Source organism: Hyperoodon ampullatus, assembly GCF_949752795.1.
Source record: "Hyperoodon ampullatus genome assembly, chromosome: X".
Lineage (NCBI taxonomy): Eukaryota > Metazoa > Chordata > Mammalia > Artiodactyla > Ziphiidae > Hyperoodon > Hyperoodon ampullatus.
The window spans coordinates 21,530,341-21,602,429 of NC_136913.1; the positions used below are offsets into that span (position 1 = coordinate 21,530,341).

Consider the following 72,089-nt stretch of genomic DNA (forward strand, 5'->3'; position numbering starts at 1 on the left):
CCCCAAGATTACCCACACATTCGGCAATTCGCTGAGATGACTCACAGGACAGCATACAGTTGTCCTCGTAGCTTAGGTTTATCACGGCAAAGTGTACACAACAAGACCAGCAAGAGAAAAAGACAAGGGCAGAATCTGGAGAAATGCACACATAAGCTTCAGAGGCTCTCTCCCTCCCAGCCTAGCAGGGATACATGAGCGTCTTCCTTTCTCCAGCAGAAAAACTGCAGCCACACATGTGCAATGCTTCTGCCGCAGGGAAGCCCATTATAGAGACTCAGCACCCAAGGTTTTTACTGGGGGCTGGTCGCAGAAGCAGCCCCTGACTAGCAACTACCAAAATTCACGATCCCCAGAAGGAAATCAGGTGTTTGCCATAAATCACATCATTTGCACAAACAATCTATGTGACCTGACAGAGCAGAGTCTGGTGCCCCAGCCTTTATCAGCTTGGGAACTTCTGAGAAGCTGAGTTTCCTAAGGGCCAACCCTGCAAGCAAGTCTTTCTAAAGATGGCAGTCTCAGGCCTGCTATGTTAACTGTCTTCTGCACAGAGGCCATCACATTCACTTAAGCTCTAATTTGAAATTTACTTAAGGAAACATTCAAATTTGGTGTCTAATGATATTCTGATCTTGTCATCATTTTAGTGAGATGAAGTTTATACTATCAATGAATTTTAAAAAGTATATTACAACAGTAGATATTGTATGGTGCATGTTTAAGCTAAGAGATTTTTAAAGGACAGTGGCATACCTTACTATGCAAACAGATATTAATTTTAAATTAAACATATCTATCCATTAGAGCACGACCTGAAGGATCTCAACTGGTACTACTCTTAGCCAGACATTTAAATTCCTATTCATACTGAAAGTAATAAGACATTAAATCTTGTCTAGGACTTCCCTGGTGGTACAGTGGTTAAGTATCCGCCTGCCAATGCAGGGGACATGGGTTCGATCCCTGGTCCGGGAAGATGCCACATGCCTTGGAGTAACTAAGCCCATGCGCCACAACTACTTAGCCCGCACTCTAGAGCCCGCGCACCACAACTACTGAGCCTGCATGCTGCCACTACTGAAGCCCACGTGCCTAGAGCCCGTGCTCTGCAACAAGAGAGGCCACCATGATGAGAAGCCCGTGCACCGCAATGAAGAGTAGCCCCTGCTCACCGCAACTAGAGAAAGCCTGTGCACAGCAGCAAACACCCAGCGCAGCCAAAAATAAAATAAATAAAATAAATAAATTTATTTTTAAAAAAATCATTCCTCCAACCACACTCAAATCTGGGGTCACTAACAAAATCCCAGTATTGTGTCAAACAAGCATTTAAAGGACTCACTAATGACTTCACTTTTGAGTGTGGGGAGCAGTCTTTGCATCCTGTATTTTCCTCCATCTTTGCATGTTTTTTGTTCCACCTGTCCTGTACACTCCCAAAACAGGCCAGCACTGAAGTGAGACTTCAGTGTGTACCTTCAGGGTGTACCTGAGAGGAGAGAGAGTTTACAGAGTGACTTTGCCAATGCTGAGTCTGAAGACTACGTCACAGGTGGGAGGCTGGGCAGGGAGAAGAGACACTTCCTTTGCTTTTCTTTTGCCTTCAAGAGTCACAGCTGAAGTTGAACAACTAAGTTCTAGAGCTGATTAAGATGATAGAGGCCCTTAAGTGTGAAATACAGGTGACTCAGCACTGAACAAAATGTGAAATAGTGAAACACTTGTTTGTGAAAACAAACTTTTCTCCCACTGAGAAATGTGCTTGGCTATCATTTCATAAACTTAAATAAGCCTGAACTTCGGTTATATCTGGAGTTTGACCTAATTGTACCTTTAGAACTATGTGCTGGCTAATTATTGACTTGAAATCTGAACCTCTCAGAAGGGAAACAAAACATCAGACAGGAGGTAGACAGGGTGAAAACCAAAACCTCAAGCAAGCTTCTTTCAACTAGTGGTGAACAAAACCATTACTGCAAATATTTACTTTTAATTAAAATTAAGCCTCGGATGAGGGTGTAGTCCCACAAATATACTGCTGGTCCCTCTGACAATGGTTTTTGCATTAACTTGGGTGGGTGCAATGAATTAAAAAGTGAAAACTTACACTCACGGTAAATTCCTCAGCTCCTATAAATAATCATGAATAGTGCTGGTCACAGACGAAAATGTTCCTCTAAATACCCAGCCTTTTCCAAAAGATTGTGCCAAGTGTGTTCATCAAGATAGGAGAATGAGGAAAACATAATCTGTCTCTTTTTTTTGCTGAGCTCAAGCATTCTGAATTTTATCTTTAAACTAATGAAAATCATCATTACTCATTACTTGGCCTAATTTTAACTGTCACAGATTTGCTATTTAACCACAAGCTAGTTGCATTTTTCTATCTCTATATGTGAACACAGGCATTTTACATATATTTTGAATTTTCTTTGAGCCATTTAGATATAACGTCATTGATCCATTAGGGAAGTGCTTTGCATCACACAGGCCTCTACTGGGCTGGGATCCAGCACTGCACTTAGCACAAAAGCTGCTGACCCAGCGGCCCAGGCACCTGCTACTCCACTGCCTGGGTGGGTGGTCCCTCAGTGGGCCTCGATTCTTCTATCTACTACTATTATTGTGACTCTGTCCCAAGGCGTGACATAGGTGATAAGATTGATGAAGGCATTCTTTAGCGCCACTAGTCCCTTTCTTCCCCACTGAAACAATTGCTTTTAAATCTTGATTTTTGACAAAGCAATCTTTCTTAGGACACATTATTACAGAACAAAACATGCCACACCTGTCTCTTCAGAGAAGCTTAAATCACTCTGTATGGTAGAGAACGTTCTCTCCAAAGCCCTAAAGTTATTCAAACAGAACCATCCTGCTTAAGTTAGAGATAAATTGGATTGAGAGGCAGTCTTATTATAAGAAAAAATGGTCATAAGAAACAGAATAAAGAGTGTAAATGTAAGTAGAGAGTATTACCTCAGGACAGAGAAAAACAGAGTACAAATGCACTGAGGTCAGGAAATAAGCCAAAAAGGAAAGATATAAAATAGCACTTAGAAAAGTATAAACAGCTAGGGAAATGTAAGATACTATAATATGCAAAATTTATATTCCCTGCAGTTCAAAGTTCATGGAAGGCATGCAAAAAGTATTAAATACAAAAAAAGGCAGCACTGGATACAAACAGCCATGAAAGGAAAAGATCATAGTATAAAAGCAACTGAGTTGCCCTGGGTGGGAGGTGATTCCCTTGTTATCCTAAATATGGGCCAGATACTACTGGGTGCCAGCTCTGTGAGACCCACCGTCCTTGGAGGAGTTAAGAGATTTTAAGGCAATGTTTCAACACGACTAAAGTGTTAAAAATGGAAGTAATACCTTCCAATTAGGAGACTCTGCAACACCTTTTGATTGATGATCTCCATAGCACGGTGTGGTGGGGGCCATTCCTTCATCTTCTCTAGATCATGAGTGAGGAAACCTGTGGATTCTCTACTTTCTGGAGGTGACAGAGGAAGCCAAGCCAACGGGAAAAGCCTGAAACAATAATAGTATATTTATAGTGAGATATTATAATTTAGGCACAGCTTTAATGTATTTGGTTGACTGGTATAGTAACACGAAAGTATTTCAGTATAGCAGGAAATAAAAGATTGCTGGGTCACTAGGGGGATTATTCTGGAGACAAATATGCTTTGGCTCATTAATCCAGTAACAATGCTGGCACCGTTCCTGTCATCTTGGCTCTGTCAAATGTACTTAACATTAACATGTGCATGTTCCATTTGTGTATTGCTATCTTACCAACTGCTATCAGTTCTGGAAGGTCAACAATTTAGGAATTAAATTGACACTGTAAGAATACAAAGATGCCTTATAATTTCTAAGCTTGACTGAAATTTGGAAATTCTCAACCCTCTTTCATATAGTTTCCCCACACATCCTTCCTGGCTGGCTGACAAGTCAAAAGAAACTCCTGTTGTTCCCACCAGCACCGGGAAGACGAAGTTCAATGAGCTGTGCATTTAGAGGCCGCAAAGGCAAATACAAGGCCTACATACAGAGAACCAACACACACAACCACATACCATTCCTCCGCTGGCAGAGGACAGAGACTACGTCATTATGCATCTCCCGCTGGCAGTCAAGAACCGGAAGATCTGTACAAGCTGGGAGGCAATGGCACACAATAAGGGGTCACGGTCATTGTTTTCTTTTGTATGTCTTCTCATCAGGGTCAGGCAAACTATTACTTACAAGTTTTGTTCCTTGTGCTGGCAATAGAAGCATCGTCTCTCAGCTCCAGAGCCACTTTTCTCAACTTGACCTTTGGAGACTGCCTGACAGTTGATGCTAAGAAGCAGAGTGAATGGTTTCAACACACACACACCATGCACACACGCATACCCCCCCACACACATACATGTACACTCAGAGACACACACAGGGACATCAGATACACTTAAACTGTCACTCAATAAATAATAAGAGAAAAAAAAGCAGGACTTTTTTTTTAACTTAGAATTTTAATTATGTACATAAATAGCAACATGAGAACGAGGAGTTCTAAGGCTTATACATTATCTCTAGGTGAAACAATTTCAGATTAGTCCACTTGGAGTATGGCATCACCCAAGATAACAAAGAGGCCTAGTATAGTTTTTTCTGAAGAAGAATGCCAATTTACTACATTCAATACTGACTTCTCTGCCATTTTTCTGTAGAAATACTGGTTTACCATATGGAGTTTCCAATGTTTACCTATAACTAAAAGAAAAAGAAAAACATAAATAAACAGTTCCCCCCAAAATAAAAACAGCTCTAAGATTTTTGCAGTTTGAAAATTCTTTAGGTTTAAGTGATCACATCAAATACTTATAATACCATTATATGACCATGAGAGAAAACTGTAATTATTCCCATTTTATAAATGGGTACACTAAAAACAGGAAAGGTTTTGTGTTACATCAATACTACATGCAGATTCTCAGCTAGCTGGGTATCTGAGATAAACAGATGGATAGGTGAATAAATTAAAAATAAACGCTTAAAAGGCACAGGACACACTACATCGCTCCCCTTCTGAAAACCAAACAACTACATTTCCATCCATCTGCTGGAGGAGAGCATGATTATATCATTGTTAGTCTGACGCATACCTTTCCTCACATCACCCCATCATTCTTTTCTGGAATGAAACACACATCAAATCCAAAGACACCAAAGACAAACCAACTCTTCTCCAGATTGCCTTTCTCCTAATACGTAATGAATCTACTTAGCAATTAGAGGTTTATAAATATTTTAGAGGCCCGTGACTACTCACTTGATCTTTTAATATAAAACTAAAAATTCTTAAACATCTAAACCACTAACTTACCTTTTCTATCTCTGTTTATTAATCTGTTTTGAACTTCTCTAAGAATTCAATAGATTTACTGCATTGTTAAAAAAAAAACTACAAACTGCCAGTAATCTATATTAATAAGGATTCAATAGATCATGGTAGTCCATACTAGGAAATTATGAAGCAGCTAAAGGAGGAATGAGATAGATCTATAAGTACCAACAGGGAAAGATGTACACAACATATTAAGCGAAAAAAAAAGCAAGTTCATTCATTCATTCAACATAACTAAACATAACACTGTCTACAAAGTATTCTTACCAAAAAAACTGAACCTAAATCTGATTTAGCCTTCAGATCCAACTATCAGTTTATGGGAAATGCAGAGAGGAGAGGAACCAAGAGATAAACAGAATGACACTAAATGGATGCACTCAGCCACAGCCAGAGCATGGGAAATTTAAAGGACAAATAAGCCCAGTTTTTCAACAAATAAACGATAAGAGAAAAATGAGGGAGAAGGAACTATTACAGTTTAAAACGGACTTAAAACATCTGAAAATAAGGACAGTTTATATCTTTGTAAAAAAATAAAAAAACAAAAAAATGAAAGGGACTTAAGAGACTCATCAGTCAAATGCAGTGGGCAGATCTTGTTTGGATCCTGACTCAAACAAAATAACTGTAAAAAGTTATTAATGAGACAATCAGGGAAATCTGCAAACTATCTGAATATTAGATGATATTATGGAATTAGTGTTAATTTCTTTAGGTGTGATAATAAAACTGCAATATGTGCCTGCATGGAGCTTTCAGTGTACTTGCAAAACAGTACAAGGAATATGATCTCATTCTATCAAAAACCCAAAAGCATGTATGGATGCGTGTGCATGTGCATGTGTGTGTGTGTGTATGTGTATGTTACACATAAAGAAAAAAGTCTGGAATGATGTACCAAACTATCAACAGAAATTACCTCTGGGAAAGGAATGGAGGACAAGACAAGCTTTAAAAATATTTATCTAAAAAAAATTCTTTACAACAAATATGCATCACTTTTATAATTAAAAATTACGTCTCCAATAAAGAGCTAACAAAAATTAAAAATGAAATCAAGGCTGTGTATATAGTAAGCTGAACTCTGGCCCAGAATATTTTTGAAAGAATGAAGTGGATATGTACATAGTTTTCTTTTATTCTGTGGCTCGTTGCTCCTGTAAAGAAATATAACCATATTCAGTGTAAAGTCTCTGAAGGACATGTGTGACTTCCTGGCTGCTTACCCACCAGTCACCTTCCTAACAGCATATCTGATGCACATCGGGCCCCACTTTCCAGAGATGCCAGTTCTGCGGTGGGGTCTACGCCTCTGCTTTTTAAAAAGCTTCCCAGGTAATTTGTATAACAAAATTTGAGAAATGCTGATTTGGGATTACTATATGAAGGGCTGTGATGTGAAAGAGGATCTGGATTTATTTTCTGTGACTGCTAAGGCAAGATCAGACCATTGTGTAGGAGTTACAAGGAGACGTATTTTTGCTTAGTATAAGAAACAGCTCCTTAAAAATTAGGACTGCCCAAAGATGGCTGTCCTGTGGGGTGCTTTTCCTATCAGTGGAGGTGAAAAGTGGGAACACACAGGGCTACAGAGAATTTACGCTTGAGGCTGGGGGTTGGGCCAGATGATCCTTTTCAAATTCTAAGATTGTATGACTCTCTAGGTCTCTGAAAACACGGAGACAACTTGAGAAAGAAAACCTCGAACCCAAAACTTTCAAGAGTTTTAAATAGTAGCCATGACTTATGATAAATGCGACACTGATTTTTTTAAACAAATTTCTATTAAAAAGAAAATGCATATTCATTGCAAAAAATTTAAAAATACATAAAGTTCTATAGAAGAAAAAATATAAAAATCATCCATAATCCTACTATCTGAAGATACATACTTAAATTTTCGTTGTATTTCCTGGTCATTATCCTCTCTAAAAACATATCACACTAGTTTTTTTTTTTTAATTTAATAATTGTGCATATGTTCCCATGCAATTAAATATTATTGAAACATAATAAGATTCCTCTTTATGGACATACCATAATTAAACCATTTTCCTGTAGCTGAATAATTAGATTGTTTCCAAATTCAGTATAATCTAATTACCATGAAATCATAAGTGCTATTATATAATTTTTAATATATACACAAAATAATATTAACATAACTAGTGTCTTCTATGTAGCAAGTACTCAATGGGTAAATATTGAACATATGAATGATAACAAATGGTGAATTGAGTATACGACCAGAAGAAATCACACTTATTGACTTTATCAGATACCATCCTAAATTTCTCTAGACTCAAGTTACTCAAATCTACAAAGAAAGACAATGACACCTATGAATTCCCTATGTCACTTACTCTATATAATCTTGAGCTTCTCTACAATAGTCATGCATTCAGCAAATGTTTATTGAATGATTATTAGATGAATACAACTGTGCTTACTATAGTGAAATGCTGTCTGAAAAAAAAATAAGCCTAAGAAATAATTGTTTGAAATAGGTTTATAGACAAATCCCAAATGTCGAGTTCTAGCTTGTCTAAAAAACCCAGGTACTTCTCAGGAACAAACACAATTAAAAAGTCATAGCACTTAAGCCCAGAAATTAAAGATGGAATGAAATATCATCCTGACTCTTATGTGTCCACACAAAGTTGAAATGGCTATAATGAATCAAATTAAATTAATTAAAGACAAGTCATTTCAATTGGTGCTAATAATGCTAAAAATAACCACAGAGTTTTCTTGTTCTTTACCTCATTAAAGTGGGTAGAGCATGGAGTATTCTACTTATTTCCGGGTGAATTCTTCACATTTTCCGACTTGTAAAACAGAAAGTAAGAATATTAATGCAGTTTGAAAAGAAATAGTAAAACTTCTAAAGAAATAGTAGACTGTTTCAAAGTGCACATCTTCACCATGTGACTGAATATTATCTGATGCAAAGTGACCCATGTCTCGGTAAACTGAAGGAATTACTAGGGCTCCCTGAGGGCCCTGCTGTACAAAGTGACTCAGGCACAGAGGAGAGCAGGAAATAAAGCTCCATTAATCCTCACTACACAGATTCGGCCAACAGCTGATTTGATAAAAAAATCCAATCAATAGTGAAAAGATTTCTTTACTACTTCATGCCACTGTAATTGTTAAAGAAGGTTACTGAATCACTTTGCTGTACACCTGAAACTAACACAACACTGTAAATCAACTATACTCCAATAAAAAAAAAAAAGAATAGTCATCATGATCTGAAACTAAAAAAAAAAAAAAAGGTTTCACACCTATGGGACGGTTTCCTGTGGGTACTCCGCTCCGTATATCATCCACCATAGGGGCCAAATCACAAAACATGTTTACTCTGGAAGAGGTTATAACCAGACGGCACCCATTCTGCCTGGCCACCATCTGGGAACATATAATTAGGTCACGTCATCAATGAGAAGTAAGGTAGGAAAGGTTCTAGTGGGAAAAGTTCACGTACTAAATGTTTAAGGCCTTACTTTCTTTCCCAGATGTTTTTAAGACTTTAATTCTGAAAACACATTAATAAGACCTGATGTACGTCAAGGATCTGAGCTCTCATGAGATGGCAATCTGAAAAACACTAGGCTGTAGTTGGGTGGGCAATAGGGCTGTGATTCTGCGGTCTAGACTTGGTGCAGGTTCTGCCGGTGGCCTTCTCTCAGAGTTATCCATGGGTGAAGCAGCGGGGAATGTGAGAAAGCAGGAACACATGCCTAACCCTGTAATTTCAGAGCATGGTTTCTAGGCAACTTCAGGCTTACTGAAGTGGTTAAGAACCTGTCTCTAAGCATAGTGATCATACATCTTGGCTTGTCCAAGTTATACATACTGGTTTATACCTATTGTCCCAGCATAATTAATAGTGCCCCCTTTCACTCTCAAGAGTATCCTGGTTTGGATGATAAATTATATGGTCACCCTATCTACAGACCACATTCACTTGATGATGGAGTTCTGGGGAAAAAGGCCATACGTATTGCTTGGTGGATCATCATACAATATCCAGGTCTACTTGTTGCTCTGAACAGAGCTCTACAGGACTCAGCACCTTTGCCTTATGCTATTCCTTGAGAGCCACTTTCACTCACACACACACACACACACACACACACACACACACACACACACACCAGAGGCGTTCTTGCTGTTGCTCTTCCAACTTGCCAAGCTGTTTCCTGGGATAGGACCTTTGCAAAATAAATCCCTTGACCTAGACTGGTCAATTCCAATTTTGGCCTGGCTAAATGCTATTCATCCTTTAGATCAAGGCTTTCCCCTGTCCTCTGCCCTTCGATTCAGATAAGAACCTTTTATTCATATTGATAGCACCCATGTACTTCCTGATTTGTGTAATTCTTTCATTCATGTTTGAATCCTTCACAAATATATATAAGTTTCATGAGGGCACAATACTCCTAGGACCTCCTAGCACACAGTATTCAAACATTTGTTGAATAAACAAATGAAATGAGGTAGAACCTAGAGACCTGAGTGAGTATTTAAAAAAAAGTTTGGGTATGTAATTGATGAAGAAGAGATAAAAAGAGGCTTATGAAGGCAAATGAGATAACCATGTCCAACAATTGGGTCTGTCATAAAAGCCATGTGGTTCCCTACTTAGTTAAATGTATTTTAGGTCTGAATTACCTTAACATAATGCTTGCCAAATACTTCTAGTGATATTCTTATATATTCTACTACCTATATTTGCCAGCAACTCAATCTCAAAAATATAAGATAAGATATATTATCTTAGAATAAGATAAGAATATAAGATGCTAAATTCATAAGCTTCTTTTATCCTTTGGACATTAAGAAAATGAGCACATAAAAACATTCTTCTGGTTGAAGAAAACAACTCTGTTGCTAGGTAATTTTTCTTGTTTGATTACATATCACTTATAGTATAACAAAACATGACAGTCAAATATCTCACTAATGAAATATTGAACCCATCCACCCTATTACAAATCAGATCTCTCTTGGCAGAAACCATCATCATCTCAGCAAAAACAACATTCTGACTTCAAAAGACAGTTTGTGACTTAGCACAAGCCAGAAATCAATTTTTTTTGCCTTTTTGGACAGATTTAAAATATTTTACAATGCAACCATTCTCCTTATATCTAATTTCAATACATATTGGGTTTCATTGTTTTTTTAAAGTGATTGATACATTTTATTTAACCCAACACATCTAAAATACTATTATTTCAACATGTAATCAATATAACATCAATCAACATTAAAATTATGAGATAGTTTAACAATCTTTTTATTTGTACCATGTCTTCTAAATTTGGTGTGAATTTGCGCTTACAGCATACCTCAGTTCAGATTAGCTACACTTCATGTAGTCAACATCTGGTGCCTGCCATATTGGATTGCAAAGGGCTAGAGGAATAAGCTAAACAGCACTGCACTGTGATGGTTAATTTTATTTGTCAACTTGGCTAAGCTACAGTAGAAATTTTATTTTCTTACCATGTCCATGAACATGAATAATAATTTCTATTAGCAAAATTGAAACATTTGTTTTAATCAAAATATTTATTTCTAATTAGTATGCACTGCCATATGAAGGGGGATTTCCAAACTTTTGAGGTACAGCAATCCACTTGAAATGTCTGATCCCCCTCACCAGTTGAATTATTTTGATCAATTACTTAACTCCTCCAAAATGCAGTTTCCTCGTTTATAACATGGAGATAATAATAGAACCTGCCTCACAGACTCTTCCTGAGCATACAGTTAGCACCCAGGGCCAAGCTCACAGCAAGTGCTCAATAAAAATGACCTATCCCAAAAGAAATGAAATTGAGTTATCTGTAGTGACATGGATGGACCTAGAGACTGTCATACAGAGTGAAGTAAGTCAGAAAGAGAAAAACAAATACCGTGTGCTAACACATATATATGGAATCTAAAAAAAAAAAAAGGTTATGAAGAACCTAGGGGCAGGACAGGAATAAAGACGCAGACGTAGAGAATGGACTTGAGGACACGGGGAGGGGGAAGGGTAAGCTGGGACGAAGTGAGAGAGTGGCATGGACATATATACACGACCAAATGTAAAATAGATAGTTAGTGGGAAGCAGCCACATAGCACAGGGAGATCAGCTCAGTGCTTGGTGACCACCTAGAGGGGTGGGATAGGGAAGGTGGGAGGGAGACGCAAGAGGGAGGAGATATGGGGATATATGTATACGTATAGCTGATTCACTTTGTTATAAAGCAGAAACTAACACACCACTGTAAAGCAATTATACTCCAATAAAGATGTTTAAAAAAATTACCTCTCCTATGTGGTAGGTCACTTAACTTTTTTGATGAGGAAATAAAAGGTAAACATAAATGACCTGTTAAAGACCCCAGTGAAATTCCAGTTCACTGGATGTGGTAGGCAGAATAACGGCCCCTCAAAGATGTTTGCACCCTAATCCTGGAACCTGTGACTGTGCTACCGTACATAGCAAAGGAGAATTACAGTGGCATTGGAGTTAAGGTTGCTAACCAGCTGACCTTACAATAGGGAGATTATCTTGGATTATCGGGGTGGGCCCAATTGAATCACATGGGTTCCTATAGTCTAAGAGGATGGAAGACAGGGTCAAAGAAATGGGACATGAAAAGGACTCATCTACAGCAGCTGGCTCTGAAGAAGAAGGAAGAGGGCTGGGAGTCAAGGAATGCTGCAGCCTCTAGAAGCTGGAAACTACCGTCAGCTGACAGCTAGCAAAGCAGACCTTGGTCCTATAACTGCCAAGAAACTAAATTCTGTCAACAACCTCAAGGAGCAGGAAGCGGATTCTCCCCTGGAACCTCCAGAAAGGAACGCAGCCCTGCTGACACCTTGATTTAGCACCAGACTCCTGACCTACAGAGTCTAAGATAATAAATTTGTATTACTTTCAGCCAGTAAATTTGTGGTCATTTGTTATGGCTGCAATAGGAAACTAAAACAGATAGGAGGACTTTTGACTAAGGAGTATAATAAGCCCTAGGGCTCCATTTTCCATCAGGAAATGTTACCTTCTCCTATGCAGATGTCACATGACATCTATCATGGTTACCATTTCTAAAGTCTGTCCATTTTATCAGCTTCTCACATGGATAAACTCAATCCTTGAAACAGCCCCATGTGGTACTAACCCCATTTCCTAAGAGCACCAGAGCAATTTCCCAAGGTTTCAAGGCTTGTAAGAGGTGGGGGTGGGGTGGGAGTGGGGGAAGAGCCCGGTGCACCCACTCTTGAGTCCACTCTCTTGGCCACCAGGCCATGCTGCATCCTGCCCTGTCTACCTTTCCTCATACCAAAAGTGTATGCCTTTTGAAAAAGGAGACTTTTTTTTTTTCAGGATTTCTTACTTTTTATTTTGCTAAGTAATGATGTTTAAAAAAAAAGAAAGGGACTTCCCTGGTGGCACAGTGGTTAGGAATCTGCCTGCCAATGCAGGAGACACGGGTTCAATCCCTGGTCCAGGAAGATCTCACATGCCGCGGAGCAACTAAGCCCATGCGTCACAACTACTGAGCCTGCGCTCCAGAGCCCACGAGCCACAAATACTGAGCCTGTGTGCCACAACTACTGAAGCCTGTGCGCCTAGAGCCTGTGCTCTGCAACAAGAGAAGCCACCGCAATGAGAAGCCCACGCACCGCAATGAAGAGTAGCCCCTGCTCCCCACAACTAGAGAAAGCCCACGCACAGCAATGAAGACCCAATGCAGCCAAGAAAAAAAAAAAAGAAAAATCATTGCCTAGTACCTTTATTTCTTAGAATTTTAAACAGCAAAGACTAGAAAGGGCACAAATTCAGAACAAATTTAGCTTTATGGAAAACCCACCACATTGTCCTTATTTTTATTTTATTGTGGTAAGAACACTTAACATGAGATCTGCCCTCCTGACAAATTTTTAAGTGTACAATACAGTAATGTTAACTACAGGCACTATATTGTACAGCAGGTCTCTAGAATGTATTCATCTTGCATAACTGAAACTTTATACCCATTGATTAGCAACTCCCCATTTTCCCCTCCCCCCAGCCCCTGGCAACCACCACTCTACTCTCTGCTTCTATAAATTTGACTATTTTAGATACTTCATTTAAATGGAATCATACAGTATTTCTCCTTCTGTGACTGCCTTATTTCAAAGATGATCATTTTAAAATCACATAACTTACAGCAAAACTTGAGTGTGTTTAGAAAGCTAAGGAATTTCGAATGGAGAAAAAGAAAGCAGGACACATTTACTCAGATTGATGGCTGCTGCTTCCCTTTCATTTTCCTGCTGAGCCAGCAAAGGCTTGAATACAACCATTAAAAGCTCAGCTTTAGAAGTTCTGCTCAGTTTTCATGTTAGTAACAGGTTTATATTTCTTTTATATTTTCCTTACCTTCAAAGAATTATTAAGATTTTTCTTTTTAGTTATTGTTGGTCTTTAACAGTCATTCTACAATTCTTTGATAGTAACTTGTCACATTTTTAAAAAATCTAGTGAAAATTAAACATGACTTTTACTGAAACACACTGCTGTGTTTGGCTAATGTAGAAGACAACTCCAAAAGAGCTATCTGTGACCCTGGGGCCTGACACCCACAAATAGCCACCGTCTCTGAAACTCGGGCTTTGAGCTGGGACTATTCTGAAAGGGTTTCAGATTAGCAATGGACAATCAATAGTTTCATGCTTTTATTAAACACCTAGAGTCAAAGAGTGAAAACCGTAATGGAAAAGATCTACGAATCAACTACATTAAGTACTTCTGATCATCAAAAGACACCAAAACTGAAGAGACAAGCCTCAAACTGGGAGAAGACATCTGCAAACATGTGACCAAAAATATTAGTATCTAGGAAAAAATAAAGAACTCTTATAAATCATTAAGAAAGGAACTAATGACCCACAAGAAAAATGGCCAAAAAGGGCTTCCCTGGTGGCACAGTGGTTGAGAGTCTGCCTGCCAATGCAGGGGACACGGGTTCGTGCCCCGGTCCGGGATGATCCCACATGCTGCGGAGCGGCTTGGCCCGTAAGCCATGGCCGCTGAGCCTGCACGTCTGGAGCCTGTGCTCCGCAACAGGGGAGGCCACAACAGTGAGAGGCCCACGTACCGCAAAAAAAAAAAAAAAAGGAAAAAAAAACTTAAAAGGAATATCGAGTCAGAAATAATCATGGGCAAGACTAAAGTGACAGGGATAAAGACTTAGGTGATAAAGCCATTAAGAAAAACAGGGAAGTTACTTCCTACTGTGGAAGTCAGGATAGTAGGTAGTTTGAGATGGAAAGAGAGGAATGTGATTGGGGTAAGCTACATGGAAGGGCTTCTGGGGAGGCTGGCAAAATTCTGGGTTTTTGTCCTAGATGATGGTTACAAGGGTGTGTCCCTTATAATAATTCACTCAGCTATAAAAAAATCCATTTAAAAATTGTTGAAAGAAAGCACATTATTGTGGCAACTGAGGAAATCTATGGACTGTATATTAGATAATGATTATGTAAACAATGAAATGTCAACTTTCCTGAGCATGATAATGGTATTGTGATTATATCAGTAAATGACCACGTTCTTTAGAAATATATGCTGAATTAGATACGGGTAGAAAGTGCAATATCTACAACTAACTCTCAAATGGTTCAGAAAAATAAAATACACATGTGTGTGAGCACCCAAGCATGTGTAAAAAGACAAACCAAATGTAGCAAAACATTAATTGGTGAATCTACGTGAAGGGTATATTCATTATACTATTCCTGCAACTGTTCTGTAGTTTTGAAAATTTTTTTCAAAATAAAAATTGGGGAACAAAGTAAAGACACACACATGCACACACACACACATACAAACACACCCCACAGTGAAAAACTATTTTAAAGGCACTAGACTGGCAAAAATGGAAAACTTGTCATCTAGTAAAATTGATGTGCAGACCCTATGAACTAGGAATCCTGGCCTAGAAAAACTCTTTTTTAAATTTAATTTAATTTAATTTAATTTTTGGCTGCATTGGGTCTTCGTTGCTGAGCGCAGGCTTTCTCTAATCATGGCAAGTGGGGGCTACTCTTTGTTGTGGTGCGCGGGCTTCTCATTGCAGTGGCTTCTCTTGTTGTGGAGCACGGGCTCTAGGCATGCAGGCTCAAGTAGTTGCAGCATGTGGGCTCAGTAGTTGTGGTGCACGAGCTTAGTTGCTCCGCAGCATGTGGGATCTTCCCGGACCAGGGATCGAACCCGTGTCCCCTGCATTGGCAGGCGGATTCTTAACCACCGTGCCACCAGGGAAGTCCCTGGCCTAAAAAACTCTTAATAAACCATGACACATGTACAAAAATATGCTCAAAGCTGTGTGTGCAACAACAATATACTGAAAGCCACCTTAGCTAGCCATCAACATGGGTATTTTCCCACAAAGAAATATTCCATAGCAGTGTATATTAATAAATTACGCGCATACACAACCCATTAACATAATGTTTAGGGAACAAAACAACTTGCAAAATAACACATATAGTAAGACTCCATCTAAACTATATATTTATTTATATGTATATTTGATAGTTATTTATATTATAAAGGCAAAAAACAGGCAAGCTCAACTACAGTGTTTTAGAATAAATACGTTATGTGGTTCAACTAAAAGAAAAAGTTTAAAGAAAAACAATGGAAAGAAATGCACAAAATTCTGGATAGTGGTTCTCTCTGGGGAGATGGAAGGGCCCAGGAAGAACTTGGAAGACACTGGTAATTTCCTATTTTTAAAGATGGATGGTTTGTTGGTGTATGTATGGTCATTATATTGTTGGATTTTAAACTGTAAATATACATATATATGCAGTTATTTTATATTATATATGTTGTATTTTATGACATATATTTTATATGTTCTTTTATCTCAAAAAAAGAAAAAAAAAACCCTAGACCCATTATGATGACAATATTTCTGGACACACCCATCTTTGCTTCACAGTTCTGACAAAGAATTCATTTTAGCTTAAGCAGATAAATTCCTCTTCATTGACCAACGACAGGACTGAAAGACCACCTCATCCAAACTTCGTTGATAGAAGACTCAGTGCAAACATTTAGAATTAATTCCTAAAAGGGAAAAGAGATGTGGCAGAGCAAAAAATGCCACAGACTGAGGGTTTCTGAGAGTAATACAGCTCCATGGGAAATAATATAATTGAGAACTGAACCATCATTCATACCACTTAAAATTTCAGGGCCCCATTATTTGATAGTGAAATGCCATTGTCTTTTATTGATTTCCCTGCCCCCCACTTGTTGGACTTTGTGGGTTTCAGTATTTTTTATTTGTTTGTTTTTGCTTTATAAACAGAGCAAAGACTTAAGCTACCCTGGAACAGGAATCTTTTGGGGCCCGGGAATTCTTTGAAGGGAACTGAAGAACACCTCATGGAGGAGATATCTGTTTGTTTCTTAGCGTGTTTGGAAATTGGTTTTCAAGTTAGGCTTCAATTACCAGTCTCAATTAGATGCAATCTGATTCATAATTGTTTGTACTATAATAATGTAACAGATGTACCTACTTTTGGTTGTAAATAGTCAAAGAAATTTGTGGCATGTGGGGATCTAGTTCCCCTGCATTGGAAGCACAGAACCTTAACCACTGGACCACCAGGGAAGTCCCTCAGGGCCCCATTTTAAACACAATGTCCACAAATGTCTTTGACTATTTACAACCAAAAGTATGTACATATCAAATAATTCCCAAAATCTAACTATATCAAATCTTGAATTAATAAGGCCTTCTGATATTTTTCATTTAAAACTTGTGCTAAATGTTTAAGTAGTCAACATCCATTTTATTATCTTCTATTCACAACAGATAGCTGTCAGGACAACTGTGCTTTGAGAGTAAATGAATGGAAGAACACTAAGCTCTCAGTGACGCTCAAGAGGGCAAGAGCATAGAAGGAAGACCAGAGAAGACATGCAGACCAACCCCAGGCTAATTAGGCATCTTTACTATCTCGCTCCCCAAAGACTTGCATGTAAATACGAGCAGCTGTAATATGCAACGTTTTCAAATTACCATAAAATGCTGTTCTGCTTAGCTTGCATTCCAACCACAGTCCCATTGCTGTGCACGTGTCTGCCTGACACCACAGTGAGCGCTCAGAGGCTCCCAGGGGATCCCCCCCACCATAGCTTTCATGTGCATCGGTTCTGCACTGACACCACAGTGAGCACTCAGAACTGAGGAGGAGTTTCATTTTCCACATTTCTTTCTAAGGCTGTGTATAGTTTTCCTGACATTCTGTTTCCTTTCCCATATTAAACTCAGTGTGGACTTAAGGAATTTTTTAAACAGGAAAGAAAGCATCCAAAGAAAATGTCAGAGAAATGAAAATAAAACCATGAGCGTTTATTCTTTACAAGGGATTGCCAAAGGGCACTTGATATTAATATAGAACTTCCTACTCAAGAGCTAGTTTAAACAGGCTCAACAGAGACTAATTCATTTACAAATCGCCAGTACAATAATTAGTCTTAAGATTTCACTGGAAGATTATTTATGTAACTAATGAGGAGGGCTTATAATTTATTTGGTTAATGTTACTTCCAAATTCCAGTTCGAAATCCTGGGTTTTGAGATAGGTATGTATGTATTTATTTATTTATCTATTTATCTATCTATCTATTTATTTACGGGCCATGCCGCATAGCATGCGGGATCTTAGTTCCCCGACCAGGGATCGAACCCATGCCCCCTGCATTGGAAGCTCGGAGCCTAACCACTGGACCACCAGGGAATTCCCTAGGTATTTTTATTTTTTAAAAGGGTATTCTGATTTGAGATGACAGGAGTCAAAAGTATTCTATGATACAGAAGGTATGTTAATAATAAGAACCCTAATTCTTCCTTATCGAGCTGTGCCTCTGAGTGCTTGGAGGAGACATGATGCCTTGTTCTATATTCACTAATCCTTATCAGAGGAAAGAGAGAATGTCCCAGCAAACATGGGCAACATTTAATCAGCTAAGTGGCTGTGGGAAGAGACAAAAAAATGACCTGTCCTTATAATTCCACAACCTTTTCCCCTCTGCTGTTTGCCCACCAGTCAGCACAGTGGCCTGTAATTGGTGGCTGGATCCGTATATGCCCTTAACTGGGCCCATAGGCTAGGGGATGAACAGTTATAGTACTGATAAAGCGAAGAACGAAGCCTATGGTGAATGAAATAGCAAGAGGAGTCTCAGTTATTTGTCGTTTGCTGGGAGCATAGCATGTTCCCTTTGAATCTAGTTTTGATAAAACTTTCAGATAATATGCAACACTTTGAGCAAACTGTAAATACAATACAGTGGAAATTATGGTCTAAGACTGGGGTGGAATGTATTTTATGGTCCCCAGTTATTCAGCCCTGCTGAAAATAATCAAATGCACAGAGGTTCTATTGCTCCTCCAATAAAGGCCACCCGAGAATCTGAGCTAGAAGCATAAGGAAATACAAACAGAAAAAGCAAGAGCAAGCAACAGGGCATCAAGAATTTTATAAAACCCGAGAGAAACCACATATTTAAACCAAAAGGAAGATAATGAAAAAGATCTTTCTCACCTTTTGAATGTTCTCCTTCCACAAATCTTCTACGACTATGTATCCTCGTAAACCCCAGTCATATAATTTCTCCCCACTGACCTTGAAACAAAATATAAAAGATCCATTGCTATTCCATACATGAAGTGGTAAGGAAGAGAATTTTGTTTTCTTTTGTCCTGTTTCCAAAAGAACTGTATTTAAGCATACGACAAACACAGGAATCTTGGGACATACACATTAAAACTGTGCAATGTAAGCAAATAAAAGATAGTAAGAATGATAGCATAAAAAGAAAAAATAGCTTGTCCGTGTACAGTTACTGTTTAAAATAATTTGCCATTAATTATAGGTGTATATTTCAAACTTTCACAATTTCAAGGGAAAAAATGTAGATCACTGCTGATATGGGAAATGCCTGAAGATCAGACGAGAAGGAAGGCTTCTACCTATCACATCTAGCACGTAACAGCCAAACAAGTCTGAAAATCAAGCTTAAAATCAATCATTCATTTTAGGGGCTAGGTAAAAAAATAGGTGAGCCCAGTAAAGATGCTCTCAGTCTTCCCAGATCCCTCAAAACATAAAGTTTTTGAGTTTCTATAGCAATTTTGCCTCCTGTTTCAAAATCCTTTCTACAACATCCTGAGAGGTAGGCCCCAAGGTCAGAGAATATTTTGGGGTCAGTGAGCTCACTACCTTAAAATGCACTTGTCCAACTTTGGCCTGCTGGCTTTAATTGTTGGAAACTTTTTTTTTAAGTACTGAGCTTTCTTAAAAAAAATGCTTCCAATAATTTGCATTCCTTGGTCCTACTTATGACCATATTGATTATTCTTCTAAATGACAGTACTTCAATTTTCTGAAAGCAGTTATTATTCTCTTTCTAATTTTTATAATAATTTGTCTACGTATAGCATTTTACTTTACAAAGCACATTCACATGATTTATCTCTATTCTATATAACAACCCTATGTGGTAAGTAGGCAAAGACTGCAAGGAAGTATTCAGAGGCTGAGTGACTCGTCCAAGATCACAGTGCTAGTAAATCCAGGAGTTGCTGCAACATGCTGGTTTCTTAGAAGTTATATTCTTCCAGTTGCTCCAACTGTTCTTAGAATATGATATGATTCTCAGACTCACTGGTAGACATATCAAGCATTTATCATGAGTATGGCACTGTTTTCAGTGCTTTAAATTTGAGAGAAAAATAATATTTGCCATCACTTTAAGAGTTTTCTTACAGTGCTTTTCTCCAAACACTACTGAACAGAAAACAGAATATAAGTGATTAAGTGGCTTGTCCAAGGTCATGGCATTCATTAAAAAAAAAAAAGAAGAGGAAGTAGAAAAGAAACTGTGAAATAGGAACTAAATGACATTAAAACGGTATCAGAAATTCTTTCAGTCGCTGATGTCGTTTTGTTTTATTGTGGCAAATACACATAATATAACATTTACCATTTTAACCACTTTTAGGTGTACAATTCAGTGGCATTAATTACATTCACAATGCTATGCAGTCATCACCACCATCCATTTTCAAAACGTTTTCATCATCCCAAACAGATCACTAATGTTTTATATCTAGTGAAACTAGTTAATTGCTTTGCTCTGGCTTACCCTAGGTACAAAATAAAAGACAAAACTCCTTCCCACTGACTTTAAAAATAAATTCGAATACAACTCAGATTTGCATGCTACTATCTTGGTTGTGAATATAAAAAATCTTTTGCAACATATGCTGTGGCATATAAGATAAAAGAAGGCCTCTACTCAGAGGGCAGCCACATATGCTTCTCAACCAGCAGCCAATTTACTATTTAAACCATAACAGACTGAGATGATGTTTGATTATTTTTATGATCTAGGGCAGGCAGACACGATTCACTGTTCCAGAGCTGGGGCTGAAGCAGGCAGAGGATCAGTAACTATCTGCCTCCAGGACTGCTGTAAACAATGTCAAGGCCATGCTACGAAGATTTTACTGGTATTTGCCACCAAAGGCAACAATTTCCCGTAGCTGGAGCCACTGGGCTCCCACCTGCAACTGCAGCACCGTCTAGGAATCTAGACTCGATACTGTCACAAGGACTGCAGGGGCACAGTTTCAGGTCATTTTGGCTCAGAGCCCTCAGGGCCCAAATCTGGTGATGGCACTGCTATTCCTCTTAGGACCAAGTGTCAGTGTGAGATGGCAATTCTGGCAAATGAGTCCTTGTCTCCATAAGCTGTCTAGGACCTCAAAACCTCGAGTCTGCCTTGCCTCTTGCCAGTTTTCCAAGGGACTCTACATGTACAGTCACACTAAGTCCACACACCACTGCCCTGAGAGAGTCTAGTCTTTATCAGTGGTTCTCAAATATTATGGGCTTGCTAAGAATTCCCCGGAGGGCTTGCTAAACCACATATTGCTGGCCCTAACCCTCAGAGTGCTTGAGTCAGTAGGTCCGGGTTAGGGCCTGAAAATTTGCATTTCTAACAAGTTCCCAGGTGATCCTGATCCTGCTGGTCCAGGGACTACACTCTGAGAACTGCTGGTCCAGCTGTTATGGACTGAATTGTATCCCCCAAAATTCATATATTGAAGCCCTAACCCACAGTGTTAATACAGTAGACTGTATTTGGAGACAGGGTCTTTAGAGAGGTAATTAAGGTCAAGTTCGTCATAAGGGTAGAGCTCTAATCTAACTAGTGTCATTATAAGACAAGGATGACACATCAGGGGAGTGCACGCACAATGACAAGGCCATGTGAGGACACAGGGAGAAGGTGGCCATCTGCAAGTCACGGAGAGAGGCCTCAGGAGAAACCAACCTTGCTGACACCTTGATCTTGGACTTCCAGCCTCCAGAACTTTGAGAAAATAAATTTCTGTTATTTAAGCTTCACAGTCTGTGGTATTTTGTTACGGCAGCTCAAGCTGACTAAGGCATCAGCTTCACCCGTGTTCTTGCCACTGTGTTCTACTTGCCAGGATGCCATCAAACTGAGGCCTGAAGGGTAGGAAAGGAGCAGCCAACTGACAGCCCTGAGAAAGGCATTCCCAGCAGAAGGGACTGCACTGCCTGTAGTCCCCAGCAAGGAAAGCGAGGCTAGCGCCAGGATGAGGGAGAAGGTGCCGCGGGCCAGAGCACAGGCCCGTGCCTGCAACTCCAAGGAGGGCAGCTTGTGACCAGAGAAGCCCAAACTGAGAATGACCTGTAACTAGCAGCTTTGGAATTTGAGTCTCTAGATTTCCATGTAATTATGCAAAAAAAAAGGCATAGCAAATTTTCTTTGATTAATATTCAAATTAGCATGCATTCTCTGAACACTGACATTGGAAGGAGGGCCAGAACTGAGGTACATAGTGCAGAAAAACATTTAAATTTGTTGTAGTTCATTTATATGTACAAACAAATTTTAGTCTGGTGTTAGAAAGGCTGCAAAATAAAATTAAATTAAGCAGTAAACCCACACATACATAAGCAAGAACAAAGGACATGCAAGCTTACTGGATCTAACTTACCTGGACAAATACGATGGCTTGTTGTGGATAATAAAGAGAGGCAGCTAATCCCATGAAAACAGGTGGATACACTAGCTTCTTTATTTTTGAACCTATTAAAAAAAAGATTATGGACACCATCAGAGTATTCATTATCTTTACCCTTACAGTTTGCGTCATATATCTAACATTGAGTAAGACTCCTTTGGTCTTAGACTGACAGAGAATGTGCCTAATATATGAACCAAAAAGGACCACCACATTTTCATAGCTTTAGGAAGATACAATTCACACAACTCACCCACTTAAATTGTACCATTCAAGGGCTTTTAGTGTATTCACAGAGGTACACGGCCGTCACCACAATCAATTTTAGAAGTGATCACCCAAAAAGAATCCCCACCTCCGTGAGCAGTCACCCCCCAATTCCTCCATCATCTCCAGCCCTAGGAAACCATTAATCTACTTTCTAGCTCTATGGATTTGCCTACTCTGTATATTTCATATAAATGGAATTATATAATATGTAGTCCTTTGCACCTAGCTTTTTTCATCAATACAATGTTTTCAAGAGAACCACCATTTCTAAGGAAACAGAAGAAAAGATTGTTTTAAAAAGAAAACCACACATTATTTTGGTTTCTAAGGTTTACATTCTTTCATAGTAAACTGGCTTCCTATTTAAACACCGAATGCAAGCATTCCTCTCCTCTTCTTTCCAATACCCCATAAAAATAACAGTAAAAGAATAAAATACAGATAATAAACCCACAACGAAGAGAAAATGTATGGCGGGGCTATTGGCTATTAAGAAGTGTCAACCAAGTTTCAGAAAACGGAGAGTGGATGGGAGCAAGAGGACAGACAGCCTTTAAATCCTGAGGGAGGGCCACAGCAGAGGAGGGAGCAGAATGTCCCTGGCAGCCCAGAGATGTCAGGTACCATGCAGGGTGGAGAGGGCGACCGGGGATCAAGATAGGGGGAGAAATACAAGTCCTGTGCATGGACCAGGCGAGCCTCTCCTTCCTCCATGCCACGCCTGTGCAAAACTGCCTGTGGCCATGCCATCTCAACAGACAAAATCTTAAAAGGGGGGCAGGGTATCGCTAAAGAAATGCCATGGATTTGCTGCTGAGAACCGAGACAGCTGGTGTGAGTGCATGTGCATGTTAGTGCTGAGAGTACAGCCTTCCTCAGGTGCGCACTGTCACCCCCCCACCTAAGGGCAGTCCCCTTTTGGCTCACCCTGAGGGAGAGCCTGCTTGCCAGCAAGCCCCATCTACACACAAAAAGTTCTTATTAGAGTTTCAATTGCCTTGTTCTTTCTTGTTTTGTTTTTTGCCTTGTTCTTAAACATGACTGTACAACTGAGGAAAGCTGAGGAAAGCCTGCAACGTAAAAGAGAAGATCAAGACAAGCAAGAAGGAAAAATGACCCCAAAGGAAAGAGAAGAACTTAAAAACAAAGCTAAATCTGTTATTAAGTATCATCAATAAATTCAAGAAGCTACTGCATTAAAAGAAAAATGACTTCTGTGAAAAGAGAGCAGAAAAGAGCTCTCAGAAATGACCAAAGTAAACTAATGCAAAAAGAATAAAATAGTCAAGAAAATACAAGAGACATATGGGGTCAGTTTAAATAGCTCAATCACAAATGAATTCGAGTTCAGGAAAGAAAATGAATGAGAGGAAATTTTCAAATAAATACAAGATATATATTTGCGTACAGCTGAGGGCTGCAAGCCACCAAAATGCCCAACCAAAGAATGAAAACATCTATATGTAGTCACAGCACCATGGAAGTTCAGAACATTGAAGATTAAGACAAGATCCTCAAAGCTTCCAGAAAAAAAGAAAAAAATGAATCACTTCATAAGGAACAATCATGCAGACTGGTTGCTGACTCTCACACCTGCAACACTGGGTGCTAGAAGATGCAGCCTTCAAAGTTTTGATGGAGAACAAATTCTACGACCAACCAAACTATCACTAGGTATGAGTCCTTTCAGACTTGCAAAAACTTGGAAAGTTTACCTCCAACATAGGCTTTTTTGAAAGTGACTTAAGCATGTAGTTCAACAACATGGCAGCAAATCTAGGAGAAGACAACATGGACCCCAGGCAAAGGGGGTCAAACCCAAGAGAGCGTGGAGCCATGTCCCAAGACAAGAGCTGTGTTGACTGAGTCTCAGTCTAGACTGTGAGAATACATAGAGCCCTGGGAAAGGGGAAATGAACAGACAGAAGGATGGAGAGCTGGGAGAAATGAGAATGAGATTAAGAAAACTGGTAGAGGGTAAAACTGGAGAATACACTAGAAATGGACTTGACACAAGAAACAGTCTCCACTCAGAGGCACGGGGTTTTTGAGATGGGACGCATATAGATGCTAGTGCAATGTATGTTACTCACATTTACAAAGAAGAATGTAAGTGCTGTTTATCGGTCTTAAACTTTAAACAGACAAATCCCCCAAAATGGAACTGGGGTTACAGAAGAGAATACAAATACTATCAATCTAGACTCTTAATATTATGTTTCTCTCCCTGTCCTATTGCCTTGACTGAAAGGCTATAATTACTCCAGAAGAGAAAAGCCTTTTACACCCCTGGAAGCCCACGTGTACGCTTGAAGCTTTAAGCACCTGGGCAGCTCATGAAGGTGAGGACCAGGTGAAGGACAGCAAACCCTCCAACCAGCCATTTTTCACTCCTCTAGGGAAAGCTGATAAGCAGCAGCTCTTGAGCTTCTAGCTCCTAGTGGTTCACACAATGAGCTGGGGGCCCCAGAACTTCTGGAAGAAAGTGCAATCCCCTGTATCCCTGCCTATCTCCACACCCACACCTCCCAAAAAGCCAGTGGTCTAAACTGTAACCATCAGCATTGCCAGAGGGGAGTCACTGGCTGCCAGTGCTGGAGGGAGCCACCAGAAGGCAACAATGGTGGGCAACGACCACCTGCCACCCTTGGGTGTCCTGGCTGGGCCCACTTCCTCTGAATGATCATCCACTCATCTCTCTTCCAGAGAAGTACCTCTTGTCCTCACCACAGTCCTGGCCACCCTCACCACCATTATCTGCTGAATGCTCAAGAAACCTATCCATAGGATCCAGCAATCGCTCTTCTGGGTATATACCCAAAGGAAATGAAATCAGTATCTTGAAGTATCCCATGTTCACTGCAGCATTGTTCACAACAGCCAAGACATGAAACCAAACTAAGTGTCTTTCAATGGAAGAATGGATAAAGAAATTGTGGCATATATTTGCAATGGAATATTATTCAGCCTTTAAAAGGAAGGACGTTCTACCATGTGCAAAAATATGAATGAACCTGGAGGACATTATGCTAAGTGAAATAAGCCAGACAGAGAAAGAAAAAACAGTGCAAGATCTCACTGATATGTAGAATCTAAAAAAGTCAAATACATAGAAGCAGAGAGTAGAAGGGTGGTTATCAGGAGTGGGGAGGTGGGAGAAATGGGGAGGTATTGGTCAACGGGTACAAAGGTGCAGCTATGTAGGATGAATAAGTCTAGAGATCTAATGTACAGCATGATGACTACAGTTAATAATACTGAACCCTGGACATTTACTAAGAGAGGAGATTTCAGGTGCTCTCATCACAAAAAAGCTAACTATATGAGAAGATATATTAATTAGCTCGACTCTAGCAATAATTTCACTATGTATATGTGTATCAAAACATCATGTTATACACCTTAAATACACATAATTTTTATTAAAAAATAAAATTAAAATAAATAAAATGTTAGACTGAAAAAAAAGAAGAAAAGAAACTCCACCAGGTGGGACCTTCTGAGCCCATCGTACTGCTGCCAGCATAGGGGACCTGGAGGGGCCTGAAAATCACTCTGACCACCCATGAACATACCTACCCTCCCACTCCCCACTCATCTTGCTTAGGGACCCCCCACCCCAACGGTGTTTACCTCAGGCCCTTGTACCCCAGCACCCACAGGAAAAGATTTGTTGTTTGGTATGTGTGCATGAGTATGTGTGCATGTGTACTTTTCTGAAAAAGAATTAAGGTTTTAAATTATTTTAATACAACCGAGCCCTCTCAGGAAAAGGAAGAAGAGAGAGGAACAAGCAAGAAAACAAAAGCAAAGGCAAAGGACCCGCAGTAGTGGTGTTCTGCTGCTGTTCTGCCCAGGAGAGCATAGTCCCCAGTCGTCCTCAGGACAGTCACCACAGTGGATGTGCAGGAGATAAACACAGTGTAAAGAGCACACATGGCACAGGGAGCTCTCTTTAGGGCTGTAAAACTGCTCCACATGCTCTACCCATGGAGAGGGAAGGAGGAAACTAATCTCACTTGATTCCACGTTCCTGGCTCCGTAACACCCAGTCAAATTCCAACACCCTGGCCTTGGGATCTTTATAAATTCTAAACACTATCTAAATAACATAGGAATGCTTTTCTAGACAGCTTTACAGGAGGGGAAAGAAGTCTGGGACAAAAAGCTGGTTCAACTATTGCCCAAGCTGATTAGTAAAAACAAACTCTGCATTTAATTCTTACATATTCTGCACAAGATGGGAGGAAGACACAAAAACTACAACAGGAGTTCATTCCACACACTGGGGGAGTGGCACCAGGGCAGCATTCTTCCAGATTCTAAAAGAGCGGTTAAGGCATGTATAGGAAGGTTTTTAATATTGAGAAATGGTTATCAAACTAGTCTCTATAGTTATCTTTTATGGGGACCGATTACAGAGTTCATAATCTTTATAATTTAGGAATTTTTGTGAAGTCTGAATTTTACAATCAGTGAAACTTCAAGGAGTTCATAACAAATTCATCTCATTATAATGAAGTATTTTATCATCCTGTATTTCCTATAAATGTTTTGTAATCCAGCAGTAAGGTGTAGTAATATCTTTAAGTTGATATTTGTTAGCTTTTAATTTTAAGTATATTTTTAAAAAATATTTATTTCGCTGCATTAGGTCTTAGTTGCGGCACGCGGGATCCCTGTGGCACGCAGGCTCTTCGTTGCAGTGCACGGGCTTCTCTCTAGTTGTGGTGCATGGGCTCTAGAGCACAGGGGCTCAGTAGTTGTGGTGCACGGGCTCTCTAGTTGTGGTGCAAAGGCTCCAGAGTGTGCGGGCTCAGTAGTTGCGGCACGCAGGCTTAGTTGCCCTGTGGCATGTGGGATCCTAGTTCCCCGACCAGGAATGGAACCTGCATCCCCTGCACTGGAAGTTGGATTCTTAACCACTGGACCCCAGGGAAGTCCTTAATTTTAAGTTTTGTTTTTTTTTTTGCAGTATGCGGGCCTCTCATTGTTGCGGCCTCTCCCGTTGCGGAGCACAGGCTCCGGACGCACAGGCCCAGCGGCAATGGCTCACAGGCCCAGCCACTCCGCGGCATGTGGGATCCTCCCAGACCAGGGCAGGAACCCGTGTCCCCTGCATCGGCAGGCAGACTCCCAACCACTGCGCCACCAGGGAAGCCCATTTTAAGTATTTTAAAAAGTTTTTATCATCACTGACTGAAGGTACAAGACATCAAGAAATTAATAAACTCTCCATGAAATCACTGTTACTAGGAATAATAGCTTGATCATTTATTTTAATATAACTTTATTTTATTTATTTATTTTTGGTTGCATTGGGTCTTCATTGCTGTGCACAGGCTTTCTCTAGTTGCAGAGAGTGGGGACCACTCTTCGTTGTGGTGCACGGACCTCTCATTGAGGTGGCTTCTCTTATTGTGCAGCATGGGCTCTAGGCACGTGGGCTTCAGCAGTTGTGGCTCGCGGGCTCTAGAGCGCAGGCTCAGTAGGTGTGGTGGACGGGCCCAGTTGCTCTGTGGCATGTGCGATCTTCCCAGGCCAGGGCTCAAACCCACGTCCCCTGCATCAGCAGGCGGATTTTTAACCACTGCACCAACAGGGAAGCCCTAATAGCCTAATCTTAATAGTGAAATATTTACAGTTTCTCAGGTGTGACAGATCTTCATTAATGAAAGTTCACTCTTTCCGTATCAAAGACCAACAGGAATTTGACCAAGTAAATGTGCCTATAAAGGATAACTAATTTTTTTATTCTAATTGATTTTTTATTGGAGTATAGTTGATTTACAATGCTGTGTTAGTTTCTGCTGTACAGCAAAGTGAGTCAGTTATATATATACGTATATGCATACTTTTCTATACTCTATTCCCATATAGGTCATCACAGAGTATTGAATAGAGTTCCCTGTGATATTCAGTAGGTTCTTATTAGAGAAAATGATCTTTTTTTTTTAAACATCTTTATTGGAATATAATTGCTTTACAATGGTGTGTTAGTTTCTGCTTTATAACAAAGTGAATCAGTTATACATATACATATGTTCCCACATCTCTTCCCTCTTGCGTCTCCCTCCCTCCTACCCTCCCTATCCCACCCCTCTAGGTGGTCACAAAGCACCGAGCTGATCTCCCTGTGCTATGTGGCTGCTTCCCACTAGCTATCTATTTTATGTTTGGTAGTGTATGTATGTCGATGCCACTCTCTCACTTTGTCACAGCTTACCCTTCCCCCCCCCATATCCTCAAGTCCATTCTCTAGTAGGTCTGTGTCTTTATTCCCGTTTTGCCCCTAGGTTCTTCATGACCTTTTTTTTTTCTTAGATTCCATATATACGTGTTAGCATACAGTATTTGTTTTTCTCTTTCTGACTTGCTTCACTCTGTATGACAGACTCTAGGTCCATCCACCTCACTACAAATAACTCAATTTCGTTTCTTTTTATGGCTGAGTAATATTCCATTGTATATATATGTGCCACATCTTCTTTATCCATTCATCTGTCGATGGACACTTAGGTTGCTTCCATGTCCTGGCTATTGTAAATAGAGCTGCAGTGAACATTTTGGTACATGACTCTTTTTGAATTACGGTTTTCTCAGGGTATATGCCCAGTAGTGGGATTGCTGGGTCATATGGTAGTTCCATTTGTAGTTTTTTAAGGAACCTCCATACTGTTCTCCATAGTGGCTGTATCAATTTACATTCCCACCAACAGTGCAAGAGGGTTCCCTTTTCTCCACACCCTCTCCAGCATTTACTGTTTGTAGATTTTTTTTTTTTTTTTTTTTTTTTTGCAGTACGCAGGCCTCTCACTGTTGTGGCCTCTCCTGTTGCGGAGCACAGGCTCCGGACGTGCAGGCTCAGCGGCCATGGCTCACAGGCCCAGCCGCTCCGTGGCATGTGGGATCTTCCCGGACCAGGGCACGAACCCATGTCCCCTGCAGCGGCCGGCAGACTCTCAACCACTGCGCCACCAGGGAAGCCCTTGTTTGTAGATTTTTTGATGATGGCCATTCTGTCCAGTGTGAGATGATACCTCATTGTAGTTTTGATTTGCATTTCTCTAATGATTAATGATGTTGAGCATTCTTTCATGTGTTTGTTGGTAATCTGTAAATCTTCTTTGGAGAAATGTCTATTTAGGTCTTCTGCCCATCTTTTGGATTGGGTTGTTTGATTTTTGATATTGAACTGCATGAGCTGCTTGTAAGTTTTGGAGATTAATCCTTTGTCAGTTGCTTCATTTGCAAATATTTTCTCCCATTCTGAGGGTTGTCTTTCCGTCTTCTTTATGGTTTCCTTTGCTGTGCAAAAGCTTTTAAGTTTCATTAGGTCCCATTTGTTTATTTTTATTTCCATTTCTCTAGGAGGTGGGTCAAAAAGGATCTTGCTGTGATTTATGTCATGGAGTGTTCTGCCTATGCTTTCCTCTAAGAGTTTGATAGTGTCTGGCCTTATATTTAGGTCTTTAATTCATTTTGAGTTTTCTTTTTGTAACCAAAAGTATATAATTTCTTTCATTTTATTTTTTTACAATTTCTATATGTTTAAAATCAAATATACTGGAGAAAACAACCATATCAATTATACATCAAGAAGGCCATATTCAGGAACTAACTCATTATTCCAAAAACTGGTAAGTGAAAAGAAAGAATCAAATGTATATGTTATGTCTCCCTTATGAACTGTTTAAAAAAAAAACGACAAAATTGTACCTACCTCTAGCCAAAAGGAGTCCAACAACTCCAGCAAAACCAATAACACCAAGTCTTGGAAAAAATCCAGGAGGTGCATTCTGGAGATATTCATAGCTGTCTACAATAGAATCAGACCAGGAAACAGTTTTATAAATTGCTCATTAAAAAACAAAACATGTGCATCAACTATATTTCAATTAGAAATAAACATAAACAAAAAGAACAAAACAAAAAAGTCAAATATAAGTAGCATATGTAGTAGCAAATGCTTTTCAAATAATGTATTCTTTGCTTTCTGTTAATATGCTTCTTTTCAACAAGTTCTTTTTATGTAAGAGATAAACATGATTTACTAGTTACATCGCAAGTATCCAATTTTCAAACACTTTTTAGCCTGATGACATTCTGACAATAAAGTAATGTTAGATTACCTTCATATTCCTGAAGGCAACAGATCTGAATCAATTATTCATAAGGGCAGAAAGACAAATACAGGAATCCCTTGCTATCCGAACACAGAAACAGAATAAATTTGGATAAATCTTTGGATAGATCTGTCGCTATCTGAAGCTTTGCTGCTTGCTCTCTAAAATTCAGGAACCAAATACATTAGACTCAGGAAAAAAAAGTATCTTTTGCCATCTGAATTCATTATTTGAACTCAAGATAAGAATAACTCTGGATAATGAAGGAAACTTGTAGTGCAAGTATATGCAGGAAGTAGTCACTGTTGATAGATAAAATAAATACAAATAAATGCAACATGTGAGTCTACTTGCCACGCCTGACCATGCATTATGACCTCATTTGCATGATGCCGCCTCTCCTCTCCCCTGAGCCAATGCCACCACATAAAAGCCAGCTTAAGTCCTACCTCCTCAGAAAAGCCTTTCCTATACTCATCAGCCCACACCTCTTTCTCCTCTAAAGTCCCACCATATTTATTTTCTCTACCGTCATTTGGTGCCTAATTGTACAGCCCTTGTTTTTAATTATTCAGGGTGTATTTTATGTTTCCTCAAAGAGAATATCTGCTCCTTAATGGTGGACTGCTTAGACTTCTATGTCATTTTCCCCCAGTGGTAAATAGTGGATGTTCACTCAACAGGTACTTATTTGAAGCCCTGCTAGGAGTTAATGGATACTGAATGAATTAACAAAGGGATTTCAGCTAGGTCATGACTTGAAAAGACTGCAGGTCTCTCAACCTCATCTTCAGCACTCCTGATCTGCTTCCAGTTCCCGGCACACGCAACACTAAGTCACCATCCAAACCCTGGTCATGCTGTGCCCTCTGTGTGGAATGCCTCCCAATTCCCACCCCCGTGTTTTGGTGTGGCTAACTGTTCCTTCAAGACTCATCTCAGAACGCCTTCCCTGACTGCTCCCATCTCCCCAATCTCTGTTAGACTCGTCTCTTTCCTCTGTACCTTCAATGGTGGTCTACGACTGTCTGTATTTGTGCTAGTACTGAACACTTTATTATATGTACCTCAGTAGCTGTGACCACTGTCTCAATCAGCCTCTCTCTTCAATGCCTGCCATGATGGTGACTTAACAGACGTACATGGAACTGAACTAATCGGAATACTCAATAATTCTCTCGTCTAGATAATACTAGGCATGTGCCAGTTATCCTTTTCTTGGTTTCTTTGGGAAATGTGGTGATCATTTTAAATACTACCATAGGGCTTGTGTTCTTTGCACCAATTCCTGTCTGGCCTTTTACTTATTTTGCCTTTAACCTGGTTTTAACTTTTCATCCTCTTGTCTGGGTCATTTGAGGCAATTTTCTGCTTCCCTTTATTTTTGCCTACCAGCATGGTATTTTCAATTCTAGACAGGCACACAGAGCAGGTGATAGAAGGACACCCAGATGCCTTGGTGAGCTGAGCCAAAGTGGGAAAATCACAAAGAAATGGGAAAGAAGATATGCTGTAAGACTACACTAAATATGAAGTCCAGCTTCTAGCAACATGTCTTGGCTATGACTCCTGGGAAATGGACTGGTTGCCTTGGCAGACAACAGTGCAACTCATAATGGAACGTTTCTTCTTAAGTCTTTGCAGTAACTATGAGTCCAGGAGAAGAAAAAAAAGACTCATATTGCAAATACTGCCTCCTGCTGTGAATCAATGGGAAATAATAGGCGACAATGAAGAGACACCTCAGTCACACATATAGATAAAAGATCAGGAGTTCTTTAGCTTCCTCAGGTAAAAAATGAAGGTAACAAAGTACCTAACTGCCAAGGTTGTTATGAAGATTGTACATAAATTAATACTTTCAAAGCACTTAGACTAGTTCCTGACACCTAATAAGCACCAAATAAGTGTTTATAAAATTAAGATATTAACATACATGAATAATTTAAAGAAGTAGTAAGCTACTAATATGTCTGTCTTCAAATGAAGAATTTACTTATATAGTAGTCTCAGGGGTATCAGTGCATCAATACTATGATAATCTTCACAAAGAAATAAATTGTACTCATGATGATTTTATTCTGTCATGGAAACACTTGTAAAAACAAGAGGATGACTGGCTGAGATGTCCAATAAAGGGAATGAAATATGATCAGTGTCTATTAATTTATCAGTTCCTGGTATTAGTTAGAACACAGACTGTGAAACCAGTTTATGAGTGTTATGTGTTAAGTGAATGTGAAAAACAATCAAAGCCAATTAAAAAACAAATGAAAACATGTAAGAACACTACAAATTATGCAATAAAGCCTTTCCTAGGCACACCAGCCCAGTTCCTTCCTGCCTCTAAACTTCTATAACATGTGTTAATAGCTGTGCCAATGAGCTATCCTGATTCTGAAAACCTATAGATGAGTTAGGACATTGCACCTGGAAATAGATTTAAAGAAAGAAAATCCAGTGTATCTGCACCTGCTAGGCCAACAATCCTAAGGATCTTGAAGAGACTTACCTGAGTGTTTGGGGACACTAGTTCTCTGAAATCTGATGAAAAAAATAGATCCTCTTTCCAGAAAAATCCAAATAGCTCTAAAATTCTACATACAATTTTAAGGAATTCATAGATCTCCTAGAGCCCATCCATGGACTCCCAGTGAAAGAATCCAATGTCAAACAAACTGATTATGCCTAATTAAAAATCGACTTACCTAACCCCCACTGAACCAAACTTTGCATCTTGGGCTTAGTTTGGGAGTACATTTCCTAAAAAGATGAGGAAAAAAAAAGAATCAATAGGATTTGCTGATTAGAAAGTAGCAATAAATATATTTGTCTTTACTGAATAAATTATCATGTTATTAGCACTTTTTGAACAAAGGGATATACTGTCTATCTGGGTTTTTTGTGTTGTTTTTCCTTTTCTAATTTCCCCTTCACTACAAATTGCTCAGCAGAATGGCTTATTATTGCCACAGGAAGCAAAGATTTCAAGTAGAGTGGTTTCAACAACCCAGCCTTTTCGTTCTTCTATTGAAATTGAAGAGGACGAAAAAAAATCAATCCCCTTGATAATTAAAGTGAATATTCTTTCCCTGTGAGATTAAATCATTCATATTAAGTCTATTTCCTGATTTGCCATGATTTTAGAGCCTATATCTGAAAACTGCCCATTTGAAGCAGGAATGACCAGATTTAATGGGACAAAGGAGTCTATATCCAGGTTTGGAGAAACATTCACCCCAATTGAGCAAATGAAGTATTAACATTCTCTTAACCACAACAGTAAAAAGGCTTTGTACATGAATATCAGATGATCCTAAAGAAAGCAAGGGACTACTTCAAAAAGTGTACAGTAAAGATGGGAAAAGAGATATGTGGGTATCAGAAGATATCAGAACCAGCTGCCACTTGGAAAAGGATTTGTTTATTTTAATTCAGTTCAAGTCAGAGCAAGTTACCCTAATACTGTTAAATGGCCTTAAATAATAAGTGCTGAATTTGGGGGAGGACATAAAGAACATTAAAAAAAACCTGAGTATTGCTTCATTAAAATCTATTAGCTTTTTTCTGCACATGAAAAGAGAAAAACTACAGATCAATGTCTAGACTGACTGCCCACTTCTTTTGCTAGCATAATCTGTTTACTATGAAGAAAAATTAAATCAGTTCTAGAAGAAAGGGACTAGAACTTGTAGGCCTGAAAATGGAGCCAGGAATGAGAAAAATTTTCATTCATGAAGACTTCAATCTATAGGAAAATAAAACCAGTGTAATCACAAAAAAAAAGCTTTTTTACATATAACTAGTACAAATAAACATGTTGATAACTATTCTGAGGCGTTTTGTTGCACTAGGCATCATGCACAGACGAAAACGTAAAAACCAAAAAGCAACCTTGGGTTGAAAGGTAGAGACAAAGTACTTTTATAACCACAAAAAAAAAAAAGAGCAAGAGAGAAATAACAGTAGTCATGCCTACACGATACAGAAATATTTGCAAATGTGCTGACCTTATCTTAACCACCTGCAGATGGTTTAAAAATCTTCTAGTCCATTCTCTACGTCTGCATCTTTATTCCTGTCCTGCCCCTAGGTTCTTCAGAACCTTTTTTTTTTTTTTAGATTCCATATATATGTGTTAGCATACGGTATTTGTTTTTCTCTTTCTGACTTACTTCACTCTGTATGACAGACTCAAGGTCCATCCACTACAAATAACTCAATTTCGTTTCTTTTTATTTTTTTATTTTTTAAATTTTTTTAATGTTTATTCTGCTATAATTTTATTTTATTTATTTTTTTACAACTTTATTGGAGTATAATTGCTTCACAATGGTGTATTAGTGTTTCTGCTTTATAACAAAGTGAATCAGTTATACATATACATCTGTTCCCATATCCCTTCCCTCTTGCGTCTCCCTCCCTCCCACCCTCCCTATCCCACCCCTCCAGGTGGTCACAAAGCACCGAGCTGATCTCCCTGTGCTATGCGGCTGCTTCCCACTAGCTATCTACCTTACGTTTGGTAGTGTATATATGTCCATGCTTCTCTCTCGCTTTGTCACAGCTTACCCTTCCCCCTCCTCAAATTCTCAAGTCCATTCTCTAGTAGGTCTGTGTCTTTATTCCCATCTTACCCCTAGGTTCTTCATGACATTTTTTTTCTTAGATTCCATATATATGTGTTAGCATACGGTATTTGTCTTTCTCTTTCTGACTTACTTCACTCTGTATGACAGACTCTAGGTCTATCTACCTCACTACAAATAACTCAGTTTCGTTTCTTTTCATGGCTGAGTAATATTCCATTGTATATATGTGCCACACCTTCTTTATCCATTCATCTGTTGATGGACACTATGTCCTGGCTATTGTAAACAGAGCTGCAATGAACATTGTGGTACATGACTCTTTTTGAATTATGGTTTTCTCAGGGTATATGGCCAGGAGTGGGATTGCTGGGTCATATGGTAGTTCTATTTTCAGTTTGTTTTTTTGTTTTTTGGGTTTTTTTTTGCGGTACTTGGGCCTGTCACTCTTGTGGCCTCTCCCGTTGAGGAGCACAGGCTCCAGATGCGCAGGCCCAGCGGCCATGGCTCACAGGCCCAGCCGCCCCGCGGCATCTTCCCGGACCGGGGCACGAACCCGTGTCCCCTGCATCGGCAGGCGGACTCCCAACCACTGCGCCACCAGGGAAGCCCCTATTTTCAGTTTTTTAAGGAACCTCCATACTGTTCTCCACAGTGGCCTGAGGACACGGGGAGGGGGAAGGGTAAGCTGGGACGAAGTGAGAGAGTGGCATGGACATATAAATACTACCAAATGTACAACAGATAGCTAGTGGGAAGCAGCTGCGTAGCACAGGGAGATCAGCTCGGTGCTTTGTGACCACATAGAGGGGTGGGATAGGGAGGGTGGGAAGGAGACACAAGACGGAGCAGATATGGGGATATATGTATATGTATAGCTGATTCACTTTGTTATAAAGCAGAAACTAACACACAACTGTAAAGCAAGTATACTCCAATAAAGATGTTAAAATTAAAAAATCTTCTAGAACAAGAGAATAAAGTTTAAGTATGTTACAACACATTATGTATAAAGTCTTTAGGTATTTCATAACTCAATAATATGGTTACATACTTTAGTATAATGGCCTAATTTATGCTATTTTCTTTCTAAATTGGTGAACAAAAGTTCAGCATTGGCACAGTGGAAATTAAAAATTCTAAAACAAGTTCTGCATGAAAATTGAGTTTATCATCTCAAACAAAGTAAATCTAGACCACGTCACACACATCTACATTCTTTTACTTTGTCATCAGTTTTCAAAATCAAGATCAAGTGTGGCAAATATACATATCAAAGCCCACGAAAACATTCTGTAGACTGTAAACTTCGGTTTCCAATGTTAAAAATTGCACACATGCTTTCATGAACATAATGACAAATGCCTGATTTAAAACCTGAGCAGTAAAAGTCAATCTGTATATGCAGATCTTTGGTCACTAAGGGAAACAGTTAAGTACTCAAGTATGTAATTCCACCGTCTTTTAGTTATTTACCCTCCTATTATAGTATTCAAAATCCTCTGTACCCATTCCTGTTTAAAATGGTACTGGGATTCCCCTGGTGGCACACTTGTTAAGAATCTGCCTGCCTATGCAGGGGACACGGGTTTGAGCCCTGGTCCAGGAGGATCCTACATGCTGCAGGGCAACTAAGGCCGTATGCCGCAACTACTGAGCCTGCGGTCTAGAGCCCGTGAGCCCCAACTATTGAGCCTGAGTACTACAACTACTGAAGCCCATGCGCCTATAGCCCGTGCTCCGCAACAAGAGAAGCCACCTCAATGAGAAGCCTGTGCACCGCAACGAAGAGTAGCCCCGGCTCGCAGCAACTAGAGAAAGACTGCATGCAGCAACGAAGACCCGACACAGCCAAAAATAAATAAATAAATTAATTAATTAAAAAATAAAATAAAATAAAGTGGTACTGACTTGTAGAATCTCTGTGGGGCGAGAAACTTCCTAATTTTGATATAAATGTTTACATTGTACCCTCTTCCTTCTTCTGAAGTTCCAGCCCCATATCCTCCCCTGGTGGACAATAATGTTTTCATAGCCGCAACCAACAAGATAGGCACCATGGGGGAATTCCCTGGCGGTCCAGTAGTTAGGACTCGGTGCTTTCACTGCCGTGGCCCAGGTTCAAGTCCTGGTCGGGGAACTAAGATCCCACAAGCCGAGCGGCCTGGCCAAAAAAAAAAGATAGGTACCATGGGCCTCTGCTCTCTAGTCAACATGACACAGGCTGCCCAGTGGGAGGGAAACTCTCTCTGCAGCTATGGCGACAGCTGCCACCAGGAAGCTAGGGCTCTCTGCTCCCCTCCAGAGATGGCACTGACGAACATTTTTAAGTCAGGCACTCTTAAGTTGGGGCCCTTTATTGTGCCTTTTTCTGAAAACATGCAGCCAGTATAGACTTTTTACTACTGACTCTAAACAGAAATGCATTCATTCCATTTTCAGAACAGCTGTCCGTACCTGACACCAACTTGTATATGGTTCGCAATAATGTCGGAGATGGGAGATGCTTTCTTCAAGTTGGGTCCTTGGCTCTTCCACATATTTAGACTGACCCTCAGGAACAGAGTAGAGTGAAAGCTGCAAAGATTGAAAAACAAAATAAAAAGAAATTAAGAAGTGTATACAGTAATAACAATCAATTATTAAATTTGTAATAATTCACAAACTACAGTGAATAAGGGTTATGTGCACCCTGAACCTTGCTTCAGACGATCTTTGCACCTTAATCAATAAGGACAAGGCCAAGAGAGCAGGGCTATGAGGTGTCCTAGCCTCCCCCAACCCTACTCATAGCAGACAAAGCAGTCCCCTTTTACCCATTTTATATATTAGTATTTGTTATTTCATCTTAGATTTAGTTTGGAAAAAGGATTCTATTACTCTAAATGGTGGGTCAGAGGTGGGATAGGAAAAAAAAGCTTAAGAATAACTGAATAGCATATGACTTAGTTCTAGTGATCAGTCTAGTGCTAATCAAAGTAGAATAGCAGGTTTGTTCCCCACCAGAGAGGAAACGTTTCACAGCCACCACTGGCTGCCTTCTTCACCCTCAAAAATGCCACTGTCCCAAGGCCTGAGAAGAAGAGAGTAAAGGGCAAAAAAAACAAGCTATTTAGCTTTAGGTAAACACCATTCAAGTAACCCTGACCATAACTGATGGTAGATCTTTATGACACTTTACTCAAAGTCAAAAGAAACCAAATATCTAAAATAATCAGTGGGAAGTATAGACAAAAAGGAATGTAAACAATGGAGAGATGATTTCCTGTTTTATTTATTTAGTATTTATTAAGCATCTACTTATGAGCCTCTAATCCAACCAAAAAGCAGGATGAGCCCTGGTCTTTAATTTCTTAGGAGAGGGAAAAATGTGAATGTTTTCCTGGCTTGATAAGCAGTCTGGAAGCAGGCAGATCACTTAGAAGTGACTTGTGCTTACAATCTACTGGGACAGAGCAGATTCCCCACTAAAAATCTAGGAAATATTCCTTAATTATGCCCTTAGCTAAGTACCATTAATTAAAGTTGAAAAAGCCATAGTCTAGTAGCTTCCCACAAGGAAACACTATTTCCTCCTTTTAAATATCTTCTGAATTGTCCTATCTTCCTGATATTCAATTTGTACGCTTCCCATAGTAACTAAATCACATATTCAAAATATATCACATGTTACCTCATTAACCTTCACAGCAGCTTTGTGAGATGATTCCTTTTTTGCTGATGCATAGACTTTGAAGGTGAGCAGGCTCAGGCTGGCCGGCCCCACAGACCTCTGAATTACCTGAAACACAGAAACAATCTTAAGCCTTCTCTCAGTTCTACAAACTGAAGGTACATAACGTGGGCACATTTGCAACCTCAGCCACTCCTGCCCTGAGAGGCTTATTGTGCGTTATGAGAAATGTATTCCCGAAGTTTTACGGAAGTCAGAAACTAAAAAACATGTTCTCGTGGACTTAAAATTCCAGGTCACCTTTATCTTCATTTCCAAAACAGTAGTTCCTGAGTTTTCTACTTAGCCTTTCAAGGAAAATAAAAGATACACCTCCCCTACCCTCCCCAATAACAACAGGGGAAGGAGCTTTTTGTTTTTTTTTTTTTTTGGCTGCATTGGGTCTTCGTTGCCATGAATGGGCTTTCTCTAGTTGCAGCGAGCGGGGGATACTCTTGGTTGTGGTGCACGGGCTACTCATTGCGGTGGCTTCTCTTGTTGTGGAGCATGGGCTCTAGGCGCGCAGGCTTCAGTAGTTGTGGCACACGGAATCAGTAGTTGTGGCTCTTGGGCTCTAGAGCGCAGGCTCAGCAGTTGTGGCACACGGGCTTAGTTGCTCCGTGGCATGTGGGATCTTCTCGGACCAGGGCTTGAACCCATGTCCCTTGCGTTAGCAGGCGGATTCTTTAACCACTGCGCCACCAGGGAAGCCCGGGAAGGAGTTTTTAATGATCTCACCTAGTGATTCATTGAACAGAGTGAAGATTCTTTCGATAATTCCAATAATCAAACTTTGAGCAGCTCTCCCTTTCCATTCCCAACCAGAATCGCTCTCTCCCAACCTCAGTTCCCAAACTCAGTCTCTTTCTGTGCCTTGCTCTCCCTGACTAGGTCACTAATGCCCATGGCTCCAACATGAAGCCAGTGACCCCTAGGTATGCAGCTCCAGCCCAGAGCTCTCTCCTGAGTTCCCAACTCACTTATCCTATTACTTCTGGACATTTCCACTTGGATGGGACACAAGCTCCCTACACCAAGAACACCCAAAACCAACTCATCAGGATCCTGTCTGTGCCTCCAAGTCTATACTAGGTCTGATAGGTGAATGTGTGCTGTGGAATCTAGAAAGCTTTTTTACAAGTGATACATTTTAAAAATTAATACTGCACTTGACCATCTTGCATGTTTACCCCAGAAATGCCCCCCTCTTCCTCTACTTCTTCTCTCAGGAATGGTGCCACCATCCAACTAGACAACCCAATCTGAAACTCTGAGGTCATCTCCACTGCCTCCCCCCGCCATCCTATTGGTCATTAACTCCTGTTAATTCTGCCTATTAAATGAACTTAATTCACTCTCTCCTCTTTATCTTCTCCTGTACAATCTTCTCTTGGGCCCTTGTTTCTTTCCTGGATTGTTTCAACAGCTTAATTCTAAATGTTCACCTGGCCCTCTGATGACTCAAACCACCACACTGAAAAAGAATTATCTTTCTGACCTGCAAACCCGAATATCTTCTATCCTTTGGTATTCATTACCTAGGACTTTTTTTTTTTTTCTTCAGTACGCGGGCCTCTCACTGTTGTGGCCTCTCCCGTTGTGGAGCACAGGCTCTGGACATGCAGGCTCAGCGGCCATGGCTCACGGGCCCAGCCGCTCCGCGGCATGTGGGATCTTCCCGGACCGGGGCACGAACCCGTATCCCCTGCATCGGCAGGCGGACTCTCAACCACTGCGCCACCAGGGAAGCCCTACCTAGGACTTTTATGTGAGCCAAACAAGGCCCATTTATGATCTGACCCCAACCACCTTCTTTTTTTTTTTTTTTTTTGCGGTACGCGGGCCTCTCACTGTCGTGGCCTCTCCCGTTGCGGAACACAGGCTCCGGATGCGCAGGCTCAGCAGCCATGGCTCACGGGCCTAGCTGCTCTGCGGCACGTGGGATCTTCCCACACCAGGGCACGAACCCGTGTCCCCTGCATTGGCAGGCGGACTCCCAACCACTGCGCCACCAGGGAAGCCTCTCAACCACCTTCTTAACTTCATCTGTCACTCTGCCTTTTCCCACAAAACTTGAACTCCCTATATTTCTCCCATGCTGCTTCCCAGCCTCATGGGTTCACACATGCTGGTTCCTCTGCCTAGAATGTTCTATATTTGCTTTGCCTTTCTGTACAATTGCCTAAGAGCATGGAGACTTATTGCTTTTCTTTTCTTATTTATCCATTTATTTATGTCTATCAAGTTCTCCCTCCCAAACTGGAAGCCCTTTCAGGATGGGGCTGTGTCTTACCCTGTATTCCTCATGTCTATAACTGTGCCTAACACATAAGAAATGCTCAAGAACTGTTTAATGACTGCATGAATGGACAGAAGAGAGGCAAAAAATAAATGACTGGTTGACTTGTTCTAACTACTTAGGCATGATTTGGCATCACAGAAATCATATTCCTGAGATCTGCAGTGCCCGTAATGTGAAAGACTACGCTACTCTGTAATACTCACAAAACATATAATGCTAGATAAAACTTAAAAACGTCTGTTGAAATGTATGCCTTGGGCTTCCCTGGTAGCACAGTGGTTAAGAATCCACCTGCCAATGCAGGGCACACGGGTTCGAGCCCTGGTCTGGGAAGATCCCACATGCCACGGAGCAACTAAGCCCGTGCGCCACAACTACTGAGCCTGCGCTCTAGAGCCCGCGAGCCACAACTACTAAGCCCAGGCACCACAACTACTGAAGCCCGCACACCTAGAGCCCGTGCTCCGCGACAAGAGAAGCCACTGAAGTGAGAAGGCCACGCACTGCAATGAAGAGTAACCCCCGCTCGCCTCAACTAAAGAAAGCCCGCACGCAACAACGAAGACCCAACACAGCCAAAAAAAAAATGAATAAAATAAAATAAAATAAAATTTTAAATGTATGCCTGAAGTCACACACAAAAAAGGAAATACCCATATTTCAGAAGCAAATAAAGAGCTAGAAGCTATTTTTAAAAGGAGTGGTTATTACTTAAACTGGTTTAAAAATAATTAACACATCCTAAAGCATTAAGTAGAATACTTAAAAGATATTTATTTCCAGGCAATATTGCCACTAACTTTTTTTGCTTCCAGGATAAAGGTTAGTGAGCCACTGCTGACAGTCAGTGTGGTCCCTCCCTACTTCCCAGGAGAGGGCTTATGAGGCTGCTGGTATCTACAGGTGCCAACTCACTGCTCTCTGCCTTCTGGGTTTGTCCACAACCTACTGACAACACTCAAACTGGGGACTTTCCACTGAGCCAGCTGGCAGGCACTGCCCCAACTTTGTCTTAGATTCCCTCTCTTACCGTCAATAGCTGGTGTCCCAACCCTTTTCCTACTTCCTCATCCAAGCATTTTGGGTTCATGTTGTCCTCTTTTTCATCCTCATTTGATATAATGCCTTGTGTTGACCTTTTAAATTCGTTTCGTTTTTTTAATAAATTTACCTATTTATTTTTGGCTGCGTTGGGTCTTCATTGCTGCATGCTAGAGCTCTTTGGTTGTGGCGAGCAGGGGCTACTCTTCATTGCGGTGCGCAGGTTTCTCATTGCAGTAGCTTCTCTTGTTGCGGAGCACGGGCTCTATGCGTATGAGCTTCAGTAGTTGTGGCTCGTGGGCTCCAGAGTGCAGGCTCAGCAGTTGTGATGCACGGACTTAGTTGCTCCACTGCATGTGGGATCTTCCCGGACCAGGGATTGAACCCGTGTCCCCTGCACTGGTAGGTGGATTCATGACCACTATGCCACCAGGGAAGTCCCCAGATACCTTTTTGAGTTAGTGTTTTTGTTTCCTTTTGATATATTCCCAGAAGTGGAATTGCTGGATCATATGGTAGGTCTATTTTAAATTTTTTTTGAAGAACCTCCATACTGTTTTCCATGGTAGCCGCACCAATTTACAATTCCATCAGCAGCGCACAAGGGTTCCCTTTTCTCCACATCCATGCCAGCATTCATCTCAACTTTTTTTTTAATATATATATTTATTTACTTATTTTATTATTTATTTTTGGCTGCATCGGGTCTCAGCTGCAGCATGCAGGATCTTCGTTGCGGTGCACAGGCTCTTCATTGCGGGCCATGGGCTTCTCTAGTTGTGGCGTGCAGGTTCTCTCTCTAGTTGTGGCGCTCAGGCTCCAGAGTGTGTGGGCTCCGTAGTTTGCAGCACGTGTGCACAGTAGTTGCGGTGCGTGGGCTCAGTTGCCCCACAGCATGGGGGATCTTAGTTCCCTGACCAGGGATCGAACCCACGTCCCCACATCGGAAGGCAGATTCTTAACCACTGGACCACCAGGGAAGTCCCTCATCTCTTGTCTTTTTGATGATGGCCACTGTAACAGAGGTGAGGTGGTATCTCATGGTGGTTTTAATTTGCATTTTCCAAAAGACTTGTGATGTTGAGCATCTTTTCATGTACCTCCTGGCCTTTTGTATATCTTATTTGGAGAAATGTCTACTCAGGTCCTTTGCCCATTTTTTAATTGAGTTATTTGTTTGTTTTTTGCTATTGAGTTGTATGTGTTCTTTATATACTTTAGATATTAACCCCTTATCAGATATATGGTGTGCAAATATTTTTTTCTGTTCTGTAGGTTGTCTTTTCGCTTTGTTGATGGTTTCTTTTGCTGTGCAGAGGTTTTTCAGTTTGATATAGTCTCACCTGTTTATCTTTTATTTTGCTGCTTGTACTTTAGGTGTCATTAATTTCTACTTTATTTTTCCCTCTTGTCCATTTTTCTAGTTTTAATAGTATGCTAAGCCTGACCTTTTATTGCCCAAGTTGTTTTCTTCATCTCCCTCTTCTCCTGTTAGTCACTCCCATTCCACAGCAAGAACTGTGGCCACAAGGGTGGTAGCACTCAAGAAAGGTCCCTCTTGCAGTTGCCCTTTCCGTTTCCTGCAAGCTCTCAACAAACAAAACAAAACAAAACAAACAAAAAACAAACCTCATCCCCAGAGACTTGGGAGATCCAGAGATTAACACTCCCCAAGGCCACAATTCTCTCTGCAGAGGTTTACTTCAGGGTTTATTAATCTCAGCACTGTCGACATTTTGAGCTGGATCATCCTTTGTTGCGAGGCTGTCCTGTGCACTGTAGGAAGCTTAGCAGCATCCCTGGCCTCTACCCACTAGATGCCACTGCCAACCACTCCCAGCCATAAGTCAAAAATGTGTCTAGACATTGACAAAAGTCTCCTGGGGGGCATCCTCCCGCCTTGAGAAGCACCAATTTACATGAATAAATATTATTTTCTGATATCTCTCACCATCTAGATTTTTTTAAAGATAAAACACAAGCAAATTTATTGTTAGATTTGTCCACAGTCAGCAGTGGTGATCTTCTTGCTGGTCTTGCCATTCCTGGACCCAAAGCGCTCCATGGCTTCCACAATATTCATGCCCTCTTCCACCTTGCCAAAGACCACATGCTTGCCATCCAACCACTCAGTCTTGGCAGTGCAGATGAAAAACTGGGAACCATTTGTGTTGGGGCCAGCATTTGCCATGGACAAGATGCCAGGACCCGTATGCTTCAGGAGGAAATTCTCATCATCAAATTTCTCCCCATAGATGGACTTTCCACCAGTGCCATTATGGCGTGTGAAGTCACCACCCTGGCACATAAATCCCGGAATTATTCTGTGAAAGCAGGAACCTTTATAACCAAAGCCTTTCTCCCCAGTGCTCAGAGCATGAAAGTTTTCTGCTATCTTCGGAACTTTGTCTGCAAATAGCTCCAATCTGTTAACATAGCTTTATGGATTGGATGAGCAGTCACTTCTTGGTTTCCAGGTCCCTTACCTCGAAGGAGACACGGCCCAAGGGCTCACCATCGATAGCAATGTCAAAGAACAGGGTAGGGCTGACCATGGTTGGGCAGCGTGGGAGGTTCTGGGGTGATGGCGTCTGCAAAGCAGCCACTATCTAGATTTTAAGATCTGTGGCCTTAAACCTAATACACAGAGATAGAAATCAGAATAGTCGATGCCTGGGAGGTGAAGCTTGCATGGGGTAGACTTACTAAGAAGGGGGCACAAGGGAACTTTCTGCAGTGACAGAAATGATCTATATCTTCATTGGGTGTGAGTTACAGAAGGTGTATACGCTTTCAAAACTCAAATTGTTGCACAATCTGTACAACGTACAATCTGTGCATCTCACTGTATGTAAATTGCATGTCAAAAAAAATCCACATAGACCTAAACCATGTCAAGTTTATGCCAAAATATGGGTGGGAACTGCAGGTCAAGGGTCATTCTTAGGAAGGAGTCAGCCATACACCTCACCATGGTAAGGATCTAGGTGGTACTGACCCGTGCAATGGAAACTCACAGGAAGAGCCTGGGTAAAAGATCCACAGGCAGACAAGCCTGACACTGATGCACTATCCAGCATCTTGGGTGGTTCACTTTCTTTTTTGGCATCAAAGAGAGCTCCTCATAGTGAGAGACTACCCCATCTTGCCTTGACCAGATGTTATCACAAATGGGGATTCTCAATGCTGAGTCCCTACTGGGTGGCTATCATAATTTGTTACAGCTCATATTGATTATACAGGCTAACCCATTCAATATCAGAATTTAAGAAGGAAAGTCTGTTAAAATGGGCAGAGATCACCCCAGGAAAGTGTGAGGGCAATAAAGGGGGCAAAGGGCTTCCCTGGTGGCACAGTGGTTGAGAGTCCGCCTGCCGAGGCAGGGGACGTGGGTTCATGCCCCAGTCCGGGAAGATCCCACATGCCGCGGAGTAGCTGGGCCCGTGAGCCATGGCCGCTGAGCCTGCGCGTCTGGAGCCTGTGCTCCGCAACGGGAGAGGCCCACGTACTGCAAAAAAAAAATAATAATAATAAATAAATAAATAAAAAGGGGGCAAAGAATCTTCTTCTTCAACCTTTTGTCTACCCAAGGAAGAAAAAGAATATGAATCTGGAAGTTAGATCTCCTGAAGAAAGATTTAACCAACTGGGTCATAATCACTAAAACTCTAGCTTTATCACCTTTTCTCCCATGGGTACTCCTGTTGGGTTGCCTTGTGAGACACGAACACAAAGGCTTTCTCTCTCCATGAGGGGTCCTGACCCATTATGGTACAAGCAGAATGAAAATACCTCCTGGGAAGTGAGATCTCCCCTGGACCTCTTCTGATGAGGGGCTGGAACCTCTAGACTGTGTGTACCCATGGCCTGAGCACTCACTGTCCCAAGTGACAGTCCTTGAGAATCCTTGTTTGCCAGGCTCACTCTCCAACCAGGGCAGATAGCTTGGCTCAGAAACTGGGTACACATGCACCTTCCAAGAGCTGATTAAACATTCTCTACTTTGGATTAGATGAGTTTGGCTTGCTAGATCAAAGTCAAGCCCACTCTGTTAAGAGCTGTATGTTCAATGAGTGCTAAGCTACAGCTACAGACTAACTAGATCCAAAGGCTGCATTGCTTTACATCCAGCCTATCCTCTGGAGTGTGCCCTTCAGTCACTAGATGCCCCTCCTGGAATTCAGCTAGTTGAGGGTCTCAGATTAAGGACCCAACGTATTGGCTTGTTTGAGCTTTTAAATATAGCTGTAAGAGACCCACAGTCATAGGGGAAACAGGTGAGTTGGTGACCCTGAGCTTTGCAAACCTCAGAGGGAGTGCCACCGAGTTCCCTGGCTCATGTGGTTAAACACTCTTTCTTTCTGTCTGATTATATTCCCCAGCAAGATATCTTATATACTCTGCCTATCAAGGTATATTCTCCATCTTAGACCTCTGGACTCTCTTTGCTCTCAACTTTTGTTCAGTCCTCAGAGCGCTTAATTATCAACGGAAACTGAGCACCAGGATTGGCAGTTGGTTGGATGGAGCCCTAACAAGAAGTGTTGTAAAGGACTAGGTCACCACTGTCTAAAAGGCTTTTGCTTCTTACTCTCTCCACTGGAGCTCATCAAGGACTGATGAGAACAAAACAAATCTGGCTAGGGAAGCAGAGTTATGTATGATATAACAATTAGAAGTGGTCAACTAGAATTTTATTTCAAAAACAAATATTTATTACATACCTATTCCACATCAGGTACCATGCTAAACAGGACACAACACTTAAGCAGACATGGTCCCTGCCCTTACAGAGTTTCCAGGAAGCTTATGAGTTTACTCAAAAAAACTCAGGTTACAACTTTGGTTTTTTTTTGTGTGGTACGCGGGCCTCTCACTGTTATGGCCTCTCCCGTTGCAGAGCACAGGCTCCGGACGCACAGGCTCAGCGGCCATGGCTCACGGACCTAGCCGCTCCACGGCATGTGGGATCTTCCCGGACCGGGGCACGAACCCGTGTCCCCTGCATCGGCAGGCGGACTCTCAACCACTGCGCCACCAGGGAAGCCCCAGGTTACAACTTTAAAAAAAAATGTTTTTTAAGACTGAGGCATAAGATTGAGTTTAGCCTTCAGCTCTAGCAGCAAGGGCAGATTCTTGTACACAGTTAACTAAGATATGAATCAGGTGAGGTTACACTCAGATCATAATGGGTACCCAGAAGGCTAAACTATCCTTGTTTTGCAAATAAAAGTGTACTGCTCAGAACTCTAGTTCCAGGACCACTTCCTGATTGTGTCCCAGTAAAACTGCTTCAAGGACAAATAAAACTCTCAAACTGAACAAGCCACCCTCAGAATTATTCAAGGATGCTCGGGAATGGTGGGGCTCAAAACCCTGACAATTTGCTTTCTCTATCAACTTCATGGAAAACCCAGTATATAGTCTCTCTCATTATTAAGAAGGGTATGCTTTTGGGCTTCCCTGGTGGTGCAGTGGTTAAGAATCCGCCTGCCAATGCAGGGGACACGGGTTCGAGCCCTGGTCCAGGAAGATCCCACATGCCACGGAGCAACTAAGCCCGTGCGCCACAACTACTGAGCCTGCGCTCTAGAGCCCGCAAGTCACAACTACTGAAGCCCGCGTGCCTAGAGCCCATGCTCCGCAACAAGAGAAGCCACTGCAATGAGAAGCCCGCGCACCGCAAGGAAGAGTAGCCCCCGCTTGCCGCAACCAGAGAAAGCCCGTGTGCAGCAACGACGACCCAATACAGCCAAAAATAAATAAACAAAAAAAGGGTATACTTTTATTCCCCCACAATTACAGATCTATTATTTTATTAGACCTTCCAATAAAAATATATACCAGTTTCCTAACATAACATTTTAAATCAACTATACTTCAGTAAAATAAATTTAAAATATATACATACATACACCAGTTTCCTTTTCGATAAAACGTAAGCCTCACTTTCCAGGACTGTGTAACATAAAAAGTTTCAGAATCACCTGGGGAGTTTTTTAGAATCACAGATTCCACTGCCTTCCCCCAGAGTATCTGACTCAGTAAACCTAAGAGAGTCCCAAGAATCTATTCGCACAATCAGCCAAGTTTAGAAAACCACTATTCTAAAAGCAGATGCTTGGGGAACAGTTATTCAACTTAAGTTTGTATAAACACTCAATCGTACTTACTTTTAAAAACATTTGAAAGAATGAGATGAAAACTGTCCTAAACATAAAAAGAAACAGTGACTGGTCAACCAGTCTAGAGAAGTTATGGGATTTATTTACATTCAAGAAAATCTTTCCCATCTTAAACACAACACAAACAATACCCTCCACCCCTAATCCCCTTTCTAACTATCACCCTATTCTTCTATCTCCCTCCACTGACAAAATTATTTTTTAAAAAAGACTGGTTAGAAGGCAGAATAATGGATATCCTTAGCAAGCTGGGGAGTGACTAGAAGGGCCCTGAAGGCTTCTCGAGTGCAAGATATACCAGTATGGTCAGTTTGCAAAAATTCCTTGTGATCTGTGCACCTTCCTGTATGTATGTTATATGTCAACACAAAGTTAGAAAGATAGATTCTGCCTGCTTTCTCTGCTTTATTCCCTCCTCCCCTCACTACTCAAGATATCTAAAACTGGCCTTCCCAAAGCCACCAATGGCCTCCCAGTAACTAAACTCCAATGGACATCTGGCACCTCAGTTGTACCCTGAAACTGGTGACCACTCCACCATCTTCAAACTCTCTCTTCCTTTGGTTTCCAAGTTTCTACTCTAGCTCCATTCTATAAGTTTTGTAGGGCACTCCTTCCATCTCTCTTTGGGCCTTCTCTTCCTCTGTCTGCCCATCTCTTCAAGGCTGACGAGTCAGGGTAGTACTTAACCAACCCTCTTCTCACTCCAGAGCAATTTCACTTAAATCTAACTCTTCAACTCCCGCCCTATGCTACTGATACCCAAATCAGTATTCCCAGGCCTGGCCACTCCCTAAGGCTCAGGCTTGTGTGTCTAACTCCCCATGGACATCTTCACCAGGTTTTTCAATTGCTACCTCATAATGAACTCTCTTTCTCCAAAAACCTCTTTTTCTCTGGGTTTCCCTACCTCATTTAATAGCCTTACAAGCCACACAAAGGACAACATCAAAGCAACTCTTTAATGAAACAATGAAAATAGACTTCAAAGACAGTAAGATGTGGTCTCTGCCTCCACAATCTAATAAAGCGGATAAATGAATAATTACACACTTGTGATAAGTGCATTACCAGAAAAAGGACAGGAGTAACACAGAAAAAGGAATAATGTACCACGACTGGAAATTCTGGGAAACAACTGTAGAGAGAAGGCAGAATCAACAAAGTTTATGCCTTTCTGCCTGCCTGCCTTCCTTTCTTTTTTAAACAAAGTCACCCAACAGATTGATGTAAAGACTCAGCGTCACTAGGAACAGCCTCTGTAAAGAGCAGTAACAAAAGAAACAAAGGTTTGGAACATGAGGATGATTTCTGACACACTACAGTCTTTTCAGCTATACTCATAAGTAGCTACAATCTCTAGATGGAGCAAATATAGCAACCATAAACCATGACTGCTTCATATCAACATTCTCAATCCACAAGTTCCCTTTTAATATCAAGATCAGACGAGGTGGGACTTCCCTGGTGGCACAATGGTTAAGAATCTACCTGCCAATGCAGGGAACACGGGTTCGAGCCCTGGTCTGGGAAGATCACACATGCTGTGGAGCAACTAAGCCCGTGTGCCACAACTACTGAGACTGTGCTCTAGAGCCCGCGAGCCACAATTACTGGGCCCACGTGCTACAACTACTGAAGCCCAAGCACCTAGAGCCCGTGCTCTGCAACAAGAGAAGCCACCACAATGAGAAGCCCGTGCACTGCAACAAAGAGTGGCCCCGGCTCGCCACAACTAGAGAAAGCCCGTGCGCAGCAACGAAGACCCGATGCAGCCAAAAATAAATAAATAAAATAAATGTTTTTAATTATGAAAAAAAATAAAATAAAACTAGATATTCCTCTATTTACAGGAAATGAGACACAATTATGTATTTCTTCCCTAAATGTTACACTGCTTCTTTGATCCTCAATCAACCTTTTCTGCAAAAATTTCCACCTGAAAGCATTTTTCATTTAAAAACAAAATGCTTTTAATCTGATTCTTTTCAGTTGTTTAAGAGGTAAAAATCTGATAGGGATTTGGTGGGGGGGCGCGTAAGCGGGCCTCTCACTGTTGTGGCCTCTCCCGTTGCGGAGCACAGGCTCCGGACGCGCAGGCTCAGCGGCCATGGCTCACGGGCCCAGCCGCTCCACGGCGTGTGGGATCTTCCCGGATCGGGGCACGAACCCGTGTCCCCTGCATCGGCAGGCGGACTCTCAACCACTGCGCCACCAGGGAAGCCCTGATAGGGATTTTTAAAGGTCTATGAAAAGTGACAATACTTTTGAGGTTATTCTTGTTCTAAAAAAAGAACATAAAACAAAAAATAAATTATGTAAAAGGATCTAGGGTAAAACAAAATGATGAAAACAATCAACAATTTTGCCCACATCAGGCTGCATTGCTGTCCTTAGTAATGTGTCATAAACTGAATTAATAAAGAGAAACTAGGGCTTCCCTGATGGCGCAGTGGTTGAGAGTCCACCTGCCGATGCAGGAGACACAGGTTCGTGCCCCGGTCCGGGAAGATCCCACACGCCGCGGAGCGGCTGGGCCCGTGAGCCATGGCTGCTGAGCCCGCGTACCGCAAAAAAAAAAAAAAAGAGAGAAACTAAATGAGTCCATAATCTCCAAAGATCAAAAGAATATGCCTCCCCCCATAGTGAGCATTCAGTACAGTACCTACATTTTATACAGCAATCCTTTCTAATCTGGAGGGCCATACACCAAACTGGTAACAGAGGCTTTCTCTGAGAAGAGAATTAGAGGGAAGCAGATGATGGGAACCATATAATTATCGTAACTGTACTGTTTCACTTTTTATAAGTTATTTCAGCATTAGTTATACAATTTTTAAAATAGGTATTTTCTTACCTCATACCCCTCAGGATGGCCACTATCAAAAAAACAGAAAATAACAAGTGTTGGAGAAGATATAGAGAAACTGGAACCCTTGTGCACTGTTGGTGGGATTATAAAATGGTGCAATCACTAAGGAAAACAATATGGAGGTTCTGCAAAAAATTAAAAATAGAATTACCATATAATTCAGCAACTCCCCTTTTGAGTATACATCCAAAAGAATTGAAAGCAGGGTCTCAGGGATGTATCTGCACACCCACGTTCATAGCAGCATTATTCACAACAGCCAAAAGGTGAAAAGTCACCCAAGTGTCCATGGACAGATGCATGGATAAATAAAATGTATATACATACAATGAAGTATTATATAGAACCTGGAGGATATTATGTTAAGAGAAATAAGTCAGTCACAAAAGACAAATACTGTATGATTTAATCTATATGAAGTGTCTAAAGTAGTCAAATTCATAGAAACAGAAAGCAGACTGGTGGTTACCAGAAGCTGTGGGGGAGGAGAAAATGGGGAGTTTTTGTTTAATGGGTACAGAGTTTCAGTTTGGCAACATGAAAAAGTTCTGGAGATCTTTTCCACAACAATGTGAATATATGTAACACAACTGAACTGTACACTTAAAAATGGTTAAGATGGTAAATTTTATGTTATGTGGGTTTTATCAGCATAATTAAAAACTATGGAACTTAAAAAAAAAATGCAACCAGAAAAAAAAAATAAACAGTATGCCTCCTCCTCCTCAAAAATAAGTATTTTCTCTCCAAAGCAGTAATCTTGATGGATCATATCAGAACTCACTGTAACTATTTATACAACAAATTAATAAAGGAAATTTACTTTTAATGTGATCATACAGCTTCCATTTTTAAATGCCTTCACATCAAATTTTAAGCCTGTAAGAAAATCAGTCTCAATATATTCAAAATAAAAGCAGATTAGAAAATGAAAGACATTAGATTGTTTTAAAAAGAGGGGGGAGGATTTGTGAGGTTTTTGAAAATGTTAAACTGAGGAGGTCTATTTAAGTATGCCCAGAAATGAGTCTGAAAACGATGTTAACAATGGTTATCTACAGGTGGTAGGATTAAGGGTGATTCTTCAGTATTAACTGAATTTCCTGAAGTTTTTGCAATGAATATTAATTTGTTTTGTAACATGCAAGAAACAAAAATAGCTGGCTCCTGAGGATATTCTAAAGAATCTGTCAGAGAGTATGACGGTAACTCCAAATGAAAAGGGACAAAATGTTTTGATCAGGGATGATATTTCTGGAACAAATATATCGATCAGTGACGGCGTGTTTGGAAGAGATGTATTGACCAGATAATTAAATCTGTCCTCTCAATAACGACTGTTTTGACAGGCACTCATTTGGATGTATAAATCTGGGAGCACTTACACTTCAACAACAACAAGACAAACCACAATCATTTCAATCTGTTTCATAGTGAATGGATTATGAAGCCAATATTTTAAGAGTTCAGACTTTAACCAACAAAAAGAAAAACTGTCTTCCAACTATGACAAACATAGAACTATCTTATGATAAACTTTCAATTCTGTAATTCTGTACTGGGGTAACTGATATTTCCTAGTTCTTCCTCATCCACTATAAACACACTGTGGTCTAAAGAGATAAGTGAAGAAAAAAAAAAACAAGGCTGTTTTCAAGATTAACATTATCTTTTTTTTTTTTAAAGAGAAAACCAGCTTCTATTTTATCTTTGGAGGGCAGAATTCACCCAAAATTAGGTCAGCAAAGCAAAGCAAGTATGTTTCATTTGCAATTGTTTCACCTTTAAAAATAATCACTGGATTTTGTTAAATTCATGCAAAAAAATAATAAACTTGTTTGATAAACAGGAAGGAAATGTCAGAGCCAAAGAGTGAGATAATTGTTCGTTCAGGCAGGTTCTGAGTCATCTGCTTGGGCTGTACTGGTTTCACAGTCTTGGAACACAGATGACACATAATTCACGATGTTGCAAATTTATTTTGAACTTCCTCATTCAGACAGAAACTTAACAATGCTTACCTAAAACTCCAAAATATATATATATTTCTTTTCTCTCTTGGAATGGCATCCCAAGATCCATTCAATCTTTAATGAGTTAAGGAAATATAGGCAGGAAAAAAAATCACAGAGGAACATTTACTTCAAGATTTGCCTTTCAAATGCTTCTACATTTTCAAACAACTAAAAAAAAATTCCATTTTCTAAGAGGAAGACGTATTCTGTCAAAGTAAAGTCTCTCTAGACCCAAGTTTCGTTTCCTAATAGACCGCTGTGTGCACAGAGAATGCCGAACTCACTGACAACAAACTGCCTTCAACCTCATCTCAGTTATTCACAGGCTTTTCCTTCTTTAAGGAAAAGAAAACTACAACATTCTTTTGGAAAAAAAATCATGGGCAAGGCTCAATTCAGCTGATGACAATCTGGATTCATAATGAAAATCTCTGTGAAAATAAGGAACAAAAACAAGAGAAGTCAATATTTGGACTAAACACAGCAATTTTTAACAGTGCTCCCGAAAGATGTGACTCCACAAACAGGCTCAGTCAATATTTGCCAAGTGAGGTAAGCCATCAACAAACGATTTAGGAAACTTGTTGGAGTCCCTGTATCACTTGGTTCTTACTCACTCACCAGTTTAACCCATGTCATAATACGACACACGAAGCAGCACCTCTAATGGGAGAGGATATTCATTTCAGCAAGCACAAAGAAAAGCAGACTGTTATTTCACAAGGACTGACGTCTATGGAATGGGGGAAAAAACAAAAATGAACCTTTATTGTTTTCATATATCCTACTTAAAAAGACTGTTCAAAGGAATGAATAGGAACATCTGAAAAAAAGAAATCACTGGGTATCCCTCCCAACTAAAGCAATGAACATGCACTTGTGAACCTATCTCTAGCTCCCACAGAGGGCTCCTCATCCTCACCCAAGCAAACAAAGACGTCCTTAAGTTGGAGCCAGTGTGGGCTTTGAACAAAACACGCTGCATTGCTTCAAAGACTTAGAAAGAAGTAGGAAGACAAAGCGTTACTGTATTTAAAGTGCCTTTAAAACAATATTCATTCAAAATACAACTTACTGTCTATAATGGTATTATCATGAAAATATAGCTTAATATTCAAAGTTATAGGCTCTTGGCATAATGAAAACTCTACAACCCTTGCTCTAAATTCTTCCTTCTACAAGTTTTAGTGTACAATGAACACAAGTTTTAAAACCCACTAAATTAAGAAACTGGCACTGTTCCAGTTTTCTAATAAAACTGGCATAAGGCCATGCAAAAATCAGGAAAAACTCAGCAAAAGTGAAAAACAAATAGCTTCCAAATTCTAAAATATACCTCTAGACTGAGTTTTTTTTCCCCTGAAAATATCCACATAAAGTTTCATGCTGTATGCACTAACCATAAATTTCCGCTTAAGCATTACTGGGGAAAATTAACTGATACAAACTATAATTCCTCAAGGAGAATTCCCTCAGAGATGTTTTAACTGTAAGGGCAAAAAATCTTTATTATCTTTCAAAATATGTGACATTTAAAACAATATTCAAGTAAAATAAACTTACAGTACTTTTCCAATTTACAGATGATTTTTCTTTTCCAGTTATCAGTGTAATTCTCCCCTTAGTTTGTACTAGTAACATACTATTCACGATAAGAAAATTTATTTCAGGATTTCCCTGATGGCATGGTGGTTAAGAATCTGCCCGCCAATGCAGGGGACATGTGTTCGAGCCCTGGTCCGGGAAGATCCCACGTGTCGTGGAGCAACTAAGCCCGTGCACCACAACTACTGAAGCCTGCACTCTAAAGCCCGCAAGCCACAACTACTGAGCCCGCGTGCCACTACTACTGAAGCCCGTGCGCTCTAGGGCCTGCATGCCACAACTACCAAGCCTGTGTGCTGCAACTACTGAAGCCTGCACGCCTAGAGCCCGTGCTCCGCCACAAGAAGCCATCAAGCCACTGCAGTGAGAAGCCCACGCACCGCAACGAAGAGCAGCCCCCGCTCAACGCAACTAGAGAAAGCCTGTGCTCAGCAAAGAAGACCCAACGCAGCCAAAAAAAAAAAGAAAATTTATTTCAGAAAGATAGGCAATAAAGGCATTACATCAAGACCAAACAGCCACAATAGGTAATAACGCCTTATAGCCAAGGATACGGTCACCTCAGGTTCCTATGAGCAGTGAGCTCTGAGCGGAGCTCACATCTCTGTCCTTCAGGAAGGAAGTGATGCAGACCAGCTTTCACTAGGCCATCTTCTGGCCCTTGAAGCATCTGATGATTCCTCCATCTCCAGCCCACATCTCTCTCAGGAAAACTCCTCACTCCTGTATTCCATGTCAACTGATTACCACCTCTTAATGTCCACAGATACTTCTCCAAGTCCAACTTATTCAAAAGCAAGTTATCACCTCCCCGCAAATCCAACTCAGCCTTCTTCCACTTTCCCATCTCAATCAACAGTTCTAAGGAGCCACTCAATTTTCCAAGCCAAAAGCCTGGGCAGCATCCTTAAATTCTCCTTCTCCCAACTCTGCCACATCCAATGAACTACCAAGATTTGACACTAAAAAATACTTCTGGAAAGTCCCAAGACTGTGCACCACCGTAACACTACCGTAGCAGCCTCCTACAAGACGCCAACTAAAAGTTATTAATAGCTCACATTTACAGAGAACTTACTTTGTACCAAACACTGTGCTAAACTTTGGGTCTGAGTTAATTTAATCCACGCAACAATTTAAGGTTGGTACTAGTCTTATCCTTGTTTTATAGATGAGGACACAGCTACAGAGTGGCTACAGAGACACTTTAGTGTCTCACCCTAGGTAACACGGTTTTAACTTGGCACTGAACTCTCACTTCTGTGTTCCTGCATGAGCTTTTCTGCTCTGCTTGGAAGGCCCTTTCAACCATGTCTGCTCAGCTTCAAAGGCATGTTCTCCTCTATCAAGTCTCCTGATGCCCCCTGCTGGTGCTTGTTCCTCTAAGTCAGTAGTTCTCAAGGTTGGCTACATGCCCTATATGCCCTATAAACTAGATGCCTAAATCTCAACCCCAGAGATTCTGATAGCACTGGTCTGGGTGCAGTTTGGGCACAGGGACTTATAAAAGCAACCCAGGTGGATCTAATATGCAGTCAAGGTTGAGACCTACTGCTCTACATTTCCCCAACCCTTTTACATCAGAGCACTTATACCACTGCATCTGAATGAACTGTTCCTGTCTGTGCCACTAATTACATTGTGAGCTCCCGAAATCCAAGTTTCACAGTCACCTGGGAGGCTTTTTCAAAACTAGAGATTCCTGGACCTCACTTAAAAACTAAATCCGACCCATGGGCAGGGCCTTGGAAACTGTCTCACAAGTAATTCTGATATGTGGCCAAATTGGGGGACTCTCTCCTAGGTAAAAAATGGGTCTTTTCATTTATACCTGCCAAGGTACCGCAGAGTGCCCAGCCCATAGATGAACTGTGATAAACATTTGTGCAACAAATGAAATCTAGTAACATGAATCTTAAGATTGGGTGTATGTAGTCAGTATTCAAGCTTCTTGCAGCAGCACCTGGAAAAGCTGCTTCCTGCAATAGAATGCAAACACTGGGCAGCTTTTCAAATGTGTTTTGTGATCCACCAGTGCCCCCTACTGACTTGAAGATGGATAGCTAGATCAAAACAATGGTTAAAACACCAATGTTTTAATTGTATATGCACATTACTAGCCACACAAACTGTACTTTTTCCACCAACACCTATACTATCAACTCTTCTGCCCTCCAGTCCTAGTTGACCCAAGCTGATAACTCTCAAACCTGATCAAGCCCTACCATGTGCTCAGCCCCACTCCCAGGCTGCAATCATGAAAGACGGCCAGTAGCAGTTCTCAGCAGCGCCCTCAAAGCCTCTCACTTATCTTTTTTGTTCTTTGGTCAATGCCTCTTCCAAATCCCACCACACTCATAAAATCACTCACCTGGAAAACACAAGAAACCATTCATCTACCAGTTTGCCTAAGTTCTTACTATTCAAAGTATGACAGGAGACGAGCGGCATCTACATCACCCGGGAGCTTGTTAGAAAATGAAGACTCTGAGGCCCCCACCCAGACCTCCTGGATTAGAATCTGCATTTTAACAAGAGTCGCATGCACATGGAAGCTTGAGAAGCACTGGTCCTCACCTGCTACACCTGACACCGCCATTTTATGACAAATAATTTTCTAAGTAACTCTATCTTGAAGTAAAATTCATCACCCACCTACATACTTAAGTCCAAAAAAAAAAAAGAGAGACCCATATATTAATTGGACGGTTACACAATGGAGAACAAAAAGGAGAGACTTATAAGCATTATATTTCAGCATATGAATGTCCAACACAACTAAATTAAAGATGTGAAGAACCAACCAAGTTTCTAAAACACGCTCGAGGCAGGTGGTACCATCCAGATGAGAACCACTAGTCTACAATTACTGCCATCCTTCGTTCCCTTTCATCTCACAGGTGGAAGGGACTATCTCCTTTTCAAAGCTAAGGGATTCTCTTTTATAAAAGTTCCCTCCCTACATTCCTCCCGAGGCCATAAGCATTGCCAAATCTTGAATACTGGAACAAGCACAAAACAACTCTAGAATCTTGACCAAACATGTCCCTCTAGTTACTATATTCTCCCTCCTTCCCTTGACAGTCAAGCTTATAAACCCCATTTACTCATCTTCCAGCCACCAACCCATATTAATCTAGCTTTCACTACCATCAGTAAACCTACATGTATAAACATTGTGAAAGCCTTCCAACCAAATTGCCCAAAACCGTGAACACTTCTCCAAACCCATCTATCTCATGTTTCTGTAATAGACATTGTCGTTGCACATCCAGTCTCCATTCCCCCACTGTGTTCATGGATTCATTTCTCTCTCAGGTGATTAATGTAGTGATCCCATCCTGAGCTGATCCTGTTTAGTCTAAGCCAATCAGGGCATGGCATTCCCCTGGCACTGGCTATTGGGTCAGGGGCGCTGGTCCAATCAGACTGAAGAGTGTAATCCAAGTCTGGGAGTTTTGTCCTCTCTCTTTCTCTTGCTCTAGTGGATGGGAAAGCATATGTTACTGGCAGTCATCTTGCAACCATAAGGGGAACCAATCTTACTTCGGAAAGCCAAGAAAAGAGATGTGGACCTTGAGGACATCGTTGACCCACTGGAGTCCACCCTTCCTCTGGACTTTGTGAGATAATTTTCCTTACTATTTAAGCAATTGGGTTTTCCCAACTGGAAGCACCCTAACAAAGCCTGTCCTTGAAACTTTCCTCCCTTAATTTTCTAAACATCACTCTTGTGCTCCTACTTATCAAAAGTTGCTTCTCGAAAATCTCTGGCCTCCCCTCTTCCTCTTCCTCCTCCTTACATTTTGGTATCCACCAAGGCTTGTCGTGAGTTTTTCTACTCAAAGCACATATTTCAACAGTTTCAGCTCCCTTTATCTTTTCCTTGACACAGCACAGCTGAGCTACTGGCACTTCCTCAATGGAGTACCGCTGCTGCTGTTCCCCAGCTCATCCACCTGAGGAACTCCTGTCTCTCAAAACTTGTCCCCCCCTCAAGTCCCCAGGGGTTCCTTGCCTTTTTTGTGCCATAGACCTCTTTGGCAGTCTAGTGAGCCCTATGGACCCCTTCTCAAAATAATGCTTCTAATTGCATAAATGCCAATAAATGTGCGATATAATTGTTTTTAAGACCCAAAATCTGATACAGTAATATGTGCTTCTTTATTAGCTCATTAATACTAAAAAGATCTAGTAGTGAGTCATAACTCCTATAACTTCGATGTAGTGATGAGCATAAATGATATTTGGAGATCTGCAACAACGGTAATGTGACATGAAAATGTCTGTGACATGCACTGGTCCTGTTAACTTCGACTGGTGACAGGTACTAATACCACTGTAGTTTGTTGCTGTAGTAGCTTATTAAATGAATTGCTCCCAATCAACCACATGTCCTCACATCCATGCTCTGTGTAGTCCCCCACCATATTGACTCTGCGCTTGGCCATATGACTCATTTTGACACCAACAAATATGATGCAAGCAGGTGTTTAGCATCAGGACTAGCCTTCTTGGAACCCAGTAACCATGTTAGGAAGCCCAAGATAGCCACACTGAGGGGCCCTAGGCCCACAGATATGGGAATAAGTCCACCTCATAGTCTAGCACCAGCTGAATTCAGCCACTGGGAGATGCCAGCAGAACTGGCCAGCCAACCTATAGATGGTGAGAAATAATAAATCATTGTTGTTTTAAGGTCGTTATCCGGAAATAGGTAACGAACAGTTACCTACATTCACAACTGAAGGAAATGCTAAACTGCAGTGAAAGATTAGTGAAAAAGAGTATTTTTTCCCCTCAGAGTTCACGGACCCCCTGAATGCTATTCACAGACCCTCTGAAGGGCCAATAACCACAAACCCCTGGTAAGACAGATCCTGCTCTTTTTACTACCGCAGTACATTGATAACCATATAAACTGATCACAGCATATCCTTTGTTGTTCCAACCTTAAAACTGAACCGAGCTCCTAGCACATAATAGATGTTCAACACAAATTTATCAAATGAACCAAGTTTCTTATGGGATCTGTTGTCCTAACTAAACGGTGAGCTCCCTGAAAACAAAATAAAAGCAAATACTTGGATATCACTTCTATGTGCCAGGACCTCTTCCAAGTGCTTAACACATACTAACTTATTTATTCCTTACAACAACCCTGAGGTAGATGTTATTTCCCCAATTTCACCAATAGGAAAACAGGCTCAGAGAGGTTAAGTGACTTGTCCAAGGTGACACTGCTAGAAAGTGGCAATGCCAGGACTGGATGGCCAAATCCATGTTCTGATTTTATTGTCTTTCCTAATGCACCCAAAGCACATTGCAGAAGCTCAATAAGACTTTTAAATGAGTAGTGCAATTCTGAGACTTCATTAGCAATATTTTATGGGTGCACTGCTTCTTCAAGACTCGATTTTGTAGACTCTAGTAGCCTGTGATTTGTTTTTCATGATAGAAAATATCATTTACTTTTTTCAAAACTAGGAGAATAACACCTTCACGTGTAGATTTTCGAAACAGTCTTCCCTGTAAAAGTGTATTTCTTTCAAATGACACGGGTTCATAGAATGTAAAGAAGGGAGTTGACCTATCCATACTATATACTGTTCACTGAAAATGGTAGAGAAGTTCCAACTTCTCCCTCTCACCCAGCCATTCCCATGCCAGCCTCCCAGACCTCCTGCAGCAGCTTCTCCTTAGGTGACCCTCCCCCATTTATACACCAGGTTCTGAAACCTGACCTTGTCAGGCAACCAGAACCGAACCCCGCAGTGCCCTGAGGTGGCCTAACCCTACTCACGAACTCAAGAGGGCACCAAATGGAGGGTGGATACTTTGTACTTTAATTTTTTAAGTGTTTTATTCACGAAAGCACAACCCAAAGGGCTCCACCCACCCACCCCCGGGTCTCACGCCTCCGCCCGGCAGCGCCTCGCTTCACGCGGACCAGTGAATGAACTGCGGGGCCGGGGCGCAGCGGGCCCGGAGGCGGGAAAAACCTCGGGGCAAGCCGGGCCTGGTCCCCGGAGAGGCCCACGAGAGCGCGGGGAGGGCTCCGGGAGGCCGGGAAGGGGCGGTGACAGCTGTGACCCGGCTCCACTCTCTCACCTTGAACATGTCGCTGGCAGCGGCGGCTCCGTCAGGGGTCACCCGGCCTTGACCCCGCCCACTACAGAGAGGTGGCTACGGTGGCCGGCTAGGGCCCGATTCCTCCGACCGCAAATAGGCCGCGGTGCGGGTGACGGCCGTACAGCCAATTCGATCCGGCCAAAGATTAGCTCGGAAGCCTAGGCTGGAAACCGCGACGCTGAGGCTGCAGCGCGTCGCGCCTTGATCGGCGAGCGAACGCAAGCCCCGCCTCTCAGAGGCTCCACCCCTGCGCCGGCGGTTGCTAGGCGGCGGGAAAGCGCCACCTCAGTGTGGGCGGCACGCGGGGGTGAGAGGAGGGAGGTCCCGGCCCCGCGCCCCGCTGGGAATCGGCCTTCGCCATTGCGATTGGGCGCTCAGTGGTGTGGGCTGAGAATCTTGTGTGCGGAGGCCGCCGGGCGGGGGCGCTCGGCAGGCCTTGGGCGGCTTCGAAAGCCTAGCAGCCGCAGCCGCCGACCTCTGGGGCCTGGATTTACCTCACAAAAGGTTTTTAGTTTTGTGGGGATTTTGTTGTTGTTGTTGTTGTTGTTGTTGTTTTACTCTGGGCTGGACATTTCTAAGATTTTAAATTTAAACTAATTTGCCACGTCCTTTAATCTCGAAAGACCTGACATTTTTTTTTTCCTCTTGAAAATACTTAAGCTTCTGTCCCTCACTGGGAATCAAATGTTTGTCCCTTAATACTAGTAGAAATAAGTAATAATGACAATAATTATCTTATTAACAAGAGTAGCAACCACCAATAGCGTTTACTATATGCCAGGCTCTGACCTAAACTCCTTATACCTAGTCGTCTTCTCTTTCCAGCAACCCAAGTAGGTGGGCACGATTATTACTTCCCATCTAATAGATGAAGAAACTGAGGCACAGACAAGTAATATGTACAAGGCCACACAGAAGGAAAGTGGGAAGTCTGGATCCAAATTTAAGTTGTCGGCCTTTAAAGCCTGTGATCTCACCTAAACAGTTGTTACAGTGGCTCATAATGGGGTTGTGTTTCATATTTCATTCTGTATCTTATATTCTAACCCTATAGCAAGTGTAAGCCCATCCAGGCAGGCATCCAGAAGATTTGGGGGATTTTTGTGGTGCTGTGTCACTGCCCTCCAGCCAAAGACCACTAGGAACACATCTGTAGTTGAACAAGTTGGGTTTTTTTCTTGTTGCTGCTAGGAAAATGCACACCTTGGGAAATAGTGGGGCATCTCAGTAAGAGGGTGTTAGAAAGATTTATTCTAGGATTTGGGCTTTGGTTGGGTGATTTGGGGGCGGGTTCAAGGAAGCAGGGCTTTGCTCTGGGTTCGGTGGTGTTAGGAAGCCAGGGTTAACACTAAAGCCCATCTGTGAGTGCCAGGCCAGCTCCTGGATATTTTTTTTTATATATAGATTTATTTATTTATTTATTTATGGCTGCATTGGGTCTTCATTGCTGCACACGGGCTTTTCTCTAGTTGTGGTGAGCAGGGGCTACTCTTCGTTGCGGTGCACAGGCTTCTCATTGCGGTGGCTTCTCTTGTTGCGGAGCACGGGCTCTAGGCACACGGGCTTCAGTAGTTGTGGCATACGGGCTCAGTAGTTGTGGCTTGCGGGCTCTAGATCATAGGCTCAGTAGTTGTTGTGCATGGGCTTAGTTGCTCTGTGGCATGTGGGATCTTCCTGGACCAGGGCTTGAACCCGTGTCCCCTGCACTGGCAGGTGGATTCTTAACCACTGCGCCACCAGGGAAGCCCCAGCTCCTGGATATTAAGGAATGCTTTTCTCTTTCTCGAGAGAATAGTGTATTCCAAGCCATCCATATCTCCATCCCTAAGGAGAAATATTAAGGAGACTCTGAAGGCTCTGCATCAGTAATGGAATGTCACATGTATATAAAAGTGTGACTTATAAGTGATAAATTAGGGCAGGAATTCTTAATTTAGGGGGTACATGAACTTGGGGAAAAATTGCAACTTTATTTTCACTAACGTCTAACTGAACTTTAGCATTTCTTTCAGTTATAGTGTAGGTAACAAACCACAGTAGTATCAGCAGCACCTGTGACTTTGTCATCCATAGAAAGCACGGTATTTTCATATTATGTTACAGTCACGGCAGATTTCTTGAAATATCGTTTCTGCTCATTACCACTTCACAAGTACAGTGATTATTAGCACTCTTGTATTATTTAATGCATAAAGAAGACACATTTCTATAATTTTGTTGCTGAAAATGTTTTGACAATGATTTCAATAAAATTGGAGTCTTTTGTAATCCCATATAGTTTATGTTATGTGTCTTAAAAAACATAGTTCGTAGAAGGAGTTTGTCCACAGGGGTCCATGGCACCAAAAGAAAAGATAAAGAGGACCTGGTTTAGTACAAGATACTAAGCAGCGACTAAGAATTTGGCAGCTGCTTCCAAATTGGAGTAATGTGTCAAAGAATAGAAAATCAGAGATGAAATCAGATCACTTATTACACGTCCTCTCACTTTACCAGGGAGGGAACTGAGCTTCTAAAAGGTTAAAGGACTTGCCCAAAGTCTCACAGCTATTCCATGGTAAAACCAGGATGAAAAGTTTTTAGAAAGCATGTAAAAACCCTCCACCCTGATAGGCACTGGGGATTCCATAGTTAGCAAGATGCCTCCTGCCTTGAACAAGCTTGTTGGGGTGACAGCCAAGAAACCAAATTATGATGCAATACGAGAAGTACTGTAAAAGAAAAACATATACAGTATTATGGGACCTTGGAGACAGTAGTCAGTAGTTCTGGAAAAAAGACAGTGGAAAACTTCAGAGAAGAGGCATCAATTAGCTGGGGTCTTGAAGGATGAATTGATGTTTGCTGGTGGTAGGAAGTCATTCCAGGTAGAGGAAATGGCATGATCAGCAGCACAGAGTCATAGAACATTGATTTTGGCAAGAAGTTCTTGTTCTCACAGAGTATAGAGAGGAATGCTAGTGGAAAGTTGATATTTTGAGATTTGAGAAAGAATGGAAGTGGATTGTGAAAAGAGTTGAATGCAATTCTAAGGAGTCTGGACTTTAGCTTGGAGGAAATGAGGTGTCCCTGAAAGATTTTAAGTTGAAGAGTGATTGCTCTGAAAAGTCAACTCCAGCTGCAGTGTGGAGGATGGAAGAGACTGCAGACAGGGAGACCAGTTAGAAGGCTATGGATAGATCCACTTGTCTTTCCCATATACCTCATAATATTTGTAGTACACAAAGAATGTAAGCAACATTAAGAGATCTAGGAATAAAGACGCAGACATAGAGAATGGACTTGAGGACACGGGGAGGGGGAAGGGTAAGCTGGGAGGAAGTGAGAGAGTGGCATGGACATATATACACTACCAAATGTAAAATAGATAGCTAGTGGGAAGCTGCTGCATAGCACAGGGAGATCAGCTCGGTGCTTTGTGACCACCTAGAGGGGTGGGATAAGGAGGGTGGGAGGGAGACGCAAGAGGGAAGAAATATGGGGACATATGTATAACGGATTCACTTTGTTATAAAGCAGAAACTAACACACCATTGTAAAGCAATTATACTCCAATAAAGATGGTAAAAAAAAAAAGAAAAAAAGTGTTACTCGTGACTCAAAACAACAAAAAAAGAGATCTATGAAACCTTCCTTTTTCAGGGGTTCTGGAATTAGCACAACAATTATAATGGCACTTGAGTCTCATCCAAACAGTGTAATAACATAGATTGTGACCTCAATGTTTAATTTATGTATTTCAGAGTACTTCATTGTGAGGAAAATGAGTCATTCCCCAAAGACATCTGTTACTGGTGTCCCAAAATCAGATAGTCCACGCTTGGGAAAAGGTCACAAAGTACATTTGTCAAATACTGTAAAGACAAAGGGAAAACAACAGTAAGTAGCCATCTTTCTCCTGGTATCATCTTCCACAACTGGACAGTTTCCGCATGTTATTTACCCAGCTAACATCAAACACTTCTTGTTTTGTAAATTAGAGGTTTTTTGTGTGTTTTAAAATTACTTGTGAATTGAATAATAATTATTATAATTATAGTATTTCATAATTGACAAAGCATGTTAACACACATCTCTTTGATCCTGACACAACCCTGTGATGCAGTCTTGTTATTACATTTTATAAGTGAGGAAGTAGCAACTGGAAGAAGGTAAGTGATTTGCAGAAGGTTAAACAGCTAATAAATGGCATCAGCTGGTATTCAAGGGTTTGTTTCCATACTTCAGGCCTTTTCTACTCTACATCTTGTAGTCTGCACTTTGCCAGTCAACAGTGGCATTATACAGGAGTACCCACCTCTCTCTGTAGCCCTGTGAGGGGTAATGATGGGGTTGGGGGGGCAGTTCTTGGAGAGTGAGATCCCTTTTATCTGCCAGTGCTGGGACATGATCTAAAGTAGAATAATGCTGTGACCTGACTGGGATGAGCCTGGTTCAAACAAAGATCAGAGAAGGGAGTTTCTTTTTCTAGGGCATGGTCATCTGCTCCCAGAAGAAAATTGGGCCTACTGTAACTTCAACTATTCTACATTCTATTTTCTTAGCACTTGAACTAGTTGGACAGTGTTTTTAAGAACCATAATGGAATCATTTTAGGTCATGGATGTTTTTAGAAAGCACATTTTTTGATGATAAAGTTTTAGCCAGGATTTTTTTAATCTCAAGGGAAATATTCTCAAGCATTTCATATCCTCATTCTGACTAGATTCTGCAGATGACCAGTTCTAATTACCACATCCAAATGTTCCTCATTAGGTCAGTCTTAGGGTGGAGGATGGGGAGATGCAAGAGGAGGAAGCATAAATCCAGAGTTCCCCAAGATTTTAGGAAAATGAAATTCATACTTCACAAATCTTAAGCTCTTTTTTTTCCTCTCAGAAATAATAAAGATATTTCAGCTCACACAATACAGAGAGCATGGTTATCTCATCTCGACAAATCAATGTTTCAACTCCTTAAGCGTACAATTTGTGCAGCGGTATGTATTTTGCTTTTTGTTTGCTCTGACAGATATAATTACTTATCAAGGTAAAAGGTGTGTTAAATAAAGAAAGAATATATAACCTTTTAAAATCTCTTCTATTTGAATCTAATACTATTGCATGGGGTTATGGGATTTCTTCTTTGGTTGACCCTAAATGAATATTTCTGGATTTACTTTTTTTTTTTTTTTTTTTTTGCGGTACGCGGGCCTCTCGCTGTTGTGGCCTCTCCCGTTGTGGAGCACAGGGTCCGGATGCGCAGGCTCAGTGGCCATGGCTCACGGGCCCAGCCGCTCCGCGGCATGTGAGATCTTCCTGGACCGGGGCACGAACCCACGTCCCCTGCATTGGCAGGTGGACTCTCAACCACTGCGCCACCAGGGAAGCCCTGGATTTACTTTTAACATGGGTAACTACTGTGTCTTTTTCTGAAACCAATATGATTTTTTTAAAATCTATTTCTTATTTGAAGATGTGAGACAGTGATCTTCTAGCACTAAAAATCTCTGAATTAAAAGTGCCTTTGGGGCTTCCCTGGTGGCGCAGTGGTTGAGAGTCCGCCTGCTGATGCAGGGGACGCGGGTTCGTGCCCCGGTCCGGGAAGATCCCACATGCCGCGGAGCGGCTGGACCCATGAGCCATGGCCGCTGGGCCTGCGCGTCCGGAGCCTGTGCTCTGCGATGGGAGAGGCCACAGCAGTGAGAGGCCCCCCTACCGCAAAAAAAAAAAAAAAAAAAAAAAGTGCCTTTGCCTTCCACCCAGCAATTTCACTTGTAGGAATCCATTCTACAATCTATGTACAGTTTCACTGCAGTATTGCTTGTAACAGCAAAGAAAGTAAACCCTATAATGTCCATCGATAGGATACTGGTTAAATAAATGTTGGTGCTTTCATACTGTTAAGACTTGCAGCCTTGCATATGATTCTGCAATAGAAAGATAGCTAAAATATCTCATTAGTGAAAAGGCAAGTGCAGAACATTATGAATAATATAGTCCTATTTGAATAAAAACAAAGAAACAAACAAAAAGGTGCACATCCCCCCACTCCCCAAAGAAACAACTCTGGCAACGCTGGTGGAGTATTAAGTCTTCTTTCATATAGTACTAAATATTCTCCTAATAAAATCACCTGTGATTACAGTAATCTATAATTAGTAATAGTAACATTAAGCGAATTTTAGCAGCTCTGAAAAAACTGATAAACTCTGAGAAATGTGTACACTTTTTCACCGTCTGACCCACAGACCCATTGCTTTATTTATTTTTTAAATTTACTTATTTAAAAAAAATTTTTTTCCCTCTTGTGTCTCCCTCCCTCCCACCCTCCCTATCCCACCCTTCCTATCCCACCCTTCTAGCTGGTCACAAACCACTGAGCTGATCTCCCTGTGCTATGCGACTGCTTCCCACTAGCGAGCTATTTTACATTTGGTAGTGTATATATGTCCAAATAAACACTACCACTCTCTCACTTTGTCCCAGCTTACCCTTCCCCCTCCCTGTGTCCTCAAGTCCATTCTCTAGTAGGTCTGCATCTTTAGTCCCGTCTTGCCCCTAGGTTCTTCATGACCATTTTCTTTTTTTTTTTTTTAGATTCCATATATAAGTGTTGGCATACGGTATTTGTTTTTCTCTTTCTGACTTACTTCACTCTGTATGACAGACTCTAGGTCCATCCACCTCACTACGAATAACTCAATTTTGTTCCTTTTTATGGCTGAGTAGTATTCCATTGTATATATGTGCCACATCTTCTTTATCCATTCATCTGTCGATGGACATTTAGGTTGCTTCTGTGTCCTGGCTATTGTAAATAGAGCTGCAATGAACATTGTGGTACATGACTCTTTTTGAATTATGGTTTTCTCAGGGTATACGCCCAGTAGTGGGATTGCTGGGTCGTATGGTAGTTCTATTTTTAGTTTTTTAAGGAACCTCCATACTATTCTCCATAGTGGCTGTACCAATTTACATTCCCACCAACAGTGCAAGAGGATTCTCTTTTCTCCCCACCCTCTCCAGCATTTATTGTTTGTAGATTTTTTGATGATGGCCATTCTGCCCTGTGTGAGATGATACCTCATTGCAGTTTTGATTTGCATTTCTCTAATGATTAATGATGTTGAGCATTCTTTCATGTGTTTGTTGGCAATCTGTAAATCTTCTTTGGAGAAATGTCTATTTAGGTCTTCTGCCCATTTTTGGATTGGGTTGTTTGCTTTTTTGATATTGAGCTGCATGAGCTGCTTGTAAATTTTGGAGATTAATCCTTTGTCAGTTGCTTCATTTGCAAATATTTTCTCCCATTCTGAGGGTTGTCTTTTCGTCTTGTTTATGATTTCCTTTGCTGTGCAAAAGCTTTTAAGTTTCATTAGGTCCCATTTGTTTATTTTTGTTTTTATTTCCATCTCTCTAGGAGGTGGGTCAAAAAGGATCTTGCTGTGATTTATGTCATGGAGTGTTCTGCCTGTGTTTTCCTCTGAGAGTTTGATGGTGTCTGGCCTTACATTTAGGTCTTTAATCCATTTTGAGTTTATTTTTGTGTATGGTGTTAGGGAGTGTTCTAATTTCATTCTTTACATGTAGCTGTCCAGTTTTCCCAGCACCACTTATTGAAGAGGCTCTCTTTTCTCCATTGTATATTCTTGCCTCCTTTGTCAAAGATAAGGTGACCATATGTGTGTGGGTTTATCTCTGGGCTTTCTATCCTGTTCCATTGATCTATATTTCTGTTTTTGTGCCAGTACCATACTGTCTTGATTACTGTAGCTTTGTAGTTTAGCCTGAAGTCAGGGAGCCTGATTCCTCCAGCTCCGTTTTTCTGGTGTACTGTCACTTTGCCATGCCCCCTCTGTTATTTTCAATAGATTGTGTCTGGGCAGGGTACCACATTCCATTTATAGCACCATCATCTATTTCAGGAACATCATGTGACACATGAAATTTTGAAGAAAGTGAGCCCTTTAGAAGCTGAGCTTGTTAAAGATCCTTGCATGAAGTGTAAAGTTAGATTCAGGTAATGTTTTTATGCTGATTTATTTCAAGCAGTACTTCATTAATGTGAAGGAATCTTAGAAATTTATTTTCTTAAGTCCTCATATGCAATTACAAAGTAAATGTGTTGTTCTTATTTACATTTATTATGTGAAGAAACTGAGGCATGACTCTTGGGCCAAAAGTTGCCTTAAGAGTAGCTCTCATCTCTCATGATGTGTTCAGTCTGACCCACATATGAGAATAACTATGAGCACACATGCCAAAGCGTGGCTCTTTCATACTCTGTGATCCATTTCATTACCAGTTCTTTTTATGCTTTGGTATAGCCTTTACCCTGCATGCAAAAAGCTATGTGAATGATCTTAAGTGCAAGGAGGAGAAGTAACAGCTCCAAACCTGATGCCAAATTACTAATTTTGGTCTTTATTTCAGATTTAGTGGCGAAACATTTCCACCTTTCATTGTGTTTAAAATTTTTCTTCATACTGAAGGCCTTGGTTACAAGTATTTCAGTGGAAAAAAATTATTAAAGCTGTCAAGTGAGGTGATGTTTCATGATGTAGAGTTTGTGTTAATTTAGCTTCTTAACATCTATGCGGTATCTGAATTGCATTCAAAGTGTACAGACTATGTTATTTCACCATTAAACAGCCCACCAGGCAGGTAGTATTTTTTTAAGCATCATGTTTCAAAGTGTCTCTGTTTATTAGCTAAAAAAATATTTGGAATGAATTTCTTATATAAGGCCCTAAAAAATACCCATCAGTTTTCTTTGTATGAAAATTTTTGTTTGTTAATAATGAATTACAGTGGCCTATTGGTCAGGGCTTTTTAATTATGCAGAACATTTGATGCAATTTTGTTTTAATGGTATTTTATCATTGTTTCTTTGATTCTGGTAGCATGTTTAGAAAAAGTGTGCTAGAGTATTGAAAAGGAACTTTTAAAATGTTTATCCTTTTTTACATGAGTTCTCATACTTTTAACTTTCATGAATATTCATCATAATTGTGTCTACAGCATAGGACTCACCTGAGGATCTTATTAAAATGCAGTTTTTGATTCAGTAAATCTGGGACGGGTCCTGAGATTCTGCATTTCTACCCAGCTCCCAGAAGCTGCCACTGCTGCTGATCCATGTACCACATTTTTAATAGTGAGGATCTACAGCATAGGTTTTATTCCTTTGACCCTTATATATGACTACAGTTGAGAAAAATGTGTACATTCTCATATTTAGCCTTTTATAAACCACTTATCAAAGGTTGTTTTCTTGTAGCCTTCTGGAAATATCTTACATGAAAAGTATGACCCACCTGAAATCATCAGTAATGGCATATATTCAGGATAGAGAACCACACAGCCTGGCAGTTTCTGACCAGATCCAGCACGTGCAGCATTTATTCTCTGAAGAATATTAGAAAAGGAAAAGAGACTGCTTTTCTATGTCTTCTCAGGCAATATCAGAGAAAATTTAGCTTGGTTTCAGAAATGTATCAAAAGGACTAGTGGTTTCATGTGGAATATGGTGTTTCAGAAACATTAATATTTGTTCATTTATATAGAATGACTTCAAATGGGAAAGTAGATGTTTATTCTCCATTCCAGAGATAAATTCATGCCACATTTATCTACAGAATAAGCTTATAGTTGTCCCTATGTCATCAACTGTTGTCACCAACTGTTGCTTTTCTGAGGTTATATAATGGGGCTTTTTTAGGAACTGAAATTTTCCCAAGACAGCTCCTGGCAGACCCTGCTATGCCCAGGCTGGAGCAAATGAGAACCTTAGAGGCCATGACTGGAAAGCACTGTGTATTTATCACAATTCATTAAAATGCTGTATAATAACTTAAATTTTATTTTAATTACAAAGTAGCTGTTAAAAAAAGGAAATAGCACAGAGATTTTTTTTAAAAGGAAAATATGCCTTTATGCCTTTCTTCTTTGTGCTGCAACTTTCATTCAACTTGGGTGATCCCTGTTAATAGTTTGTTGTGTATCCTTCATATTTTTCCATAAAAATACACATATTATTGCACATATTTTTCCATAAAAATATTTTTTTATTTAAATATATTTTAAAATTTTTCATTCTTATTTTTAAAATGTGATTATACTATTCAGCTTGAGTTTTTCACTAAACATTATAAGGGGTTTTAAATGATCAGAACATACCCAACTTGGAGAGAACAGTTTAGGATTCCTTTTTCCTTTAGTTCAGGTTGAAAGCAAACTCTGGCAATACTTGAATTCATAGTTAATAGAAAGCCTGTAGAGATGGAAATTTTCTCACTTTAAGTTCACTCAACTTTTTTGCTCTTTGAATGTAGACACTGTGTCTTTAGCAAACTGATACAACTTTACTAAGTTTATTTATTTCTCCATGTGAAAGAAATAGGTCAGTTGTAGTCCATTCAGATGTTTAATCTAAGTTCATTTATGAAGGAGGGGAGTTTCACCAATTCTTTTTGGTTCCATCTTTTCCCTCGTTCTTATATCCAATTCTAGTTTCATTTCCTTATCATTTTCCAACAGCATTTCTCATGTACTTACAAACACACACACACAAAAGCAAAAACAAGTGAAAGGATGTAGAATAGCCTGAACAACTTTGGAGAAGAAGAACGAAATTAGACTATTTACACTACCTGCTTCCAAGACTTAAATGCTATAGTAGAGGGCAGACAGCAGAAGCAAGAAGAACTACAATCCTGC

At 40.8% G+C, this 72,089-nt stretch overlaps 3 protein-coding genes across 3 annotated transcripts in view; 1 reads left to right on the plus strand and 2 right to left on the minus strand.

Annotated features, from left to right (window-relative positions):
- Positions 1-4,568: 4,568 nt before the first annotated feature.
- On the minus strand, positions 4,569-42,629 carry APOO (apolipoprotein O; the record flags this gene model as incomplete). The annotated part of the gene is made up of 10 exons (XM_079727974.1): positions 4,569-4,770; positions 8,170-8,235; positions 8,695-8,818; positions 19,023-19,103; positions 22,514-22,605; positions 30,534-30,629; positions 33,645-33,699; positions 37,983-38,102; positions 39,199-39,306; positions 42,570-42,629. The coding sequence occupies 9 exons, from the start codon at positions 42,627-42,629 to the stop codon at positions 8,204-8,206; spliced, it is 768 nt and encodes a 255-aa protein (XP_079584100.1). The 3' UTR covers positions 4,569-4,770; positions 8,170-8,203.
- A 1,944-nt stretch (positions 42,630-44,573) lies between these two features.
- LOC307069590 (peptidyl-prolyl cis-trans isomerase A-like) lies at positions 44,574-45,098 on the minus strand (the record flags this gene model as incomplete). Its single annotated transcript, XM_079727975.1, has 2 exons — positions 44,574-45,006; positions 45,067-45,098. The coding sequence occupies 2 exons, from the start codon at positions 45,096-45,098 to the stop codon at positions 44,574-44,576; spliced, it is 465 nt and encodes a 154-aa protein (XP_079584101.1).
- A 20,054-nt stretch (positions 45,099-65,152) lies between these two features.
- LOC307069143 (uncharacterized protein CXorf58) overlaps positions 65,153-72,089 on the plus strand; it is a gene marked incomplete at both ends in the record, with an annotated part of 23,118 nt that continues 16,181 nt past the window's right edge. The window contains 4 exon segments of the mRNA XM_079727304.1: positions 65,153-65,268; positions 66,268-66,367; positions 69,296-69,390; positions 69,804-69,915. Coding sequence (XP_079583430.1) covers positions 65,153-65,268; positions 66,268-66,367; positions 69,296-69,390; positions 69,804-69,915 — 423 coding nt within the window.